Genomic DNA, 72089 nt, shown 5'->3' with positions numbered 1-72089 from the left:
TAAAAGAGCTAGACAATGCATTTTATCCCCCACCAATGTATTCAGGAAGTGGGATGATCTCCCGTGGTTGAAGCATCAGAGAGGGCCATGGCTGAAGATGGACAGCACTGGACAGGGTGGGCCCAGGCCCTGAGTATTTTTTTTCTCAGGTGCTTGGTTGGCTGGTTCTTGCTCACATGCTCAGGGTCTAACTGATCACCATATGTGGAGTAGGGAGGGAATTTTTTCATCTTCTGCAGCTTGTTGGTGCGGGTCACTTGCCAGGAGTATCTGGGTATATCTCACTGACTTATTTCCCTGCCACTGCAGGGGCAATGGGCACTGGTGCATCTCAGTCCCTCCTATTCTCTGCTGTGGCACGTAATAGTTTAGTCTCTTGCGGGTGGTAATACATTGATTTAAATGTGGTTGTTGGGTTGAGTGTGGAGGTGCTGGCTGATGTCGGTGGCCTGTGCTGTACAGGAAGTCAGACTAGATGATCTTGTGATCCCTTCTGGTCTTAAGCTCTATGATTTTGTGAGCTTGTTCTAAACATAGTCACCCACCACACAAAATCCACTTAAGGACCAGATCCCTAATTGGTATAAATGGGAGGAGCTACACCATCTAAAAAGAATTACTCCCAAGTCACTGGACAAAATATATAGTCCTTCCCTGGTCCAGTGCTAAATGAGGGAATGAACTTAGGACAAAAAGTACATATAGGGGACTTGGAAAAAAAAAATAGGGCAGGCAATGTAAATTGAGGTGTGGTGATTTCACTTTTATAGCTGTGGGCGTATTTTAAAGTGATAGCATCAGCCAGGAATAGCACAGAACAGCACTGTGCCATGTGGGCCTGCGCCGGTTTCCACACACATTACTGCCAGTGCACTTCAGCTTTCACCAGCAGCAAGTTATTACTCCACCAGAGGAAGTACGAAGCAAGGAAGAAATTGTACCTCAGAGGGGTGTTCAGCACCACCTGGAGCTACTCCTGGGAAGGTACCATTCATGCACCGTCCCTGCTAAGGGCTGTGCCTCAAGATCTAATCTAGCCCACTATTATTTTTGTTTTCAGTGCAAGATAGTGGGGCTTCAGAATTTGCATTTGGACATCAGGGGCATGGAGTTTTATTTGACTGCCAACAAAAACACTCTTACTGACTTTGATGGCAGTTGGATCAGGGTTAATAGCATAAGCAGGTTCCTTTGAGGCATCTCTTCATCCATAAACTATTAAACTAATTTCCTCCTGTCCTTCCCGTTGTGCTACTCTTTTTCTGACAAGTGAGGTGTAAAGTCTGCTGTCTACATTAATGACAGGTTTCAGAGTAACAGCTGTGTTAGTCTGTATTCGCAAAAAGAAAAGGAGTACTTGTGGCACCTTAGAGACTAACCAATTTGCATATGCTCAAATAAATTGGTTAGTCTCTAAGGTGCCACAAGTACTCCTTTTCTTTTTGTCTACATTAAGAGGCACCACTGTCCTTTCACTGTGCAGTAAGAGATTTTACTGGTGATGTGAGGAAATCTGAGAGCATATCTGGGGGCAGGCTCAAACCATGAGCTTTATGCTCAAAAGGGGATTTGTTCTACATATTTGCAAGGTACACACAACTACATGGTCAGCCAAATGCAACCCAGACATCAATAAAGGCATGGGTGCCGAACACAGCAGAAATAGGCACTTTGTGTTTGGAATATTAACAAAAAAAAATAAAATACGTTATAGCCTAGCTCAAAGGAGTGCCAGCCTGTCCTGGGGAATGTTAGGAATTCCAGGTACATCTCAAATCACAGGCTGCTTGTGTATTAGGCTATGTACCAAACAACAGTTGTCACAGTTTACATCTATTACATAAAAACTAAAAACATTTCTTTAAAACAAGTTTTAGGGTAAAAGTCTGCCCTGAACATAGAGCCAGCACAAGCTTTATGGAGCACATAAACCCTCACTCTAGGATTTAAATGGGACTCAGGTGGTGCATGGGTGCTGACTCTCGAGGTTTAATTTTACCCAGAATGCACAGCAATCCTATCTAACCCTTTTGCACCTTCTGAGGTCAGGGGGGGGGGGGCATAGCCCTTGGCTTGGCTTTTGCATATTTGCACTACACTTTTCACTATACAGCAAAGTCACCCATTGCCTCAGCATAGATTTCATTAGCTTTGTGATCTATGAACTAGGTGGGAATGTATGTGCCATCTATCTCATATTTATGCATGTAAAATCTACTGCATAGGAAGAACAGCACTGGACAGTCTCTATGCAAAAGAATAAATGGACACAAATCTGACATCAGGAATCTTAACATTCAAAAACCGGTAGGAGAACACTTCAACTTCTCTGGCGGCTCAGTAAAAGACTTAAGGGTGGCAATTTTGCAACAGAAAAGCTTCAAAAACAGACTCCAAGGAGAAACTGCTGAGCTTGAATTAATATGCAAACTAGATACCATTAACTTGGGTTTGAATAGAGACTGGGTGTGGCTGGGTCATTACACATATTGAATCTATTTCCCTAAGTTAAGTATCCTCACACCTTCTCATCAACTGTCTAAATGGGCCATCTTGATTATCACTACAAAAGTTTTTTTCTCCTGCTGATAATAGCTCATCTTAATTAATTAGCCTCTTACAGTTTGTATGACAACTTCCACCTTCTCTGTATATATATATATATATATATATATATATATATATCTTCTTACTATATGTTCCATTCTGTGCACCCAATATAGTGGGCTGTAGCCCACGAAAGTTTATGCTCTAATAAATTTGTTAGTCTATGGTGCCACAAGTACTCCTGTTCTATTTCCAAAGTCTCATAACTTGGTCAGAGCAAAGCCAATTTTCACCAGGTCTTGAATTCTCAATGAAGGCTATTTCCAGGCCAAATTATAGGCCAGGTGTAAATGGGCACAACTCCAATGGAATTTCACCCATTTATCCCAGCAAAGAATCTGACCCTTCCTCCTTCCACTCCAGTTGTTCTGGGGAGAGAGCTGTTCAAAGAAAGATACAAGTATTTTTTTATAATGGTAAAAATGTACTCTTTTTTAAAAATTTGATTTGAAGCTGCCCAGTCTCACGAATGGCTGGATCATACTTGCATAAACTTTCCCACAAAACTCACCTTCAGGCAGAAAATGAATGTGTGAACTTTTAGAATGAATGGTGAAAATTTGAGACAATTATGGGCAATTGAAAGCAGAGAGTTGGAATGGAAACAGTTATGCAACTTTAACTAGAGTTGTCATTGCTCCTCTAGCGACCATCACAGTTTATGAGCAGTAAATTACAAAAACTTTAACATTCTTGTTTTAACGTCACTCCCCATTTATCCTGTTTTGTTCAATGAATGAAAGTAAATACATAAGAAGCAATATTTGTGTTTGCAGTTTTAGTTAGTCGACATTTTATATGTCAACTCGAGGATATTTGTCAAAGAGAAAAATTCATTTGATATTCACAGAGTTAATAACACCACACTATTCATTCATATTGGTAAAGTGAACATTTTGGGGGGGAATCAGAAAAATGTGCAGGAATACAGTGACGTAAGAAACCATTGAAGCAGTGTAGATTGACTGAGAGCTTGTCTACGCTATGACGTGCTTCAGAATAATTTATGTCACTTGGGGATGTGAATAATGCACAGCCCTGACGAATGTAAGTTACACCGACCTGAGTGCCGGTGTAGACAGTGCTATGTTGGCCAGAAAGCTTCTCCCGCCAACATAGCTACCAACAGCTGCCAACAGCTGGTCATCCCAGTGGGTGCTGAGCACCCCCTGTTTTTTTTCCATGGGTGCTCCATCCGGCGCCAATGCTCTGAGGGCTTGTCTACATGAACAATTAGTTCACAGCAAGCTGGGGTGGTGAATCTACCCCACATTAGCTTGCCACAGACTAACTGTCCTCATGGTCTCTGCTGATGCACATTGGCACTTTGTTAATGCACTTTAATTAGTCCTGTTTCAAAGAGGACTAGATCAAAGCACACTAATGAAATACTGATGCACATCAGCAAGCTCCACAGGGACAGGTAGCCCATGGCAAGCTAGCGTGGGGTAGATTCACACCCCATTTTTGGCACAAATTAAACGTTCATGTAGACAAGCCCTTAGTTTCATAGCACCTAAGGTCAGTGCTACACTACAGACCTATATGGGTATAACTACGTCACTCAGGGGTGTGAAAAATCCACACCCCTGGTTATACTGACCTAATCCCCCATGTAGACAGCATTATATTGATGTGAGAGCTTAACTACACCTACCCCTACACGACAACTACAATGTGGATTAACTACATATCTCTCCCATAGGAACGTCTTCACTAAAGCGCTACTGTGGCACAGATTCACCACTGAAGCGCTGTACATGAAGACAAGCCCTAAGCCAAGAAAGGACCATTAGATCATCTAGCCTGACCTCCTGTATATCACAGGCCAGACAACAGGCGAGAGCAACGTGCCACCAATGCCTGGGCCCCTGCAATGGCAGGGAACGAATTAGGTCAGATATTACAGCAGTGTAAGGCCTTGTCTATACTTCACGGTTTTGTCAGCAAAAGGCAGCTTTTGCCAACAAGGCCGTAGAGGTGTACGCTTTACAATGCTACTTTGGTCGGCAAAAGTCTCCTGCTTTGCCGCCAAAAGAAACCCATCTTGGCGAAGGGCATAAAGCTTTTTGTGGCAAAGTTAAATCGACGAAGTGTCAGTGTAGACGCTGCCAATATGTCGCCATAACTGGCCTTCCCCCAGTATCCCACCGTTTTGAGCTTGGCTGCCCCACTCCGCTTTCAAAGCTCTGAAAAGGTCTGAGCGTGCTGCTCCACTGTGGCGGCAAAGAGCACATCATTAATGTGGAATCCTGCTCTCTCCTACACTAGGAACACAGTGTCAGACAGGCTGCTGCTGCGGTGGGTGGACGGGGCGGCGGGGGGACTGCTGTGCCGTGCAGATCCAGGGCGGGAGGCAGAGGCTGATGCTGTGAGGGAGGGTGTCCTCCACTACCTGTCTCAGGACTGGTTGCTTCCCGCTGCTGTCTGAACTTAAAGAGACGGCATGCCAACACACTCACTCTCCCCCAACACACACTCTGTCTCTCTCACATACACATTCCCCCAACACACACTCTGTCGCTGTCTTTCCCACAAACACACATACACTCCCTGTCACACAGTCTCTCTCCACACACACACACAAACACACACACACTTCAGTTGAAAAGCGGCTGGCAATCCTTTAGGATGTCCATGGAATGAGGGGATTGAGAAACCTGCATCATGTGATGCTGTATCTGCCCCATGACACATTGCAAACCCTTCCCAAAGCACCGTGCAGCCAGTTGTACAGTGGGATAGCTACCCACACTGCACTGCTCTCTGTGTCAATGCAAGAGCTGCTAGTGTGGATGCGCTCTGCCAACACAAGGAGCATAGTGTGGACATGCAACAGCGGTTTAATTAAAGCAATGGCTGTATGTCAGCATAACTTTTGTTGACAAAACTCTGTCTTGTAAGCCCTGAGTTACAGCAGTGTGTCAGGAGTTAATGGAGTTACACTTGTGTAAGGCTCCAGTCCTGCTCAGATATTCCTGCTGGTGGAGTCCCAAGAACTCACCCATGTAGACCGCAGGGTCAGAGCCAGAGGGCACATCTACAAAACCTGCAGCACTGAGTCTCAGAGCGTAGATCAATTGACTCAAGCTTTCAGGGCTGTGGGGCTAAAAATAGCTGTGTAGGCATCAGAAGCCTGGGCTGTGAGACCCACCTCCTTGTGAGGTTTCAGATCCCAGCCTCCAGCCCAAGCCTGAACGTTTGCCCTGGCATTTTTAACCCAACTGACTGAGCCCTACAAACCCGAGTCAGCTGCCCTGGGCCAGCTGCCACCCTGCCATGGGTTTTTATTGCAGTGTATATCTGCCCCAAGTGAGAGCTGAATCAGGCCTACCATCTCTAGAAATGTTCTCGGGAAGAATGGACATTGTTATTTCAAACAGGTTCCAAACGTTTACTGGAAGTTACTGATCCTTTGAAGGGGGAAAGCTGGTAGGGAGGAATTGGCACAAACAAAAACAAGATCATGAAACTAGTGGGAATTTCAGTCTTGTTCTGTAGCTAAATGGTGGGCACTGATGGCAAGTTGTACAGATTTCAATAGAAGATCAAGTCACACCGAGGGTTGCCTGTGTTCTTGCTGTCCAAAATTCTCAGCAAACAGTCAGCAGATTTATGTTGTAGTAAAAACAATCAGGAGTAAAATTTCTTTAATTATATATATATCAGATGAATGGACTATATATATATATATATATATATATATATATGTATATATATATATATATATATATATAGTCCATTCATCTGACTACAAAGTGTATTGCAATAAATTCAGTACTGAGAAACAAAATGACTTAGTGGTTTTTTAAGTAGTCTCTGCGTTCTCACTGCCTCTTTACCCCTGCTCCCACACACACACACACACACACACACACACACACGCTGTTACATACTCTCCACCATGCTGCTTAAAGCAAACACTGGGTATGATGGACAAACACTGCAAGCACAGATGTGTCCATTATAACCAGCATGAGCCATGCTGCTTTTTTTCAACCGATTTTGCTCATGAGGGGTGCTGTCACTTCTGAAAGTCCAAGCTGCGAGAAAGCAGTAGGGTGTGAGAACAAAAGAAAGAGATGTTGTGATTAGGGCAGGGCTAATGGTTCATTAACAATACCTAAGACCCTGGCTCTGCAGTTTAGAAGTTAAGGATTTATTTCAGAATTACCTTTGGCTTCCCTCCTCTTTCCCCCATTACTTTTCTTCCATCTTTTGAAAAGGACATCAGCTTCCTGTCTTGACTTTCTGTCTGATGGCTCCCATAATACGGGGCAAATTAAAACAAACTCTTGGAAACCCTTTCATCTGGCTCTGAAGTGAGTGTGAATCACAGGAGGAGACATTGGTGGGAGAGACAAGCATCCCTCACTTTAAGGACGGCAAAGTTCTAGATTACAGGAGATGTTAGACTTAGGAGCCAGTCCCAGCCAATTTTACTGAAAGTGAGAGTTTTCCCCAGGAGCATTTAAATCTGGGATATTTGGTTACCCAGGGGTTCCCCGTCTATGCTGCCTATTCCCATTGCAACATGGCATGTGCTTCACAAAGCAGCACATCCAGTGGCTGCCTCTCTTCTGCTTCCTTTGCTCCCTGGATGCCTCAGTGCCTTTTAGCTGAACTGTATGGTAATGGACATCATGTCTGCTCACAGGCACAGCTGAGACATGTGAGCTGCAGCAGCTCCCAGCCCTGAGCTCATGTCCAGGCTCTGGTGGGACTGGATAAAGGAGAGGAATGAGGAGACCAGGAAATAGGAAGGAGTATATAGGGAGGACTGAGGAGATTTGCAAAGAGGAAAGGGAAAAAGGAAATGAAAAACAAACTGCAGGAGGAGGAGAGAGAATGCTGAAAGAAGGATAAGGTAAGGACCAATGGAGGGCACTTTTTGGCAGGGAGCAGGAGAAAATAGCCGGGGCAGACTCAACAGCAGGTGGTCAGGCATGGAAGAAAGACAGAAATATGTCCAGGTTCACATCACGTGTCCTTGGAGACGAAAGCTGAGAAACCATGAGTGATTACAATGAGTCCTGGCATTCTAGAAGATTTGCCCATGAACGGTTTCCATTGACAGAGGGTTTTTGACTATAAAATCAGTGAAGAAGAAAATGGAAGATACGATAACAACACTTTGCATATCTGCAGTACCATCCAGGACTCAAAATGCTTACAACACCTCTGTGAAATAAATTACTGTCACTCTTGCCATCTCATACATTGGAAAGAGGGACCCTGAGACATTAAATGGCTCACCCAAGAAAGACTAGCAAGTTAAAAACAGATTCCATATCTCCTGACTCCCAGTCCACTGCTTACACTGCCAGAATCTCTTTCCACTCCTTTAGGAACTCCTTTGTCCATGACACTGGCTAGCTTAGGTGGCTCCCACTCAGCGTGTTAGCATCAGTGAATCCCATTTTTAAGTGCCTAAGTCTCCCAATGCACCTGAGAACCCTGGTAGGTGGCAAGGCACCTAAAAGCCCCCTTGAGGATCTAATGTTTTAGCGCTCTGCTTCAGTTTCCTCATCAGTAACACTAAGACAATAGTGTTTATCCACCTCACAGGTGAAATGCATGACTTAATAAATAAATGATAAAAAATGTTTTGAAATTGGCTAAGATGCCGTGTATGTTGTTTGCAGTATAAGGTATTATTTAGGGTTATGCATTGCTAGCCCCTCAAGGAGAGGTTTGGTCCCACCTGAGCTGGAGTTTTGGCCTAGTTATGTTATCGGCACCTAGGCCTAGTCACAATGAAGACTCTTCTAAATGTAGAGCCAGACTGTGGCCAACCCCTGCATAAGTGTGCAATGGGGAAGGGCATGAGGCACCTTCCTCACCTTGTGCTTCATATGCAGGACCATCCATAATCACGGACAGTGCTCCTGAGTGCAGGGGCCATTCTGTGCAAACATTCCCACCCCACAAGTTGCTCCAAATGAGTCAGGGAGGAGGCAAGGCCAACAACCCATCTCCTGCCACATCACAGAGGGGTTAGCAGCAGGTCACTCCCCCTGCATGCTGGGGAATTGCAGGAGGCATAATGCTCCACTGAAGTGGGGCTAGGCAGCTCTTCAGTTCCACAAACACAACATGATGGTTGATACCACGTTAGAGCACTTAGGATATGCCCACAATGCAATAAAACACCCACAGCTGGCCTGTGTCGGCTAACTCAGTCTCAAGGGTCTTGGGCTGCGGGGCTATGAAATTGCAGTATAGACATTCAGGCTCAGGCTGGAGCCTGGGGTATGGGACCCCACGAGAAGGGAAGGTCCCAGAGCCCTGGCTCCAGCCCACGCCTAAATGTCTACAATGCAATTCCATAGCCCCACAGCCCAAGGCCCACAAGCCCAAGACAGCTGACACAGGCCAGCCACCAGAGTTTTACTGCAGTGTAGACATCCCTGTAGAGTGAAATTCACCACTGTGCAGAAAGGCTGCACAAGACCCAGGCCCCACTGTTTTCCCCCTCAGGTCTTAGTGGGATCTAAATAGTGCACAGACCTTGTGCACAGGAATGAATTTCACCCTTAATGTTTATTTTCACTAGGCCTGGGTAGACAGCGCTGAACAAAGCTGGGAAGAATATAATCCATTCATGACCACCAAACTTTAGTTTATTAAAGCTGTTTTATCTTCCTAGGAACTAAATGACCTTCCTGTACTAGTTTAATGACTAGAGATTAATATGCTGCTGGGATCATTGCCCAGTCATTTCTGCCAACACAGAAGCCATTCCAGGAGACATGTTCCTCTGACTCCCTGGTATGATTTCAATATATTTCAATTTTCCATTTGTAGGTTATAATGCTTCCAGTCCATGGCTATCTGGTAACATACTGGGCCTACTGGAAAGTAGTATCTGCAGCAGTTTCTGCTGCAATGGCAGCATCTAAATGTCCCCTTTTGAATCTCAGTGGATAAATAAAGCATCCCCTGTTGCAGCGAGGTATGTGGTAGTTGATGAATCTGCTTTTTGCATCATTCAAGTGAAGGTTTTTATCACTAAAGTAGACTTACTAGAGAAAATGTCAAGAGCGAAATTTTGCACAGTGCAATATATAAACTAAACATCACAAGTGGGGCAGTACCGCATTAGCCAATGATTCTTCAAGGTTCTCCATTCAGGCAGACCTCTGTGCCTGTATGTAACGCCGGTATGTTCTCCGGGGCTCCTCAAAGGTGCACGGTTCTGTTAGTAAGCATTGAGAACCTTGCAAGTTTAGGACATTAGTGTCATTTGACCAATCTTTTCCTTTGTAGCTACTCTTTCCTCACAAACTAATCCCTGCAGGAGCAGTAGTAGTAATAATTAATTGTTTATATAGACCCTTCAGTCTAGAGGATCCCAAAGTTCTGTACAAACTAGAGTATCAGTCCTGCAAACACTTTCTCACATGCTTCACTTTAAACCTGTGAGGAGCTTCACTGATTTCAATGGACTGTTCACATGAACAAGGTTAAACCTGTACATACATTTTGGATGCTACTGTGAAATACATAAATAAATAGGTGTAAAAACAGACCTACTTTCAAGTAACCGTATCTGATTTACTTTTGTGGATCCACAGTCCTAAATGCTATACATATAAAACTGAAATTTTCCAATATGTATTGAATGTAGATACTCCAGTATGCCCATAAAAACACTGAAAAATGTGAGTTGATTACATAAGCAGCATTTTAATGAACAAGGTCTATAGGTTTTACAATATTTCTCTCTCTAGAATCTTATAAAATACATGGAAGTCTTAATTATAGCTCAAGTTATCTGAACTATTTTGGCCTTTGATTTTTATAATACAATCTGTAATTCCTGTTGGCGTAATAAACCAATAAGTTTCGTATTTCTTATAAATGAGTGAAATTTATATGTCTATCAAAATACCTTCTGGTTCCTGTTAATGTTTAGGAAACATTTCTGAAATGTTTCAGGTCTCAGGGCGAAAGAATTGCCTCACTTAGTGCTTCTGTTGGTCCAGTGTCATAAAACAATCAACTGTCCAGTTGTCCAAACTGTCCCAGTAAGACTGACGGGAAGATCATATTTTCAGATAGAATAGCTATAAAGGGAACTGAGGGAAGCAAGACCAGAATTTCTTCAGGTTATGGCCTTGAGCTTGTTCTGATCTACTGTGGAAAGGCATTCCAGAGCAGGGTGTCTCATTGCTAAGAATCATCTCTGCACCTGACAGCCTGGGCCAGTTATTCTGTAGCATCTTTGCGGAACGTAATTTGTCTTGGGGGGTTGGAGGGATGGGGGCCTTTGAGATAGCCCACTGCAGGCCTTGTACATGAAGGCTAGAGACTTCTCTCTTTGAAAAGGGACAGCCTGCTAGTGGAATTCATAAAGTACATGCTCAGGCCTGCCTGTGTATCATGTTGTATCATGCTGCTGCTTGTGTGTAGCTTTGGGGTGATGGTCATAACACATGTAAAAGGGAGTTGCATTAGTCTAACCTAGAGGTGATCAATACATGGATCACAGTAAAGAAGCGCCCAGAGCCCATCTCCCAGCCAGCTGATGATGGTAAAAATTTGCTTTTTGCCATTAATGCAATGTGTGTCTCCAGCAATGCATCTTGCAAACCTCTGAAGCTATTCTTTGTGAATAAACAGCCAAAGGAAAACAAACCCATGGTAGGAAGGATGGTAGAAGGCATCAAGTCTCATTCACTAATATTTTCTAAATAACTGAAATGAAGAATCATCTGATTCTACTTTTAAAATGAATATACAGGATGCATCCCATGAAGCGGGCTGTCGCTCACGAAAGCTCACGCTCCGATAAATGGGTTCGTCGCTAAGGTGCCGCACGCCCTCCTGTTCTTTTTGCGGAGACAGACTCACACGGCTGCTACTCTGACACCACACAGAGAAATGGTAACCAAAAGTTACAGCATGTTGTAGAACATGCTGGTATTGTTATTACAGCAGAAAACCAGTAAAATATCCCTGTCATAATACTAAACATCATATAAAGGAGTGACAGATGCTATATTTGGGTAGATTAGCCAAAGCATGGCATAAACTCTGTTTTCTCACAACTCTATCCCTGAGGCAAAATAAAATGGTCTATGGTTTTCCTGCCTCCCCTCACTCATTCCTGAACAAAAACAGGTTTTAAATGTGATGTATATAAAGGGTTATATTTTCCAAACTAAATTGGCTTTTGGCTAGGTATGTGTTTTCTATTGACGTTCACATCATAATCTGAGATGTGTTAATTTAGGATAGGCGTCTCTTGCAGGCAGCTGTTCAGTAGGACATACATACATATCAATTCAAGGGCGTTTCATTCCCTGTAAGCCCGAGGAACACTGTGGATATTGGCTATTCAGCACTAAAGTTTGTCAGCTTAGGGAAGCCTTTTTTCATTTCTGTTTCTACAGGTCCAAACCACAATCATCCACAAGGGGATTAGGGCATATATTAATGAGCTCTTGTGCCCCTGTGGATTTCTCCTTCTAATTTGGCAGAGTTTTACATACCCCCTCCATGACCTCAGAAGTGATATTTTCTTCCATCTGGTATGGTTGTTATATGTTAATACACAAGATTAAATATAAAACATAAGAACACTGGCTAATGCAAGACCTAATGAAGGTTTTGCTTTTTCGCTTAAAGAAACACTTTACTCATTTAGTCCAATCCAGAAATCTGACATTGTTTATGTTAGGCATACATACTTTTCATGCTTTAAAAGTTGGGGGCTCTAAGTTATGCAAATAAATTCATAGTTGGACACCTAAATATGTGGCCTGATTTTTCAGTGATCTTGAGTGTAAGAAAAGTTTGACACAAAAGAGTATTGGTAAAAGACAGAACTTTATTTCCTGACCTCAGTCACCTGACATGAGCCAGAGTTACCAATGGTTGATAGCCTTGTCACCTGACAGGAGTCAGTATCCATTGTCCGTGTGGCCACTGGTACGCTGAGCAGAGTTCCCATGGTCAGCACTTCAGAAAAAGCAGCTGATTTATCAAAGTCTTCATTCTGGACAGCAGTTTCAATTCAAAATGGCTGCTTATAGAGGGAATCACATACACACTGGATGAAATTCTCACCTAGTGCAGTTACCCAGGTGGAATTCCCGTTAGGGGCAATGGAAGCTGAGTATTCTTTGGAGGGCAGAATTTGGCCTACTGTGCTCTCTTGCTGAGAATTTACATTTGTTTTTTCTTTCTTTCACAGTCTCCTGAATCTGAAAGAAAAGCTATTCAAACTAAAAGTGCACATTTGTTCTTGTGAGAATTAAAAACCCAACAATGGGTTAAGCCCACTAAAGTAATTAGGAAGCCCTGCTAGACTGACAAGCAGAAAGTAGACTCCTGAAAGATGCAAAAATGCTTAAGTGGATATGGTAATATGTATGGGGCTAAATATTGAACATATATGGCAGAAATGTATGTCAGGAATCCCTGGCCAGAGCCAGAGCCTCACACACAAAGGGCAGAGTCTAGTATACATTTCCCTATTTCTGCTGCACGCAACATAGAGGTTTTTTGGATGCATCTGCACCACCGTCATACTGCATTCATCACTACACTCATCTCATTTGAGTTTATTTCATCTGCCTTTGTGATACCCACCTTATTCATCTTGCTATCGTATAATAATAAAACTTATTGCTGAGTACTAAATCATGTTACTACATGTGGTATGCATCTGTAGCATGTTGACAATGCAATTGACGCTCATGCAGGAAAGCTGCAAAATCTCTTTCGTCCCTCTTTAAAATAGGTTTCATTTCAGAAATTCCGAGGCAAAGGAACAAACCTCTATGAACACTGAGCACGGTGTTTCAAAGAGAATTCATTCCACTGCATTTTTCTTAGACCAGCCATTGGAAAGAGCATATGGGAGAATCAATTCTCCCTGGGTCAGTTCCAGGTCCTTACATATTTTTTACCCAGTCCTTTTCAGACAAAACTTTTATTACATTTCAAAACTCCCATTGGGTAAGAACTCAGTAAAAACTCTATGTGTGAGCTAGCCTTAGCTTTTGGGAGGTTCCCTATTTCCCTATAAATATACAGGGAATGACAGTTGTTCTATATTTATTTTTCATTCTGCTCCACTATCTCCCTTTCCTATTCGTCACTGGAATTCTCTACTCTACTCCTTTTGCCACAGTCTCCTCTAGTCAGAAACCAGCACAGAAACACTTATGTTTTATCTGACCATAGTTTAGTGGATTCAAAATTAGGCAAAATGAGTTCACTTCTTCCCCAAGCACCCCTGTTTACCTGGGCCATGCACCAAGACACTGTGTGACTAGACCTAAACAAAAATAATTTGATGCATATGTTCTTTATGCCCACAGAGTATAATGCTAAACACCAGTGATAAAACTCTGAAAAGAGCCTTAGTGTAGATAAGAATCAGGCACCACACCAGTGATGGAACGTACACTTGTTTTGTAATTTCACAGTCAACTACACAAGGTGCAAGGCACTGGAGAAACAGGCCCATTTTCTGCAGGACTGGAACCATTTTCTTATGTTGCTATAGTATGCAATGTTGCACCATTTTATGTTGCACCATAAATATTTTTCCTGGTCAGATATTGTGATACATGTATTAAAAGGTATTTGTAATTTATTGATCATGCACGGAGATGAAACTGGCATCATGAGAGAAATTCAAAACAGTCTATGGGAGTTTGGAACTAGTCCTGGAGGGGAAAAAAATACAGATTACCAGAAGCAGGCAACTGATCATTCCCATTCGCCATCTGCAGTGGATAACTTACAGAGCTGACTGCTCGGTTGTCAGTGATACCTGCAGCTGTAGATCTGTCACCTTAGTATAACCAGATGTAACCTCTATTACTGCGAGGGACGGCTATACAAAGACGCTTTACAAACAAAAATAGGGGCGAGTTGAGGGAGAATTCTTTGCTACCAGCTCCAATTCAGTCCCAAGACACATGTACACACACATATGCTTTGAAATACAACCAGTTAATGGGAGAGTTTCTAGTATGCACCACACTGGAACTGTAATCAATGTGAAAAGGAGTTCCAGGTATGAAGCACTTTCCCAGAATCAGTTCACAGGATTGGCATTACTTAACACTGATCTACTGCAGCAATTTAAAGTAATTTTGAAGGCCCTTTTTTGAGGGTCCAATTTACATTAAGGGCCCTTTATATCGTTCTAACAGTGTAAAAGGGCTTTAATATGGGTGTAATTTACTACCAAGTTGAGGTCGCTTTATGCTACCTTTGCGGACATGAAAATTCAGGCCATTGGGGATTCCACGTATGATAGAATCATAGAATATCAGGGTTGGAAGGGACCTCAGGAGGTCATCTAGTCCAACCCCCTGCTCAAAGCAGGACCAATCCCAACTAAATCATCCCAGCCAGGGCTTTGTCAAGCCTGATCTTAAAAACTTCAAAGGAAGGAGATTCCACCACCTCCCTAGGTAACGCATTCCAGTGCTTCACCACCCTCCTAGTGAAAAAGTTTTTCCTAATATCCAACCTAAACCTCCCCCACTGCAACTTGAGACCATTACTCCTCGTTCTGTCATCTGCTACACTAAGAACAGTCTAGATCCATGTACAAGGCACTCACAGTATTGGGGGCATCATTATTTCTTTTCTGATAGCACTTAAGGGCCCCAAATAGGAATTAGGGCCTCATTGTACCAGGCACTGTACAAATAAGCATGTAAAAACATTAGAGCTTAATTAAAAATGACATCTTGGCTCACACTCCAGATAAGGGACCGTAGAGCTGCCCTAAAGGCATCATGTAAGCATGAGGACCAGGAAGAGAAAGTGATTCAAAAAAGTGGAATAAAAGTGAAATTGACCAATCTAATCTAGTTTCATAGTCCATGCTGAAGAGTAACACACGCCGGCTAGACTAATCTCAGAAGTTGTTGGTACCAGAGGTAAAGATTCTATTCAAATTAATTGACTTTTAGCAAAATAGAGGGTTTTTTTATTCATTTGTTTTATGCATTTCACCTCTCTATGCCTCTGTTTCCTCTCCCGTCCCATGTCTGGCCTATTTAAATTACAAGCTCTTCAGGGCAGGGACTGGCTCTGACTTTGTTTCCATTCAAGGCCTAGCACAATGGGGCCTAATCTCAGTGGGGCCCTGTACTTGCTACTGTAATACAAATAATGGATGATTTAACTCTGAATTCATTTGCATATCCACAGTAAAATCCTACTTCCAAAAACGCAAGCAAGAACCGGAGTGCTTTCTGAAAGAGGAAGGTTGGGCCAGTCATTCGGGCACTAGCCTATATAGGGTGATCAGATAGCAAGTGTGAAAAATCGGGATGGGGTGAGGGGTGACAGGTGCCTATATAAGACAAAGCCCCAAATAAAATCGGGACATCTGGCCATTTTATCTGAGAGTGAGTCCCTGTTCTGCTACAGACTTCCTGTGTGACCTTGGGGGAATGATAGTCTCTCTGTGCCATAGTTCTCCATCTGTGAAAAGCTAGCTAACTGTACTTCCTACCTCACATGGCTGTTGTGCGGCCAAACACATGAAAGATGGGGTGAGTGCTCGGATACCATGTTGGCCATGCAAATATCTACACTAAATTGTGACGTGCTTCATTCAGAAAGCTCAACTTCATGTGAACAATTACAATAATAAATCTTCCCTGACACTTTTATTTTCTAAGCACAGCACACTTAATTTAATCTGTGTCAAAATTGCAGACAAAGAGCCTGATTTTGATGTCGCTTACACCAATGTGAACGAAGAGTAGCTTCACTGAAGACATCAGAAACAGTATAAGTGAGATGTGAATAAGTCTCAAAATTTCAGTCCCATTCATTTTCCCCCTGTTCTTAGTAAGCTGTACAGAGACAATGAAATGTTCCTTGGCTGCTAACCAAGATGGAGAATACTGAAAAGATCAAAGGAGTACCAGCACATTGCTGTACTTCACAGAATATTGTGTATTTGGCACAGAGACACCTCTGATAAGCATTGAAAATATCTTTTTAATGGATATTTTATTCTCTTGACAAACTGTTTGAGATTTGAAAGTGACACAAAACTAATTTATCCCAGTGGTTAAAAATGTGCTCATCAGATAGAAAAATAGCATTAATTTTACTCCTTTGTGTTATACTCTCAAGACTAATCTTGGGATCCTCCTTGGATGTTGTACAAAAACAAAAAGTAATTGACTTAGAGGGAGGCAGGAAAGGAATGAGCATGCAGATGTTTTACTACTAGGCAGCTGCTTTTTCAGGCTAGGTCACTTTTTTCATCTCAAAACTGCATTTTTGATTTCTATTAAGTGTGCCACCTCATAACTTGTTTAAAATGTTAACAAATTTTCTGTTTAATAACACATTCTGATCCATCATACTAATGATTTTCATGTAAAAAAAAATCATCAAACACATTGTACACAGTATAGTCATAGTATCATGATAATGATCTTGTATTTATATGGGGCCTTTCAACCAGAAAAATCCCAGGGCAGATTTTTAAACTATAGGCTACTAACAGATTTATAAACTACGGTGAAGGGCAAATTTAACTATGGAGCTGTTTTGCATTTGTACAGATATTTCAAATTATTCCTCTTTTACACTAAACTGGAAATTTGCCATAGGTGGCCATTCTATCTTTGTGTTTCTTGAAAATAAAGAGATCTGTTCAGTTTCTTTGAGGTCTTTGTTGTTTTTTTCTGCCACACCATCAGGATTCTTGTGAATAGAAAAATATTACAAAGAATCATAAAACAAGTAAGTACAGAAGCAAAGACTTTAAGAGTCTTGTGATGCCCAGCGCAGCAGTCTGGGAGCTGTTCACTAACAATGACAGCTCCCAGACTGCTGCGCTGGGCATCACAACATGGGGAGTAGATGGCCAGCCCTCTGTGTAGAAAGAGGTAGTTAGGGACTATTTAGAAAAGCTGGACGTGCACAAGTCCATGGGGCCGGACGAGTTGCATCCGAGAGTGCTAAAGGAATTGGCGGCTGTGATTGCAGAGCCATTGGCCATTATCTTTGAAAACTCATGACGAACAGGGGAAGTCCCAGATGACTGGAAAAAGGCTAATGTAGTGCCAATCTTTAAAAAAGGGAAGAAGGAGGATCCTGGGAACTACAGGCCAGTCAGCCTCACCTCAGTTACCGGAAAAATCATGGAGCAGGTCCTCAAAGAATCAATCCTGAAGCACTTACATGAGAGGAAAGTGATCAGGAACAGTCAGCATGGATTCACCAAGGGAAGGTCATGCCTGACTAATCTAATCGCCTTCTATGATGAGATTACTGGTTCTGTGGATGAAGGGAAAGCAGTGGATGTATTGTTTCTTGACTTTAGCAAAGCTTTTGACCCGGTCTCCCACAGTATTCTTGTCAGCAAGTTAAAGAAGTATGGGCTGGATGAATGCACTATAAGGTGGGTAGAAAGTTGGCTAGATTGTCGGGCTCAACGGGTAGTGATCAATGGTTCCATGTCTAGTTGGCAGCCAGTGTCAAGTAGAGTGCCCCAGGGGTCGGTCCTGGGGCCGGTTTTGTTCAATATCTTCATAAATGATCTGGAGGATGGTGTGGATTGAACTCTCAACAAATTTGCGGATGATACTAAACTGGGAGGAGTGGTAGATATGCTGGAGGGCAGGGATAGGATACAGAGGGATCTAGACAAATTGGAGGATTGGGCCAAAAGAAATCTGATGAGGTTCAATAAGGATAAGTGCAGGGTCCTGCACTTAGGACGGAAGAACCCAATGCACAGCTACAGACTAGGGACCGAATGGCTAGGCAGCAGTTCTCCGGAAAAGGACCTAGGGGTGACAGTGGACGAGAAGCTGGATATGAGTCAGCAGTGTGCCCTTGTTGCCAAGAAGGCCAATGGCATTTTGGGATGTATAATTAGGGGCATAGCAAGCAGAAATCGAGGGACGTGATCGTCCCCCTCTATTCGACATTGGTGAGGCCTCATCTGGAGTACTGTGTCCAGTTTTGGGCCCCACACTACAAGAAGGATGTGGATAAATTGGAGAGAGTCCAGCGAAGGGCAACAAAAATGATTAGGGGTCTGGAACACATGACTTATGAGGAGATGCTGAGGGAACTGGGATTGTTTAGTCCGCAGAAGAGAAGAATGAGGGGGGATTTGATAGCTGCTTTCAACTACCTGAGAGGTGGTTCCAGAGAGGATGGTTCTAGACTATTCTCAGTGGTAGAAGAGGACAGAACAAGGAGTAATGGTCTCAAGTTGCAGTGGGGGAGGTTTAAGTTGGATATTAGGAAAAACTTTTTCACTAGGAGGGTGGTGAAACACTGGAATGCGTTACCTAGGGAGGTGGTAGAATCTCCTTCCTCAGAAGTTTTTAAGGTCAGGCTTGACAAAGCCCTGGCTGGGATGATTTAATTGGGGATTGGTCCTGCTTTGAGCAGGGGGTTGGACTAGATGACCTCCTGAGGTCCCTTCCAACCCTGATATTCTATGATTCTATGAGTACACTGTGTGCCTTCTTCATAAGTCTGCATGAAACCACAAATAAAATGGAAGTCCATCTCTGTAAACAGCAGAATGCCTTAGTGGGTTAAAGGTGAAGTTCACAGAAAACGAAGGCAGAACAGTTATGTAACTAAATACCTCATGTGGATCAAACATTTTGATATTTTTGGTTTGAAATTAATTTTTGTTTCAAAATCTCCTTTAATTTTATTTTAAAAATACAAAAAAAATGTTAAAATGATCAAAATTGAAATGGAACATTTCAATTCTGTCGAAAACAAAACTTTTTATTTGACCAGAAACAAATTTTTGGGACTTTTTCAAATTGCCAATAAACCAGATATCCATTATTCTCCCAGCTCTATATAATGACATCCAAACAATCCCTTTCAGCTCTGTTCTAATAAGACAAATTAAGAAAATTATCCTAGGAGTGCTTGATGGATTTCAGGCCACAATTTATCATTTTCACAAAGAGACTAGATGTTGGTGTGTGTATGTTACCAATTTTATTGGCATGAGTCTGTGATTTATGCAGGTCAGTCCAAACACATGCTGATAAGACCCGCAACATGACTGTATTTGCCATGTAGGAACAGGCAAATGTTTAGAAAGGTTAATGTTTCAAAAAATATTATTGTTGCTATTCTTCAAATGCCTACACCTGTAAAGCCATGGACCTTACATTCTATTAGTCCAACTGAAGAGACTTCTGTGGAAGAAAAATTAAAAACGGAACATTTTAGAAACATCTACAAATTACCTAAATATAGCTCTTACGTACATAATAATGTCATGATTTTATGCAACCCACTGCTGAGTGTGTGCTACAGATTCCACTCTGTGCCAGTCCAGAGCAACTCTGATATTATAGCTCTGGACAGAAAACCTTGCCATTTTAGCTCATGCCTGTTGCTCTGGAGGGCCATAGTTTCATCCCCAGTGTGTCAGCCAGGATAATAGCTGAAATATTAACATCCCATAGTCTTCAGGTGCTGAGGTCAAGGTCTTATATCATTATTAGTGTGATGGGTTCAGGTGTCATGGCTTTCTAATCTTATAAAGATCTGCTTTCTAGTCCGGGTGGATCATGAGACAGTGTACCTCAAACCTGTCACCGGTCCAAAAATGAATATTTCACTTCAGAACATTCATACACATTTTATCACAAACTATTAAGCACCTTTACTTGCTTCAGTGTAATTCAGCAATTCAGAATGAAATCAGTCTTATCTATAGCTAATCTTGTTGAAAATGTCCCAACCATCCTAACCTGAAAATGCCCTGATTCCGCAGAGCTTCATGTCTAATGAAAGGCTATGACTACACTTGGAGCAAGGAGTGTGATTCCCAGCTCAAGTAGACATACTCATGCTAGCTCTCATCGAGAGCTACTAAAATAACCATGGTAGTATGCTAGTGGTAAGCGGTGGCATGGTCTAGCCACCCCAAGTAAAAACCCACCTGGATCCCATGCTACATATTTGGGGCAGCTAGCTCATGCCACCACTCACCAATGCCTGTACTTCCATGGCTACACTGCTGTTTTTTAGTATTTTTAGCATGCTAGCAGATGTCTACTGGACCTGGGAATCACACCATTCACTTCAGGTGTAGGTATACGCTAAGTGTGTAAAAGGCCTATCATCCATGGACTTAATTTCATCCTTATTCAGCAAAGCACAGGTCTAAGTCTTACTGACTTCCATGGCAAGTCAATAGAATTTAGGCAAATTATTATTACTATGAAGCATGTTTATTACGGTAGTTCCAAAGGAACAACTAAGAATGGGACCTCATGGCACTAGGCACCATACACAAATAGAAGAATAGATGGTTCCTGCCCCGAAGAGCTTACTGGCTCAATAGACAAGACGGGCAGAGGGTGGGGGGGAATGCTTAAAGTTGAGCACACACCTATATGGTTTTCTGAACAGGGATGGACTTATACACAACTTTCAATGCTTTCCTGAATCAGGGCTTCTAACTCTAATTAATATCAATATTAAACCTCCCACTAAGCCACTATGCTCTGTAATTCACTGAAGCCTGGATAAAATTGCAGCATGCATTGTTTAAATATTTATACAGTACATCAGAACAAATGAAACTGGAGATTCCAATTCCAGCATGAGCGGCGATGTTACAGAATGGGGCCTAGTATGTCATGCCACTTATTTTCATTTCTTTGATTTTTCTTTTATAAAGACATTTACATTGAATTAGTAATCGGGGACAAGGGACAGAGTCATACTGTTTTAAATCTCCAGAACCCCTAAGAGTAAACAGATATCCAGCTCAACTCTTTAGTTGTATGAATTATTGTTGAAAGCATCAAAGACTGAGCAGTCACTTTCATGACAAGTTTAGCAATGTTGAAAATACTTAGGTTTTTATGTAATTGTGTTAAACTTTGTGTACTCCAAGGGAAAACAGAGAAAAAACCTCACTTTAATATAAATGTCATCATGTTTTCTTACATTGTGAAGGAACCCTAGACTGTTTATTTAGCTGTGTATCTTCTATTAGTACATATGTGCATCTTCGTGGCCTGTGCAATAAGACTATACTTCAACGCATGCAGTCTGTATATGGGATGGCTTAGGCCAGGTCTGCATTAGAAAAGGTTTGCCAGTGTAACTATACCGGTATAGCTATAGCAGCAAACCCTCCTAGTACAGATACAGCTCATACTGGCAAAAAAAGTGCTTATACTGGTTCCACAAAAGAAATAAGCTAGACTGGCAATTTTTCCCCTCGATATAACTGCATCTACAAAGGAATTTTGCTGGTATAGAAATGTAAAAAATTGCCTTCCTTTCCAACATTAGTATACCAGCCAAGGTTTCTCCTGTAGACCTGGCCTCAGTGGTCTAATCAGCAAGCTCAAAATATCTAAACCTCCTTATCCAAATTCATCACTGCCATAAGTCTCCTGACTTCAGTGGGAATATGTCAGAAGTGCATTTGTCCTCTTGTACAACAGCTGTGCAGCTGGACTTTGTGCTCTCCGTTGATACAGGAGTTTCACTGATTTTCAGGATTCAAGAAACCCCAAAACTTGAAACAAAATTGAGCCCAAACACTTGAGTTTTGCATGACGTGGGGGCTGGAAACCAGCTGAAATCCTTTGCCTGGTTGTGGGTTTTGCTATAAATCTTTTGGTTCGGTCAGGTTCCCTGAAGGGATCACTAAGGTTCATAGTCCTTTCAGTGAGCCTTTGTCAACTAATTGTGCCAATGGCCAATGAACTTTTATTTCCTTTCCAGTTTTGACACCCTGGCCTTGTTACAGTGAATTGTATTAAGTCTCTCTGTGCCCATGCTCTGCAGACAGTCGTGAAGCACCTTTCTGTTCTCAAATCCCTAAATAAAATTCTAATTTGGCACAGCCACAAATTCTAGTCTTAAACACAAACACCATCTCCCTTGCTATGGCACCCTCCTTGTTTTCTCTGTGCTCCTTTTCCCCCTCCCTTCTTCTACCTTCTCTGCCTCACTTCCTCAGTGAAGGAAATTAACTCTTCTCAAAAATTAACATTTGAATGGTGAGAGAGCTTCAGCTTCATTTATAGTGATGTTACTGGGCAACATTATACATAAAATACCTATTTTGGGACATCGCTAGCTAATCTCACATATACATGTTCCAAAGCTTTGAAACTCTTTGCACTGTTGGACTGGAAATTGCTTTTTCTTTTACTGACTGTCAATGCTTCCTTTCTGTTCCTGTATTTCTAAGTTACTATATATGCTGCTTGAAGGATTTGCTTCCAGCTTGCATTTTTGGCTTGATGCAAAATAGTTAAGGCCTCCTAGGCACAACCCTGAGTAAGGGATGGCTCAGAGTTGCACGGCCGTGCGGGTGAACACTGGCAGGCATTGTGCTTTAAGGTGACACACATCCTCCTGCAGCAACCACATGCTCGGAAGGAGCATGCCTGCTACTACACTCCTCGAGGAAGCATGGCACAGTCCCCACTATCAATCCAACCAGGTCTACTCATTGGTGGGTGGAGGGCGGGGAGGGCTATGGACCCGTCTGTCCATGGAAGTTGAGTGAATTAAGGAATTGCACTTTGTCCAGCTGCCACACAGGTACCACAAGAGAAGGCAGCTTTTTTGCACTGTCCTCACCCATCCCTTGCACACCTGTGCCCAGGCCAGCCACCATCTCTGACTATTAGGTAATAAGAAGCAAAACCCTGTAGTCTTTACTCAAGCAAAATGTCCATTGATGTAACTAACTTCAGATAAAGACCTGGCCCAACTGATATCAATGAGAGTTTTGTCATTGCCTTTTAACAGGGTCAGGATTTCACTCTTTGACTTCAATTGGAGTTTTGTTTGAGTCAGAACCGAAGAATATTTCCCCAAGTTAAGCAATTTTCTCTTAAAATGACTACCTATGTTCTATAGACAAAATGTACGTTTTATAGCAAATTTAGATTTTTCTAGTCTGCATAGTCTCCTACTATCTTCAAAAGGTGTTGACTAAAATGATCCTATTACATAAATATAGCTATTCAATTTTTGGACATAATTTACCATTAATTATATATAATTGTAAAAAGCAAAATAGTCTTTATTTTATAATCAACTTTAGGAGCTAAATCAACTGCATGGGATGGTTTCTTTAGAGCACTCAGCCTGTTGTCTACATTTATATTTAGTGACTTTCCTACACACTGTTGGTTGCTCCATTCATGATGATTTATATGGAAAGGGAAGCATATTCATATTAAGCATATAATGAGGGCCATGGAACATTATTCTACATTTTGCTGGCAGTCACTGAGGCTTTGGCAACTGATTTTAAAATGACCTTAATATTCATGTCTAAAACATATGTGATAACTGGCCTCAGCCCTCGTCCTGCCATTGATCTTTTGAAACAGTGAACATAAGGTAAAGATCTCTGATGGTTCTTTTCTCAGCTTTCTGTAACATTTCAGAAATCAGTCAGTTTTAGCATGTTCATATAAATTGATTCCCCTTCTGGGAATTCTGGGCTGTGGTAAACAGTTCTTTCCAATTAGTTTGGGTTTTTTAAATTGACGATTAAATTTGAAGTTGAGGATTACTATTACAGCTAACAATATTTTAAATAGAAGTATCTTTAAAGTCAAGAAAATATTTTCGATTGTTACTGACAGATGAATTGTAAGTGCCCAATCCTGTTCCCAGTGAAGTCAATAACTTTCTTTTACATGCTATACAGCAAAATACGGATCCAATCCTGCAAACACTTCTTGAGCATAGTGCCTAATACCATAAGTAGGTCCAATGGCTTCTGGGATAAACACCTCTTTCCAATTAATAACAGGCAATGTGACTATTTGGGATAGTAATTATCACACTTAGCAGGAAGTGTTTACTGGATTAGACCTTATTTTGTTTTATTTACTTTAGAAGTAAAAATGTTGCCTTATGGTTTTTTATATATTATTTTTGGCGCAAGTTGTCTTTTCTTAATTATTTTTTATAAACAGTCCATTTTATTTTATGTAGTTTTCAGGCATATTCCCTGAAACATAGGAGTTTACATACCAGATCAGACAGTGATCCATTTGTCCTGTATTCCTGTTTCAGCAGTGGCCAGCACTAGATGCTTCAGAGGAAGGCAGAAGAAATCCCAGAGGAGGCAGTTATGAGGGAGGGAAATGTGCTTGTGGTTCTCAATTATCCTTAAACACAAGCTACAAATTCTCTGGGTGTCTGTATCTCATTTCCCTTCTCTTCTCAGAATACACAGAATCACTGTGATCGAATAATAGTCTCACTATTACAGCAAGTAGCAAGAGTTCTAAGACTGACCATATTGGGTCAGAGCAATGGCCCATCTAACTATCTTCCAACTGTCTTCCATCTAACTGTCTTCCAACAGTGTCAAATGCTGCAGAGGAAATGAACAGAACAGGGCAGTTTCAAGTGATCTATCCCGTTGTCCAGACTCAGCTTCGCAATTGGAGGTTTAGGGACACCAGAACATGAGGCTGCATCCCTGATGATCTTGGCTAATAACCATTTATGGACCTATCCTCCATGAACTTATCTAATTATTTTTTTAACCCAGTTATACTTTTGGCCTTCACAACATCCCATGGCAATATCTTTATTAACAGTATCAGAAGAGAGGCAGAGAGCTGAATGGGCTGAGGATCTACATTCACTTCTTACCTCGATAACAACAGGAATTGTCAAGTTGCTTTGACCCCTATTAATCCGGTTATCAGCCTGCACATGGTATAGGAATTTTGCCAGTTTCAGAAGCTGATGATTTATGTCTAGTGGCAAATAATGATCTCTATCAGGAGGTGACATTCATGTTTACCCCATGGGAGAGAGAAAGTAGGCAGTCCATGAGTTCAACAAATTGATTAATCAGGTGTTATTAAACCTGAGCCCAATCATGCCCTAGTGATCTGCATGTGAATGGATCTTCATTTAAGAATTACCTTCTTTCTCTGTAGGGAAAAAAAAAAAGTTGTGTATGTGCAGGGGGAAATCAGCTACCTTCACAGCCACTTACAACTTCCAAGGAGTGGGGCAGGTCTGCAAGGATACAGCTTATGGGGGATCTATTGGGTTTTTGATTGGTATAGGGTAAGCTGTCACTGTGCAATAAGGAAAGTGTTGTGGAAGAACACATCGGTGCTTGAAAACAAGCTAGATTCATTTCCATCTTCTTTGTTTGTTAAGACCCCAAGATTCGAATTCTGGGAGAAAGGTGACTCAGAGGACCATTTCCTCTGTGCTAGAAGACTGGAGACACCAAGAAGCAGGCCCTGAAAAAGGTACTCCTCTTAGAAGATGGGTAGATTCAGGGCATGGTGCAGAACAGCCTAGCTCTGCAGTAGCGATGAAGAAAGACTAACCCGTGTGAAGTATAGGGGGAGGATGACCAGCATATTCCCTTTTTATTAGCAAAGTAGCAAAGCATTCTGGGAAAGGCAAAGAGTCCATGCCCCTTGTCAAGGTTCCTCCCCCACTCTGAACTCTAGGGTACAGATGTGGGGACCTGCATGAAAACCTCCTAAGCTTACTTTTACCAGCTTAGGTTAAAACTTCCCCAAGGTACAAATTAATTTTATCCTTTGTCCTTGGAATAACCACTGCCACCACCAAACTCTAACTGGGTTTACTGGGAAATGTAGTTTGGACACGTCTTTCCCCCCAAAATCCTCCCAACCCTTGCACCCCAATTCCTGGGAAAGGTTTGGTAAAAATCCTCACCAATTTGCATAGGTGACCACAGACCCAAACCCTTGGATCTGAGAACAATGAAAAAGCATTCAGTTTTCTTACAAGAAGACTTTTAATAGAAATAGAAGTAAATAGGAGTAAAGGAATCACCCCTGTAAAATCAGGATGGTAGGTACCTTACAGGGTAATTAGATTCAAAACATAGAGAATCCCTCTAGGCAAAACCTTAAGTTACAAAAAAGACACACAGACAGAAATAGTCATTCTATTCAGCACAATTCTTTTCTCAGCCATTTAAAGAAATCATAATCTAACGCATACCTAGCTAGATTACTTACTAAAAGTTCTAAGACTCCATTCCTGTTCTATCCCCGGCAAAAGCAGCGTACCAACAGACACACAGACCCTTTGTTTCTCTCCCTCCTCCCAGCTTTTGAAAGTATCTTGTCTCCTCATTGGTCATTTTGGTCAGGTGCCAGCAAGGTTACCTTTAGCTTCTTAACCCTTTACAGGTGAGAGGATTTTCCTCTGGCCAGGAGGGATTTCAAAGGGGTTTACCCTTCCCTTTATATTTATGACACCCCTACAATACAGACTCATCTACCTCAGAGTAGATAGAAGAAAAGCAACACTGAGGCAGGTGTTTGAATGAGAGCGACCCCAAGAAGCAGAACATGTAACACTAAGGCACTGACCTGTAGGTTACACATGCACTGTGACTAGAAAACACAGAAAACAGTTAAAAATAAAAAAAAATAATAAATTAAATGTGTAAAAGCTGCTATTGACAGTTACATCCTGTACTAAGTCATGGTGTTTCTTATTTATAAATTATTCATTGGATTATTAGAGGATGCCTTTGACCCAAACCCAAAATCTGTAACTTTCAGAATTGAATTGAAAACCTCAGACATGACAATGACTTTTGCTATTTGGGCAGTATTCCCATGCGTATTTGTTTGACCCTTGTAAAATACTGACTGCTCTACATCTGGGGTGAGCTGCTTGTCTCCTGATTTTCTGCCGTGAAATGACCTTATAGAGCCACCAAGCAATTATATGCGTTTGGTAGGCTAGTCAGTCTCTGAGTGTACTGATCTAAGCTCCACTAAGTCTGTCTGATCTTAGGTAGAACTAATCACCTAATAGTGCATTTTCCTCTGCCCATAAGACACAATGGCATTTGAGTCCCCAGTTTCACAAGAACATGGGTAAGGTATGAGCTACAGTCACATCCAGCTTGTATGTGGCCAGATTGGAGTAGAAGCAGAGAATGAGTGGCCAGCCACACACACAGCATGTATGAGAGAAATAGAATGTTCTATTTATATATATTTATTTCTGTAGAAATACCTAGTATGTATCCCACCAGAGCATCCATTGTCTGTTTGAGCTAGGAAAATACACACTAAAAAGATCTGAAAATATCTGTTTGAATTTTTTTTATTCATGTGTTAGAGCTATTTTTCCACCAGTTTTACTATAGTAAATATTCACAGAACCCAAATGCCAAAGTCACATGTACGAGTGTTCATGGATCACAGAGTTCAAATTTCCACAGAAAAAATATTCATGTTGAAAGTGCTTATTCACTCACCCACTCAGGAATCAGAAATAGCACCATACACCCCATGTGGACAATAGCAGCTGATACAGCTTGAAAATAAAATATTGGATATTCAAGAACTCTTCACAAACAATATATGGAGTTTAAACAATCCATACAATGTAAAATATTTAATACTTTCAAATAAATATTGTCACTTATTTTGTAATACAATTTGAAAAAGTTTTATCTATATGTTATAATTATTTGCTAAACTCTGGTCCCATATTGGCATATCTGAGTAAGATTTAATGACAAAAGGCCAGATTCTGCAAGGCTTGTTATATCTGAGATGTAGAAACACCAGTTTTAGGCCAAATCTGAGTAGTCAAAGGTCTAGATTTATGTGCCCTCATTCATACTAGATCCCCAGCTTTCACTGATTGCAATGATCATTAATGGGTCAGTATACGGTGTACATGTATCAGTCCTTCAATCAGGCAGATATGTGACAGCTGAACTGTAGTCATACTAATTTTTCCCATGAAAAAGTATACAGAAAAAACAAATACATGAAAGGGTGACTATCTGAAATACTGCAAGGTGACTCGGATTTTCATATATGGGATCTGGGCAAGCCCACAGTTCAAGCAACGATCTTAGGGTTCTCATTTTGAAAGATTTTCTCTTCTGCAATTTCTCCTTCAGCCACTCCTCTACCCCCACATTATAGTAAGAGGCAATTCATCCAATTTCTCACCCCATCCGATCAGCAGGACAGGAGGAGGAGGAGACAATTCCCAGCTTGATTTTCCTCCCCTCCAATTCCTCTAGCAGTTTGAGGGACCATTCTTTCTCAGGATCCTTCAAATCATAAGGCTGTCCCTGAGAAAGTTGTGATTCTTGGTCAATCATGACATCCAGAGAGCAACATGACTCACATATGAAAAAAAAACCCCACCTTTTAGAAAACAAAGACCCTGATCCAGCAGGGTACTTAGCACATGTGTAACTTTCAACATGTGAAACTTTCACTTCGCTCAAAGAGTCTCCTCATGAGCTCAAAGTTATGCATATGCTTAACTGCTTTGCTGAATCGAAGCCCAAAGCAACACTTTGTTTAGACAGAACTAAGATAACACAGTAATTTCTTGGATCCATGTGTAACATTTCTCCATGTCCAAATTCAGATTGTTCGGATTTTTCTTTTTACTTGCATCTAAAAGGCATTTGAGCATTCCCTTCTGACATTGCAGAGCTCTGTTCTGCAGGCAAAGCGCACGGTCATCCTGCATTGTGCTCCCATAAAGTTCAAGAAGATAATGTAAGGATGTAGGCCTAGATCCTCAAAGATATTTAAGCTCCATTGATTTCATTGCAAGTTAGGGGCCAAAATATCTTTGAGGATCTGGAGCAGAATGATTATCAACCTCTGGAAGGGACAAAGGGTAGGTAACCAGATTTTAGAAGAAAACTAAAACTTTTTTTTAAATCCATGTTACATTGAGCCAGTTTAAAAATTCAGTTTGAGCGGATTTTAAAAGTCCTTCTTACACTTATGGTGTAGAAAACATACCGCAGTATTTTACATAATGGTCCAAAACATTATAGCTGCTAATTTTAGATGGTGAATCCTTAACAGCAAATAGGTTCTCATACATTTAGCCCTTTTTTGTTCATGTGTTGCTCCTGATTTATATAAAGCATTTGTTATTAACAAACATTCAACCAGTGATCATGGCAAATCCCAAAGGGAAGTCACCTCCTTGCAAATCAAGCACCACCCATATTGATCTGTGCCTAGGTCATTCAGCCAATAGTTCATGCAAATAAATTGCAGCATATGAGTTGTTTTCAAACAGTTTATTATCTGTGATGGGTAATTGGGCCCCTGAGTCAGAAGGGCTTGTTTCTGCTCCATGATTTGGGCCCTGATTCAGGAAAGCATCCCTATTTAGGACAGCATTTAAGCATGTACTTAATTTTAAGACTATGGGGTTTAAACACTTGCTTAAGTGCTTTCATGAACTAGAGCTTGGATAAATGAAATCTTTTAAATAGAAAATAATAAATTGTAAGTAGTAAGCAATGTATTTCCAGTGTGGATATGCAGAAAAAAATCAGCATTTGGACTAAAATCCATGATCTTTTAACATTCAAAACATTTTCATGAATAAATTGGCAGTTACCTGAATATGTGCTGGTGGCGAATAGTATTCCCTCCACAAATAATAGCAGAGCAGAAAACACCCTTTTGCAAAAATATTCAGTGAAAACCATGTCATTCATTTCTTTTTAACCAGACTCTGCATTTGACCTAATTTACACATTAAAATAATGGAAGTTGGAGAACCTAAAAAGAAAACCCTAGAGGAGTTTCGTTTCTGTGCCTGCTTGATTGCATCCATTACTCTTTCTCTTTGCTTTTATCCTGGCTGCATTAACTCAGTGAATTTGCTTTAGATTATTTTCGTATTAACTAAAAGTTCCCAGAGGCTGCTGGTATTTGCATTCAGTAACTTCAGTAGCAGATATAACATTGCACTAAATGTGCCGTCCACTGACTCTATGAAGTTGTTAGGAAACTGAACACATGTTCCTTACAGATGTTTGACCTGAGGCAGATCAGAGCCGTTCAATCCACCTATGGGTCACTTTCCTCTCCATCTGGAGATCTGTACACACAGGACCAAATTCAACACTGATTTATAGGCTGGGCAGCCCCTTAAAATCAATCATCAATCCTGAGTGCCGGAAATTCAGCACCAAAATCAATGTGGCCTGTTTTTTAAAGGTTCTTGGTACAGGCAGCTCTCAGGGACTTCAGTGGGACTTTTGGGTGTTCAGTGTCTTTGAAAATCAGAGCACTTATATTTTGGCACCTAAATAAGGATTATGGGGCCCAACTTTGGATGTCAAGACTGTTAAATCTATAATTAGCCAGGCCCAGATCCTCAAAGGAAGTCAGTAGCCTAAATACCTTTAAGAATCTAGGCCCCAGACTCTACATGTCCCCATTTAGTTCTTTCATCATACAGCTTCTCCACTGTGGTAGAAATAGGGCCTGGATATGCTCCTAAGTAGCCCCACTGGCTGTACGTAAACACAGCACCTTTATGAGGCTGGCTGGGGGCTTGCTTGTGGATGGGAACCCCTTTCATACACACTTGTTTTCTCATTCACCATTCTCTTCCCTATGCTGAGTCACATTTTGATGATGCAACATAATATAAATGAGAGCTTTCCTCTCAACCTATTTTAACCAGGTTCCTCCTCTTCTGGCAGGATCTCCAGCACAGGAAAAACCTCCCAGTGTATCCCAGCAGCATAGCAAGGCATTTTTAGCTGTAACAGGAATTGGATTCAACACCACCATTTACAAAAGCCATTACTGATTTCCATGAAAGTTGTGTCAGTTCTGTAACTTTTTCAAACAGGCTGATAGTGGTCCAGTGGAAAAGCTCATAGTTCTTATGATCAGAAATATTAAAGACTCCATCTGCTTGCTTGTTGCCTTTCTCCAATTATAAAACACACTGGAGTAATTGTTTTTGATTATGTTTAAGTAGGCATTGAAAGTTTAAAACTTGAGGAAATTCCCAGCAGTTCATTTTAAATGCCTGCTTCCCAGTTTTGTAAATGAATATCCTACGGCCTTTGCTGCATTGCTGAACCTCTTCCCCCCTCGTCTTGAAAATCTGATTTTTCCTCTTTGCAGCCCTTCAAAATAGCATTATTAATCCACTGAGGGAAATAAACAGCTGGACGTAAACATTTCCCAACTGCTGGAGAAACACTAACGGTTTCCTAAACCAGATCCAAGTAGTCGCCATACTAATGCAGAAGGGAAAACCATCTCGTGGCCTGGACACGTGCCTGTGCTAATGAAATAATCAACGGTATAAGGTTGGCTGAGTCACTCTGCTTTGTGGATCATCAAATGTGCAGCTTCTTAATTATTATTTAATAGTTAGTGAGCCCAGCCAACAATGTGCTCAGTGCTGTAAATGAGAGTGCTTGCCCCCAGTTGCTTACAATCTGCATTTGGCATAGGCCCAGCAGTCAGTAATTGGTCGGACAGTAGACATCCAGCAGTACACTTGCTGGGCGGTGCAAGTTGAAAAGCAGTGGCAAACGCGTGGAATGGTCATGAGGGGAAGTGGTTTAAGGAGAAATCAGGAGTGTGGTTTAAGGAGAAATCTAAAAGGCAGCGCCCAATGAACACTTGAGAAGTAAGGAACAGTGCCAAAGCAAGCAGGGGTAAAGATTGGTGTAGATCTGTAAATTCTGAATCATACTTCAAGTCAGCCACATACGAGCCCACTTTGTCATTTGCTTTTCATGATCATTCACGTGAGCCAAGTTGTGTGTGTCTGTGTGTGTGTGGTGTGTGTGTGTGGTGTGTGTGTGTGTGTGTGAATAGTTGCGGAAAGCTACTCTGGAGCCCATAACCAAGATTGGTTTAATCATAAAACAAAATGTGTTTTGTCAGGGTGCAAAATTCATACTGGGTGCAAAAGGAAGTAGTTTATAAAGATAAGGTCATACAATCAGGAAGCAGAAACAATACCGTGCGATTTAGGCATCCAGTCCCAGCTCAGACAGGGTAAAATTCACCTGTATGCAGAAAGCCATCACAAGGGCCTACATGCCACTTGAACCTTTTATGATGTGCAGCATATACCCACTTCTTCATGCATGTGTCCAACTCACTCCATGGCTCCACATGTTCCCCCTCATTCCCACGCACTTGCTCTCTGAGCACAGCATCTAGTACACAGACCCTGTGCTCCCTCCACTACATGGAGCCAAGATCTTATGACTATCTGCCCTCTTAGCTGGCAGACAGGGGATCGAACCAGGGACCTCCTGAGCTAAAAGTATGAGCTGCTAAGGCTATTTTTAAGCTGGGGGCTGGAACAACTCAAAACATCTGTGAAGGCCCATGGGATGGGGGTGGCGGTCATAATACAGCATACTCACCAATAGGTTACACTGTCTAGACCTATCCTGAACACTTGTGTATGGGGAGGGGAGTTTTACTCTCCCTTATCCAGAAGGCTTAACTGAGACTTACTCAGCGCACAGGCCTTGTGCTGGTTTTCTGGACAGGGCTAAATTCCACCCCTACTGAATCCAGACTCCTGAATGAATAAATAAATACTCCCTACAAAGCATTATGAACAACCTATAGTCTGAAATTTGTTCACCTCCTAATTATAGAATAAAACCGTGGTCTGCTTAGACAATTTGTGAATGGAGAAAAAAATGCTAAATTGATAAATAAATCACTCACAGCCAGTAATTGGACCAGTTCTCCATCCAAGCATAAAGGACATCATGGGACAAAGTACCAAGATATGAGAGGGTTAAGGCTATGAAGGAAGAGAGGTTTGGAGGAAGTGCAGGGAGCAAGAGAACAAGTAGGTAGAATAGGGCACAAGCAGGTTTGTTTAGAGCTTGGCAATTGAGGACAAAAAGTTTTAACTTAATGTAGATGGCAAGAGGAAGCCAAGGGGAGGCTTGGAGGAAGGGTCTGACATGGTCTGTGAAGTGACAAATGTCCTTGCTATTGCAGCTTTCTCTAGGTAAACTGAAGTGGAACCAGATAACAAGCAGGGAGGCCTACAAAAGTGGAAGCTGTGCTAAGCATCAGACGGCCAAAGCACAGACCAGGGCTCTAGCGGTAGGTGGGGAGCAGAAAGGACAGGTTTGCCAAAGGACAGAAGTGACAGATGTAAGCATGAATAGGTAAGAAGAGAGGGGAGTTGGAATTGGCGTAGGAAAATAGGAAGGATTGAAAAGGGGAGTGAAACGATGAGGGGCCAGATCCTCAGTCGGTGGAAATCAGCATAGCTCCACAGAAGATCTAGGCTGAGAAGTTGATGCTTCATCACGCTCACTGTCAGAGAGTAGCATGACATACAGGTGGCAGCACAGATGGGAGAAGGAGTTCAGGGGCAGGAACTGAGATATGAAAATAAAGAACACAACTATAACAACACAAGAAGTTTTTAACAATATAGTGTACGTTGCTCTCACATAAATAACACTGGGCCCAATTTTCCTCTCACTAACACTTGTGTAAACCAAAAGTAGCTCCACTTCAGTCAACTGAGTTCAATTGGTGTAAAGGAGATGAAGAACAGGCTCATAGTTTATAAACTCAGTTTTCATGAATCAGCATAACAGGTGTCAAAAACATTGACAAATTAAAGTGAGATGTGGTCCCACAAGAACTCAAGCAGGGGAGGCAAATGGGAATCCAAAATGAGGGGTGTGGCATTTGTCCTCATGAAAGACAGTTGAGAGATACGACCTCATATTTAAAAAGTCAGTTAGCAACTGTTGGGCTGTATGGGTCAATGCAATGCATTTGGTTTCATTTTTGCTGTTAATCTCGTTCAAAGTTGTATTAAGAATGTGACTGTTAAATTTGAACTTATCTTTAAAAATAAATTAATGGGAGTTTGCATCATCGATGGAAACTGAAATTGATGTGTCTGTTTAGTGACAAAGGCTATTTTGGATTGGTGGTGTGACTGAAAGTTTACGAAGAGAAATAGTAAATGCATTGTCACTTAGAACTTTTAAATCAAGATTAGATATATTTTTAAACACTTGCTATAGTTCAGCCACAAGTTACAGGGCTCTGTTGTGTTCATTTACCTGGTAGGGAAATTTAATTCCCTCCCCTACATGAGTTACTGCATGAAATTCTCTGGTTTGTGTTAGACAGGAAATCAAGAGCAGATTATAGTGGTCCCTTTTGTCTTTTATATATGAATAAATAAATAATCAGCAATGCCATTATCTTAATCATTATTCTTCTTCTCCCTTTCCTTACCCTCCCTTTGCCTGCAATGATTATTTCTGGTGTTCTGACTAAGCTTAGCCTGTAAGCTCTTTCAAACAGGAACAGTCAGTAAAATTTTCCCTAAATCCTTTTGACATTTAATAGGATTTAAGAGCCTAAGTCATTTTGGTGCTTTTGAAAATGTTCCTGGTGTCTTGTCTACGTTATGTGAGGTGCCTCAAATATAATAGATGTTGTATAAATGAAATACAGAAGGGAATGTTTTAGTTCCCCACCACCATCCTCAAAAAAAATTCAACTAAAAAAAAGCAGAGAAAGCCACTTAAAAACAAAACAAAACAAAAACCTAGCAATCCAAGCAGACAGGGCACATGCAGTAAACAGACATGTGGACAAATTCATCCCTGGTATAACCCAATTAATTTCAGTTCCAAACTCCTAAAAAGACTACAGACTTCAATAGAGTTCTACCCAGGATGAATTTAGCCCATGTTTATTCTGTTTAGTCACAGTATAGGAATGTATGAAAGAAATGCATGCTGGGCATTAGTTTCAATAGAACTCCATCTCTCAACAAACCTCCCAAAGCTGGAAAAAAATACATATGAATCTAACTTTCCAGACTCCATTACATCTACTGGACCAGATGCTGCTCTCAGCTGCACGAGTCTGAGTCTGAATCTCAATCTGAAGCAACTCCTTTCACTTCAGTGCAACTGAATTGAACCCACTGTGCCCAGCAATAACACACAACATTTTCCAAATCAGGCCTCAAAATATGTCTGTGAGGTAGGTAAGTATCATTATTTCCATTTTACAGATGAAGAAACTGAGGCAGATAGGTTAAGTGATTTGTTTGAGGTCATGCAGAGCAGCGATTAGAACTTAGGCATTTCTGGCTCACTGCACCCTGTTAAGTGAAAACCATACAGCTTCAAGAAGCAGCGCTGTTACAAAGTAGCATGGACTCTTCAGCATGGTCACTCCCAGAGGAAGCTGGAATTAATATGCAAATCAAGCAGAATTTTAGAAAGAGTGAACTCTGGTACCTTCTGTGAAGGCCAATGCAACATTGATCTAGCAAAGTATTTGCTGCCCCTATATATAATTTCAGTGAGGCTTTCACTCTTCAAAGTTGATCCTGCAGGCCTCACCGGTGGGAATCTGGCCTTAGTGAACTCTGCAGAATCAGTCCTTTAATATAGTGTAACTACATTTTATGAGCAGGAAAAATTTTAATGGAATGTGAAAAAAATGTGACAAGACATCTTTACATTTTAGTCAAACTGGAAATGGGAAAATGTCATTTTCTTCGTAAATCTTGTATAAAAGAGGCAACTACAGCCAGAAGCTGTAGTACTTAGGCAGGCAAAATTCCCACTGAAGGATATTTTTATGGTGAAAATTGAAACCTGTGAAAATGCTGTATATGGAGATTTGATTCTAAGAAGCCTGAATTAGTTATATGGTAAATATCAACTGTGAAGAGCATTTAAACAAAAAACACATTTAAATCATATGACTGATGCTAAAATGCCCATCTCCAATCTAGTTCCCCTCACTTCTTTTGGGGGTTCCTATTATTTGTCTGCTAAATGTAACAATTGCATCTCTTCTTTGCTATCATATACATGAATGAAACTGCTGCATTTACAGTGCAGAACATAAACCTGGATTTAAACTGATAGAGGAAACTGACAGAATGTGATTTTGCATGGCATGCTGGCCCAGTGAGGAATGAAACCAGGAGAAGATGTTTTGACTAATCCAGACTTCTGTTATAGAAAATATTTACCCTGTATAAATTCTCAATAAATCAGCAATTCTGATTATATCAATTTGGGGGGGGAGGGAGCGTTTCCCACATAGAATCATAGAATATCAGGGTTGGAAGGGACCTCAGGAGGTCATCTAGTCCAACCCCCTGCTCAAAGCAGGACCAATCCCCAATTAAATGAAGTTGCACATGAAGTTGCACAGGGAAATTCTTGACAGCAGTATGTGTTTGTGGTCAAAACACCAAGCTGCTGCCTTATAAATGAAATGCTTCCCATGCCCAATATAAGTACAAAAGGAGCAGCTTCTTCATTCCCCACCTATACTATCCCACAATGAAATGCTTAATAAACAATAGCTCAGATTTCCTACCTCTCATTGTTTTTTCCCCCCTACAGAATTCGGGGTCCTAATCAGAGAGGATAAGAACATGGTGCAGCCAGCGTGGGAACGATTCATCTGAGTAATCGCCCCCTTGGAAGTGAATCAGAAAACTCCCTTTTATTTATTACTTAGATAAAAGATGACTGGCTCCATGAGAGTCGTTCACCTCACCCCCCACAAATAAATTCCAGGGAACATTCCTGCTCATTTGTTCCCTGTAATGAATTACAAGTGGCTAGCACAGAAAGAGAGATGTCTGCTGATCCCTTTCTTTCTGCATCCCCCATGATATTTGCCAAACTTTCCTTAAAAACAGGGGTGAAGGTCGGGAGAACACCACCGAACAAATGGTCAAGCAGAAGTTCGAGCAGGGATTCAAATATCAGGTCTGTCTGAAGCTTTTGGTACCATCTTAACAAAGGCCGTGCTCAGAAGTAATGCTCCCCCCGGGGGGGCAGGGGGAGGAGGTAGGGTAATGCTTCAGTAACAGCAGCACCGTCATCCCCTCCTGTGGCTGCGAGATGTCATTTCAGTTCCTAGTAGCTGGTGAGGGAAGACCTGGCTCATTTTCCAAAGCAAGCACCTGACTGAGACCATAGAACCCTAGGGTGTTGTCAGTACAGGGCAGAAAGCAAACTCTTTGGGTAGGGCACTGGTCTGAGAACCAGGTGATCTGAGTCCTAATCCCAGCTCTCCCACTGGCCACAGGAAAGTCTCTTCACCTGTCTCCTAGTCTGTTTTATGTAGGTAGATTGTAAGCTGTTCGAGGCAAGGAAGGTCACTTCTTTTGGGTGCCATGAGGCTATTATATAAATAATAAAGAGTTTATAAAGCTACTTTGGTACATCTGCCTACTAAGGAAACAAGGTACTAAATACCCAGTGATACTGTTTTTAATTCACCCTCTAATGCATCATGATTTTCCTCTCAACATATCTATTTCCCATACAAAACAGATAAGTTTATTCTCTTTTAGAGACTCTAAAATTGAAAACAAAATACTTTGTATTGTTTGTCGCTTAATACAATTGTTGATTTTTCCAATACAACTACATATCTTTACTAAAGACACTTCTGCACAACTTAATTTATATTGGCCCACTGGAAATGTGTCAATTTCCACTGTATTTATTGCTATATTTAGTCAGCAATCATTATCTGACTAAACTAAACTCTGCAAAGGTTTTCATAACAGGGACACTGGAATTGATCATATGTATTGAATTAGTCATGTAGTCGTATCTATATAAACAAATGAGGGAAAATCCGTATTGTTCCCAAATAAAAAGCAAGGCAATAGTGTTCTTTTATCATTCATAAGATTCTTTGCCCATATAAATAGTATCTTTGTAAAATGAAGAGGGAAAATGGAAAAGAAGGGAAATAATTTTTTTTGTTTTGATTTCAGTGCTTTATAGGTTTAAGCCTTATAAGTTTTGAAAATAATAAAACCCCAAAATAAAAGTTACTATTTTGATCTGTAATAAGGAAAAGAATTGTTTGATTTCAGCTTTTCAATTTCAGAGGTGACTTGTGGATAATCAGGGAAGAAGCTGTTCTTTCTATGAAATTACAAAAGAAGCAATACATGTTTTAAAAGCTCAGATGGAACCCACGCTCAAAACTCCCTCTCCATGTCTCAATCCAAAGTGGTTTTGCAGTGGAATAAACATCTCTGATCTAAGACAGCTGCCTGTAATCAAAGGCCGCCCATCAACACTAGACTGGGCCAAGATGCAATTGATAAATATACACTATTGACAATGAAAGGGGAGAGAGAGTGTAAAGGAGTGTTTCCCCCATGGCCTCAGGCTGTGTGAATGGTAACAGTTTACCCATTATTCATTTGATTTGTTTTTTAACACTTTTGACATCTAATCTTATCTGCTAATACCCAAGATTTAGTTACCAAGGTGAATTTTTCACACTAGGAGCACAGTGATTTGACTCCCTCCCTCCCTCAGGTCTATTGACTTTTCCGTTGTAGGTAAAAACAGTGACTAACCCATATCAAAAAAAAAAAAAAAGTATACTTTTAACGTTCGCCACTCCCCCAGGACAACATTTGTGAAAAAGAATTAAAAATATTACACCACCTGAAAAGGAAAGTTCTGACAATTGGGGGAGGGAGTTCGATTGAGGATAGACCTGAAAGCAAATAGTTAAAGACCATTCAGAACATATGTGAATAGTACATCCAGTCAGGCTTGCCTGTAAAATAACAATTTATTTTAATACTTAAAAAACACAATCCAGTGATAAATGTCAATTACCAATTATCAGCATAAAGTGCCAAATAGCCATACAACCTTTTTAATAAACAAAACATATTGGAATGTCTCTTAGTTTTAACTTTTTTAATACACTGTTCAGAAAGCTAGCCTTTAAAATTCTCTGATTGAGATTTATCCTGCCCACTCTCTCATCGGGACACACACAGACTTTAAAGTACCACTAAAACCATGTTGTGCATAGCATCAGTTTGATTTATTGCCATTATTCTTTCCTTTGGGTGTTTTTAAATAAGTCCACAAATTACAAACCACCTCCAAGGCACTAGACCACAAAACAAAAACAAGATCTCCACGGAGTGTTGATACTGCAGCTCTAAGCTCTATATGAGGCTTTTAGTGCATGGCAGACTTCATCACTTGAGATTTAGGTCACTTTGGAACATTTTTTTTTTTAAAAGAAAACAACAACAGAAACAAACAAACAAGTCCGCAAGTTGTTCTCCTGGTCTCAATGGTGCTGTAATGAGAAGCCAAAGTTTCAGTTCTTAATTGTCTTCTGGAATTTTTTGTTTCCTGAAGTGTTTAAGTAAGAAGCTTTATACAGTCAAAAAAAGTATAAAATAAAAAAATGTAAAAAGTAATACCTTTGGAAGCTACGTTTTTGCTTTAAAAAAAGAAGAAGAAGATTCCTGTCCAATACGTGAGCACCACCTTTTGGCATAAAGTTTATCAAAGCCACACAAGACAGCCAGTTCTCTTGCACTCTCCATATTATTAATATGTGTTTCAAAGGCAAAACAATATTTTAAACCAGGATTTGGGAACCTTTTATTTTTAATTAAAAAGAAAGTTCAGTGCTCCCATCCTGGGGTTTTTTTGTTTTTCATTTTTTGGTTTGGTTTTGTTTTTTTTTTGTTCTTTTTTTGTTTTTGTTTTTGTTTTTTTTTTTTGTCTGTGTCTGTTCTGAATTTGGTATAAAGTCTGGAGGGGAAGTTAGTTCATGGGTGCTGGAGAGTTCAGCATTTAAGTTTGGAAGGTTTAAGCTCCTTTACTTGCGTATGCAGTGTCTTGTGGACAGCTAGAGTTCTGGACTGGCAAAAGCCTTTCCCACATTCTTGGCACTTAAAAGGCTTTTCTTTAGAATGAATATACCTGGGGAGAGAGAATATAGATTTACAAATAGTGACAATTCAATCAGGTGACCTCTCAAAAACCACCCCTTGTTTGTGGCCTACTTTCCAAACTACTGCTGAGGCCCAAATATGAGATGCCCAGAAGCCAGAATGGGGGACGGGGGATCACATTCATGCAGGAAGCACACAGTGTTATGGGAACCATTCTTTTACTGTAAATACCTGGCTCTAATGGCCACTCTGTATTTCTGATTAAAATTACTTTCAAAAATAAAAAGAAAGGGCCATCCCAAATTGCCTGCAGGGAAAGCGGACAGATGAGGGTATGGTCCTCAGTGGTGTACAGGAAGTCAAGTAAACTTCTATAAGGGATTCACCTGCCAGATCAAGATGCCTCAATCACTTGGGGCATTACTAAATGGTACAAAGCAGCAAGAAGCCTAATGTGACAATCCTGCACTTACAGGGGGAAATGGACTAGCTCACCTTTCTATTTGTGGTACAGGAGAGGGACAGAGCCAAGCAAAGCCTGTGCTTATAACCCCCCCCCCCCATTAAAATGCTGGAGTTACCTGTGATCCCGCAGGTGATCTTGCCTTCGGAACGCTTTGTGGCAAATGTCACACGTGTAGGGCCTTTCATCGGTGTGGGTTCTTTCGTGAATCAAAAGGTTATAGGACTTGGTGAAGTGTCTGCCACAGAATTTGCAGACGAATTCCTTCTTGGTTTTGGAAGGTAACCTTCCCCGGGTGGGTTTCTTCTCTGGGGAGAGCTTAGTTACCTCCAGCAAGGAGCCGAGCCCCGGAGGCGAGCTCTGGCTGTCCGCCTGGCCCAGTTTAGAGTGATCCTCTTGGGTGGCGGCCACAGCGAGGTTGGCAAAATCAAACCGGGGTTTGGCTTTGAGGGGCAGGCTGGTGGCTTCTTGCTTGGGCTGGATGACGTGTGGGAACAAAGGGAAGGCAGGCAGCTGGAACCTGGCGTCCACCAAGCTGGACACCCCGGGCACCTTGGAGAAGGAAGAGCGAGGCAAATGCATGGCTGGGTAACCCAATGTCCACTGGTGCAGGTGAACGGCGTGCAGGGCGCTGAAGCCGTACAGGTTGGGCAGGTGGTCCGAGGGCACCGCGGGCAGCCCGTTGAACGCTTGGAGGAAGGAGTAGTTAGTGAGCTGCAGGGAGGGGTGAATGGGCACGGGGGCCGGCAGAGTCTTACTTCCCATGGTGTCCACCGGGGAGGAGGATCTGGGAGCAGGGAAGGCGAGTGTCTGGAGGAGAAAGAGAGACAAAGACCTGTAACAGGGAGACCACAGAGACAGGTCCGCCACGCCGCCTGCTGCTCTCCTTTGCCTAGGGCCGGCTGCGGAGCCCCGGGCTGCTGGGCGCATCCCAGAGCCCAGGGCAGGTCAGTGGAAAGGTGCCCATTGCTTGTAGTGGCTCTGGCGCGGTGCGCCTCGGCCCCTTCCCACGGCAGCCGTGCAAGCCTCAGGCTGGCTGCACAGATCTGCAGGTCGTTAGGAGCCCTTTCATCTGCCCACTCCCCGCCGCCAAGCCTGCTCCTAACACAAACCATCCCTCGGTAGCCCTGGCTCGCTGCAGCGCGGCCTCCTCCGCTTTGCGCACCGCTCGCTGGGGAGGACCCTCCAGGTAGGCTGTGTGTAACTTCAGGCTACTCGGCTGCACACCCCCAGGCTTCACCCCCAAGCCACCCAGATTTCTCCCCTGCAGCTCCCGCTGGAGTCAATGGCAGATCCCCTCGTGAGCCCCAGGGGACACCGTTTTTCCTGGCAACTCGCACGGTAAAGAGTTAAAACTCAAGCGCATCGCCGCCGTATCCTGCCCGTACGAAGCAAGGGCTCGCCCTCTGCCGCCCAGAGGAGTGACAGGGCTCCCCGCCGAGCCCACCAAACTTTGACCTCCAATTTGCTTTGGAAAGTAGAGCGCGAGGGTTTTACTCTCGCCAGCTTCCAGCCCCTGCGTCTGGATAGCGGCGTCCCACAGCGCTCCCCCTTAGCCCCTTCCCAGTCCAGCCACATCCACTCAGCTGCCTCCTCCTGGCTTCTGCATGGGAACAAGGGCAAAGCCGGGGCCAGAGGTGCTGGAACTATTTGTATAGTGGGGGTGCTGAGAGCCATTAAACCAAACTGTAAACCCTATAAGTGATGGAAACCACTTCAAACCCCTAGGGCCAGCACCTATGGCTGGAGGGGTGGGGGGAGGATGTTTATTGGAAGCTAGTCGTCCCCTCCTCCCTTTAAGGCTGATAATAGTAAATATTAAAGCCCTGCGTCCCGGTGGCAAGTCTGATTTTTCTTTCTTGTTTCCTTTGGAAGGGGACGAGCTTGGCCGAGACCTTCTCTAATCAGGCTAAACAATGTCTTAATAAAACCCCATTTGAAAATTCGGAGCTAGCAAGAGCCTTTCCACAGCCACTTTGCAGGGTGCTACCTCTCCCCAGAGCAGTCAAGCCGGGGGATCTTCACACAGCAAGAGTTGCCCAGATAGAACTGCGCTGCCCCCTGGCACGCCCGCGATTTTCAGTCAGATCTCCGCGCTGAACCCACAGGCCGATCGGCTCAATCGCTGCCACTCTGCGGGCTCCCGCACCCTCCCGTTTGCGGGTTTGCACTGAGGCCGGGGGGAGACTCAGACTCGCCCGAGGTAGTACAAGCAAAGCCCACTCCTCTGCTAAAGTCTGATTTAAAAAAAAACCCCCTTTGAAGTCAAGGGGAACTTGGGATGGGACCGGAGTATTTTCAAATCAGGGTCCCTCATGCAGTCCCAGCCAGACCGCTGCACGGCACCTCGGAAGGCAAAGGAGATATTGACGGAGAGAAAAACGTAGGTAACTGGGACTATCTGACCCTTCCCTCAATCACAGTAATTAACGCGCGCACCTCTCCAGCCAACCGTTTGGCAAGGGGTGCAGCTCTCTAGGGGGAACAGCGGCAGATATTTGAAAGCTCGCCCCTCTTAAATGACACATTTGGTTTTTGGGGGGAGGGGGGTGCTCGCTCTTCTATGATTTGGTTCTCCACGTTTATTTCCCCAGCAACCAGTGATTGCCCAGAGAGTGTCTTCTGGTACTGCTATTTTGGGGCCCTGGGGACAGATAGTAATGTGCGACCGTATTTCTAATGCCAAACTGCTAGTTCCTCTAAGCATTTATCAAAAGCGATTCTCCCCCCGACCCATGGCAGAACGATTATGGATTTCTGATCAAGAAGAAGGGACTTCCTGACATATTAAGGCCCCGTTTGGAGAAGAGTTTACAAACGCGCACCAGATTGCTAGCTCTCTCTCTAGACCCAGGCGCAAAGGAAACCTGATGGCGGAAGAGTTCTAGATCCCAGACAAACAAAAGATTTATATATGGATGCGATTAAAAGGAAACTCGCAGTTGCAAAAGCTATATTGGGGGTGGAGGGCTAAGGCGGGAGATTATGAGAGGGGGATTTTTTTTTCCTCAGAATAGCCCCATCCTCTACCCCAAGGCCACCTTTCATGCCGCTTTACATAAATCAGCCGCAGGAAAGGAGACCCAAATCCGATAGGAATTCCATCGCAATGACCCAGAATAAAAGCGTGGGGCATTTTTTCCAAGATTTGCCTTTTGCTCATTGGATACATTTTGTATAGCGGCTGATTAAAAAACCATACACATTACTTCCCCAGTCCCATAACTGTTCAAGGGCCAGTGGTCCAACCTGCGTTTGAGATTTGTTCTTCGGCCGGAGAAACAAACATTGCTTAGTTTTAATATAGTGCCAGGTGTCTTCTTTTTGCGACACAAGTGTCTTGATCCCTTATTTCAGGAACAAACTAAACTAAACACAGAGCTGCCCACTCCGCCTAGATGCCCGAACTATCTGGCTGCCACATCGGTTACAATTCTAAAACATTACACTGGCTCATTCTGATCTCTGAAACGTGTCAAGCGACAGCAAACCTCAACGGATTTCGAGCCCAGAATTCTGGGCCCCTCCCCTCTTTTCATATCATACGTTGTATTTAAAAAACAAACAAACCCGAAATATAAAACACAACACCCCCCCCGGACAGATTTAGGTAAAATCCTGTTTTACAGGGACGTCCCATTTTTACAGAAAATCGGTTTCCGTTTTCCAGACGAATACATGGGCAACGATTCTTTCAAGCAAAAGGAAGAGCAAAAATGATTCATAATAGCACCCATTGTCCTAATTATGTTGTTTGCTAGAAGCAGTATTATCCCTTTTTTTAAAAGGAAGGGGCTCAGAGGGCGGAGCGTTCAGGTTGATACAAGTTTGTTGGCATCCTTCCAGAAATGAAAGCTACACTTTTGCTCGGTACAGCTGGGGTAGTCAAAAATATAGATAAAGAGCAGCTTATTTTCGTAGAGAAGTCTCTCTTAGGGACATCAAAGGGAATGTGTATTTCTCTCCGCAGTACTTTTCTACTCTTTCCCTTCCCCACAGAGAGATCAATGTTTCTTTGATTTCGGTGTCACCTCTACCTTTAATTCTGCTTCATGTAAACAGATCGTTATCTCTTTTTTTAAAGGAGCCTGTGAGTTATTTGCTTGAATCGCCCCCACCCCCATCGCAATAAAACTGTACAGTTTTTAAACACAAGATTTGCTTGCTGAGTAATTGAGAGCAAGCCACTTGTGTACTGACACAGGACTGAAACAAAACCCACTCTTGCCAAGATAAATTTACCCTGCAAAATAAGATCATAAACTTGAAAGACAACATCTGTCCCCAGCTTTCTTACCCTTTGTCCTATTTTGGAGATTTGGTCATGCTATTGTCTAATTGCCATTGTTTTACAATCATAGGAATCTTTACATTCCAGATAAATTCAATCTAAATATTCATCTCTATTTATAAATAAGAAAAAATTGGGGAAAAACTTGTTATTGGTAGCCTCTCATGAATCGAAATTAAATTAATCTCACGGTAATCTTGTGGTTAGTCAGTCTTTCTACTTTTCACTTTGAATTATCTATTTCTGATGTGTCTTTTGAGAGGGATATTTGTTATATTAAATACTTGACTCATAAATAATGAGTTTTACTGATTAGTTCCACATGGGGGAATAGATGAAGTAAATTAGCCTGAAATGTTGCTTATTTTTACAAACATGATAAATTGGTGGTTATAAAACTTCAGATTCTTGGGGCCTTAGAGGGTGGGGGAATATCTAGAACTCCTGCCACGAGGCTCATCTGTCAAAAAACCACCCTGTTTCGAATGAACTATTTAAAATTTGTTAGCCAAATCCCTTCGATTAAACTGGAACGGTCTGCAGAATTTTATCAGATTTATCAGTAGCCAATATTTCCTTCAAGGAGACAGAATTTGCATCAGCGTAAACGAGGAAATTATCGTTTACCTGTGTTTAGGAAACTAGCTGCAAAGGGAATTGGGGCTGTAAGTTGTTCTTTCGCTCTGCATTTGAGAGCGTGATGCTCTGGAGAATACAACGAGAGAATTCCGCGCCGATTCATTCAGATTATTAATGGAGTGTGCAGAATCTATTAAGGAAGGTTTATTCGGGTCTAATCGAGCGTGGAGGAGTTAATTGCTTACATTGATGAGGACTGGAAGGACTAAGGCAGCATATCTCTGCTAAATCCTTATAAAATCATCATTCACATTTTATCATGAAATCAGCGCTGACACGCTTTACGGACCACCGTTGCGAATGCTGATTAATACAGGCATATGTTAGACTCAGGGAAAAAAAATCCAGTTCACTACAGCTTGCTCAATTTAAGTATTCAGTGCAGCCTTTTCAACCACTCAGTCCGGATCCTCACGAGACAGCAATTATGATGTTCTTACAGTGGAATTAAACATGCCAATTTAACGTCTTTTGCCCCCTTCCAAGCCCAGCAGTGCTTTGGGAATGCCCTCCGCTCGAAAGCATGCATGTGGGCTTCCTAGGGGTGTCATTTCATACACAAACCAGCTGAGCAATTAGAAAAATACCTGCGCGCGTAAAAGTTTCATTTATGATCGGATTACTTTTTTTTTTTTTTTTTTAATAATGGTTGTACCCTCTTCACACGAGAGTCCGGAAGTCCTGGCCTTCCTCCCACGTTATGGAGCAAACGGTGCTCCGTAAATAACCGGTAATAGCAATTTTTTCTTCCCTCCGCAACCCCCTTTTCCCTTAGCTCCCCGAAACCAAGTATTGGCAAGAAGACAACGACAGTGACCTCTCCAATGTCTCTAGCTCTCGCAGGCCACCGAGAGCGGAGTTCGCTCCCCTAGGCCTCAGGCAATCAAACCACGCAGGTTTTCAGCTAATCTCCTGCCACCACAGATCTTTAGATCTATGTATCCTGCGGTGTCACTCTGCTGTCGGAAGGTGACCGCATTAAGCTGCCCCAGCATCTTGATCTGGTCCCTATTTATGTTTTTTACGGGGCTGGGTACGTTTTTAATTGGACCAACAGTGCACCTGCTGGGGGGGTCAACAACTCCAAGCACATTTCTTGAGTTTACCAACTTCAACAGCAATCTACAAAAGGTCCAGGTTTTATAGCGTTCCCTCCGGACAGCCAGAAATAACAACAACAATGAATAATCCTCGGTTTTGCACTAACATTTGGCGGAATGGCCTGGAAAGAAGCGAGCTTCTCTCTGCACAGAACTTCCTCCGAACGGACGTAACACATCAGCCTCCTGTCAGTTCTGCTCTGGCGGAAAGAGGCGAGTGGTGCCTGGGAACTAAAACGCGCGGAACTGCGTACACAATGATACAAATCTAAACGCTCAAGTCTACACGGTGCTGGCTCTCGAGACTAACCCCGGGGTTCGCAGACTGCAGGTCAGTTTCATCTCCGTTTAAAAGCATAGCTTGGCCGCACTGTGGGAGGAGCAGCTCCATATGCGATAGGCATGCTTTTAAATAGCAGCAAAATATCCAAGCACCCTTTAAAGACTTTCAGACCGGTTCCCCTCACCCCGCGCCCCCAAAGAAAAAAAAAGTCCTTCTAACGACAGCAGATCTGTCCCTTCACCTTCACTGTCCCAGGTACAGGGTGGGGGGGACACTTTGGACTGAGGTAGCCAACCACAGAGACTTGGGAAAAAAATAAAAGGAGTCGTTGGTTTTTTATTTACCTAATCCCGATCTGTGCTCCACCGCTGGCAGAAGTGACAAGATCCGGGGCTAAATTGGAGCTGGTAAAAAAGTTGGGCTAAGTTAGTGGCTCTCGTGGCCTCTCTGTGCACTGCTCTTCCCCGCCCCCCCTCCCGCCCCCACTGCTCCTCCAGCTGGGTACAGACAGATCCTAGAGAGCAGAGGGAGCCAGGTGCTCCTGCGGATGGAGATGGTGAGAGTCTCTCTCCCTCCTCCTCCTGCTGCTGCTGCTGTCTGTGGGTCTGAGGGCAAGCGCGCCTTAGAGAAGCCGAGCTCAGACTGGAGTGATCCCTTCCCTCCAGCCTCCTCCTTATTTCAACCCCCAACCGGACGCTGGGCATGCGCACTACGGGGGGAAAGTGTCTCGCTGGGAAGATCCAACTTTTCAACTCTCCAGCTTGTTACGGGGCAGCCAGATTCCAGCCCGCACGGCTCCCAGGGCATCTCCCTGCGGGCACCCGCGGGCGAGCCGGGCTCCGAAGCCACGCCTGGCAGCCTCAGCGCCCCAGCCAGGGAGTCAGCTGTCCCCTCCGCCCCGAGGAGCCCGGAGCTGCCCCGTTCTGGCAGTCCCCTTCCCCTGCTCCCCCGCGCAGCCCCTAAGCCGCGCTCACTCCACTCCCCTGGGCCCGGGGTAGAGCCGCTCACGGCCCAGCGGCAGGGTCCTCTCCGGGTCAGAACTCACAGATTGCCCCTGGGGCAGGATTTGGCCCCACTGGGATCTACTTCCCTGGCAGATTGCAGTGGATCCACGCTGCCCGGAGACCAGATTCCCTGTCCATACCCCCAGCTGGATCCATTCTCCAAACCCCGCACAAGATCCACCCTCCATCTCCCGCACCACATACCGGTGAAGAATCCACTCGCGGATAAGACCCATTTAACCCGGGCTCAGCCTTTCCCAGCATCCTTGGCAGGATCCACTCCCCAGGCTAGATTCACAGATCCAGCCCGCCTGACCTCGATCCACTCGCTCCATTCTCCTCCATTGGAGAGCTACTCCCTGGAACGAGTTTCCACACGGTGTGAAAACAGCCAGGTCCCTAACCCTCTCCTGCGGTTTTAGCCCTCTCGTTTGAATCCGGGGTCAGACAATTTAGGCAAAGCAAAGTAGCCCTTGAAAGAAAGAGGTTAAACGGGCTTTATAATTAATCCCGGGGCCATAACCCCCTTGCTTATTTGTTGTTCTATTCATCCATCCGTTCACACTCTTGAGGTCTGTGAAGGAGAACATTGCCGGAGTATATTATATGATCCCGAAGAACAACGAGAGTAATATAATACGTGGGCGAAGACAGATTTGTCAGGCGAACATCGTTTTGTGCTCAGGGATTAGCGTGTTATTTGCATGGCTACCTTGTCACGGTCACACTGTTACAATTACTTTGCAAGCCTCAGCAGAAACCCGGGTTATCCTATTGGGCGATAAAATAAGTGATGAAAATGAAAATTCCGCGGATGAATATTCAACATCATGAACGCCTTTGCGTGCCCATTTTCTCCAAAGAACAGCGCAATTTAGAGGCGCACAAGGTGATCAACTAGCCCTCAGAGGACAAATATGTTTCAGGTTTTCTTCCACTTCTGTGGAAAATGAATGGCACTTCTAATGTTCAGGGGCAATGATGACACAGACAAGATCCCATGCCATCTCTCTCTCAAAGCCAGCATTTTTATTAATATTCCTCGGAACAAAAATGTATGAAGGGTAATAATTTGGAAAAGTGCTTTTAAATAAGGAACAACTACCGTTGGATAGTGTTGTTATGTAAAACAAATAAGATGCTTATCTCACCCCCGGTACAACAGAATAAAATACATCACCAAAATGCACCTCCTTACTAGAGAGTTCTCTATTCCCAGATAAGAGGGACGCTTCTTTGTGTGTATGTGTGTTGTTTGTATGTATTTTTAAAACAGAATCAAGCAAGCCTTCAATTTAGAAATAAACCACTTAAGCATCAAACGCTAATAATAAACAAGCAAACAAATAGTACCTGCAGCTGCTCAGATGGAAATAAAACTAACCTCCAGCTTCACTGACCTCCCTCCCTCCCAACAAATAAATCAATGAACCGCGCCGGAGCAACAAAGTCAAGTTTTGTCTTAGACAAGCTATCGCCTTTATTAGAGCACGGGGCACTTTTTTGGGAGGAGGAGGGAAATGGGTAATTAGTTATCCAAATCTAGTTTAAAATTAAAGTGGGCAGTGGGAATACAATTCAAGCGTTTAGGATAACTGAGCTGTGTGGGACGTGGACGATGCCTGGATTGTATTGTATTATATTTATGCATGTGTTAAACATAAATATGTTTCGAATTGTCAAGCAACTGGCGTTTTACCTGAAGTTTCGGGTTAACTGCCTCGTTAAGTGTATTTGTCTTAAATATCTGGTGTTTGGATTGCAGGGGGGGAGCTGGCCCAAAACTTTTACCCTCCGATGATTTCTTTTATGGTGTCCCTGGTTAATTTGCATTATGTCAACTCGCAACAGCGGGGAACATAATACCCGTGCGGGGATTCACAGTCACCATTAACACTGACACGCAGGGAATCTACTTTCCTTTCCTCGGGAGTATCTGCTGTCGAGGAGGAATGTTAGACTTTAAAGACAGGTTTCAGAGTAGCAGCCCTGTTAGTCTGCATCCGCAAACAGAAAAGGAGGACTTGTGGCACCCGAGAGACTAAGAGACTCGTAAGAAGAAAAGGCATCTGCTTCCAACGTTAGCCACGTTGTTGGGAATGAGACGCTATTGTGACCGGTTCAAGAAGCTGAATTTTCCTTTATCCCTGGTACCTCCCGGCTGGAGCGCAGGGCGCGGAACCTGCCCATGACTCCGACTCCCAAAGACCTCGGGAAGCCAAAGATACAGTACCAATTTCTGTTCCCAGTTACACCCCTGTAAACCCAGAGTAATAATTGACCTGACTTGGCTTCGGATTCACTCCTGGGTAATTGGGAGCAGAAGCTGGCTCGACGAAACAATTTTCTGAGGCTTTTTTATCTTTTTAAAAAAAATCACAGCAGACTATGGTTTGGCTTTCTATCACACCTGGATTTTTGATTCAGGTGGAAGTCTCAGAGAGACAATCCCGATGTTTGTTTTACTCACACACACAACAACACCCGCCCACGAATGTACTGAATATACACTTCAAAGCAAATCAGCTCCCCTTAGATGGCTGAAACTGGCCAGCGTAGGTAGGTATTAAAAAGCATTCTTTGTCTGATAAAGGACCCTCTGTATGCATTCGGGGGAACTAGAGCAGGGAGGTTTATTTTTTAATTTTTTTTTACATTTTTAAGTGCTATTTATGCTCGTGCAGGCATTTCCCTGTTTCCTTCGTTTAGCTAGGGGTATTCTGTACTCACCCGGAGGAAAAATGACGATTTCGGGCCCGATCCTGCAGTCATTTGCCGGCAAAACGACGAGGGGCTTCTCTGAGAGTTTTCCCTGGCAAAGGACGGCAGGATGAAACCGCGCTTAACAATTGTACCGATTTTGTTTAGGAGAAACATCCAGACCATTTCTTAGCGCCGGCTCCAGGCGCCTTGAAGGGGTCCCAATGGGCAGGGAGGCTTTTAAAGGACTATTTTACAGGCTAGTGCTTGAGAGCGTCTTGTCCCCGCAAAGAGCAATAGATGCCTTGCTCCTCAAGGCTGCTTCTGCTGGTTAGATCGCGGGACATGGCAGCCCCGAGCCCTGCGGGGGAAAGGAGACTGTGTTGGATGGCCAGGACCTGTGCTTGTACAGTGGGTTCGCTCGGCAGCTTTACGAATTTCCCTGCCCCTGGAACTCTCTGCAAACTGCAAGAGGTGCGGGGGATCCGCTCTGGAGTCATTCATGGAAAAGATACAGGGGAACCGGGAGAAAAGGAGAGGCTCCAGCGCGCTAGAGCGTTGAAACCCACCATTCAGTGTGCCCCCGCCCCGAACAGGAGCAGAAACAGACGAGGCATTAGCTCACGCTGGCTTGAATTCGTCTTTTCATGTTGCGCGGAACACCGCGATCGTTCGCAGTTAAGCGGGCTGCACCTGGGACGATCCTGTCCAGGAAAGCGGTGGAAGACCCAGACTGCCTCGGAAAAGATCATCGACACTAAACACTAAACGATGCTGAAAAAGCAAGAGGCGTCATTACACAAGCAAAGAAGGTCTGGGATATGGCTGTCACGATACCTTTCATTCTTGGCACCGGCGCAGACATGCAAAACTCCCAATGACTGCAGGATCGGGTCCATTTTACTCTCAGAACAGATTCTCACAACAAGCTATGTGCCACCAGAAACAGAGTAAGGCAGGCTCGTCTTTTATTTACACCTTTGTAAATCCGGACTCGCTCCATTTCAGTAAATGGAGTGACTCCGGATTTACACGAGTGTAACTGAAAGCAGAATCTGGCTGAAACTACAGAGAATCCAGAACCCTTTTTTGGCGTTTACTCATTCAAAATTCTGAATATTCGTTTTAAAGTAAATCCTAAACCCCCAAATCTATCAAACACTCAGTCTAATTTTATTTCATAATTGTTATTCTACTCATTCTAATTGCTACAAATGACAATAACCACAAACCAACAAGGAGCTATGCTTAGTCAAACGACGGTGAAAAATATTCAAGAAAACATTTGGAAAAATGTGGGGGGAAATCATCAAGGTTTCAAAATTTGGGGGGAAATCAAGAAAATAATTTAATTGTTGGTGCAAAACTTTGTCAACATTTTGAAATTTTCGAATGTGCAACCAACCACCCCTTGGGTTCACTACAAACCACAGCAAAGCTTTGAAGCATCATATTCTTGTTAGCAAGTCTAAGACTTTGGGAAACTTGTTTGTTAGATTTTTTTTAGTCCATTTTTAAAAAAATATTGTTGTCCTTTGACTAATGAGCTAACATTGTTGCTTAGGTTGCCATGGGGGTCATAAGTAGACTCCTTATTAAAGTCAAGCTTAAGTCTGCTTAAAATCTGATATGGCATGATATGACCCTCACTTTACCCTTCCACACTGCATACTAATCACCACCCTAAAGAGAGGTATCTCTGCCATCTGCCTCTGAAAGTTTTAATCTCACTAAGAATACGAATCCAGATCATTCAATAGATTTATAATTTTTCATCCAAGCATCTCCAGAAACTTTACAAGCAATTAATTAAATGCAAGCTTTCCCCCCCTTTGCAGTGATGTGAAGCCCGTTGTGTAAATGATTCCATTTTTAACATCCAGCCCCTGCAGATCAGTGTTAATGCTACAGTGATACCTCTCACCCTGCTACAGTTAGAGTCAGCAGTTCCATTATAATTTCCTATTTTCAGGAGTTTTTACAGTGGTCATAAAAATTCTGTCCAGGCTCAAACTTGGCATCCTAGGCTCCTCCCAGGAGTCATTTCTTTTTGTTGCATTTGAAAGAGGAAACCATTTATCTGTTTTTACATTACAACGGTGCAACCAAAGGAAGCGAATGCAGGGTTTGCAGAACAGTTTTGTATTCAGCGGTACGGTATCTGCCATGGATGTGAAGAGAAAAGAATTAATAACATATGCATATAATCAGATTACAGAGAATCCAGAATCCATATTCAGGACCAGTAATATAAAAATAATGTTTATCATTCTAAAATGCCTTCTTTTCTAAGCTAATTAATTAGTAATTGATCCACAATGTGAACTGATGCTTTGGGATGCTTGGAATAAATATATAATATATAGATCAAGTCATTATATTGAGGAAGTTACTCTGTGTATGGTCTATGCAGAGGTTGAGAACCTAGAGTTTGGGGTGGGGGTCTATCCTCTGCCTTTCCTCCCCCCAGTGCATATTGTAAGTAGGGCAGTCAAATGAGCTGTGGATTTAGGTGTCCCTAAGTATTCATTTACATGATGGATTGTAATGGTTCAGTAGTTCCTTTGGAACCATTATATTTTATCAGGTCAAAAACCAGCTTTCAAAAAAGAATTCCCTAAATACAAAGGTGGCTGAACTGAATCATATACATTACTTATACATCTATGTAATTTCCATAGCTAGGGAAACTACACAGTGTTGCAAGTAACATGGTACAGCATGAAGGTTTTAGTGGCATGAGTTAGGGATGGGCAAAGACCTGAGTGAGTTGTACAACTCAGTGGAATGCCAATGAAGCATTGATCTCACATATCACACTGTCATGGATTCTGCAAATGCCACATATTTCACAGAAAACTGGGAATCTCTCTAGTGGTATAAAGCATCCATTTCTTCTAACCATGACAGGTCACGAGGTACCATTTCACAGCAGTTTATGGCATAGATACACCTACCACACCTATATGGATATACAAATAGCTGCAGTTATACAATTCTATAACATGTTATAGAATTTTGTGTGGATGTGTTTTTGTGTGGGTGTGTGCACACACACATGAATACAAAGTCCTCTGTTAACTCTACTCTTTCAGGGAAGAGAAAGTATCTTTTTCTGTGTTTGTAAAGTGAAGTGGAAATTGAAAAGACTATATACATATTTGGTAATATCAATCATTATCCTGAGTAATAATGAATGGAGGGCTTTGGAATGCTTTGGAAAGAAAGGCACCTTTTGGCTGTTGTGAACCGTGACCTAGTGAGTAAAAAAAGGAATGGGAATCTGGATGCAGATGTTAATTTTCCCACTATGGCATTGATTCAGTGTGACCTTGGACCTACGATTTAGATAGATACAGTGCCCATTAGAGTCAGTGGAAACTCACCCACTGATTTCACGGGGAGTTGGATTTAGCTGTCAACCTGTTTGTATCATGATTTACCTGTCTTTAACAAATGTGTATATCAACCTATATCAGAAGAGTGCTGTGAAGGCTGATAAGTTGAAAAGGCTAAACCTCTACAAGGTAGTCTGGTCGGAACAACATGTGTGTGGATGAGTTTATATTAAGCCTTGTCCACGCCAGCAACAGTCAAAGCTGTAACTCACCATCTGTGTAGCTTCAATGCAGTTAGCAATGGTAGAACCAGTAGTGCAGCCAGGACCCAAGTGTATTTACTCAAGTGCTTACACTGCCCTCATCACTGTAGTATCTGAATGCCTGCCAGTAGTGGATGTGACTAACATCTGTCATGTGTAGGTCATTCTCTCTCACACCCTCTCCCCAAGGGGAGAATTGTGGAACTGAGAGTTTTGATAGGGCTTTGTTTTTGTTTTTAATGTATACACTGCTCAGTGTTTATGTTAGAGAAGCTAGCTTCAAAAAGCATGCCTTGCACTTGGAGCAGAAGGTGATGGGGTTTGCGATGGTCCTTAGTTCCTGGAGGAGTTCATTCCACAGGCTCAGAGCAACCCTTGCGAAAGCTCTGTCTCCTGCACAGATGAGCTTTACCCTTATGGTAAAATGTTTCACTGTGCCTGAAGAGTGGAGTTGTTGACCACAGTCCTCATCCCAGAGCTTTAGGTGACTGTCTAGATATGCTGGACCCAGGCCACTGAGTGGTTTGAAGATATGGACTGAGACATTGAACTTGACTCAGTATTCAGTGGGAAGGCAGTCTAGAGAGTGGAGGATGAGTGTGATGTACCCATTTATTTACCACTGTGTCATCTAATTGCAATGGCTGCCCACTAGACAGTTAGCTGCGAAATCATTACATGTGTTCCACCACAGGACGAAAAGGCACACACACTAGGCACTATATTTTTCAGCCAGGCACAAAGTAATTGTCAGTCATTAATCACCAGGCCAGAGAGTCGTACCACACCGCATAAAGCAGCTGCATCTACAGAGCTGCAATTGACCAGCAGTCAGCTCCACTGGTGGTAGCAGTGGGCAAGTCTATAGTGTGGAGACAGTTTTTATGAAAGTCTCCAGCCCTCTGATCTCAGCCATGATCCCTTTCCTCCATAGCACAATGACCATAGCAGAAGGGATCTGGTTTTGGACTGTTCTCTCATTTAAGCAGACCGTTGCGGCACCTGCATGACTCTACGCCAGCTCTGTGGTTTGACCCTGCTCCCCCAGTAGTCTATGTGAGTTTTTGCCGTTGATCTCAGTGGCAGCAGTATCTAGCCAGTGGCGCACAACTTCACTGCACCTATTTTTGCATAGCCCATAAGTGAGTGGAGATTCAGTTCCTTTGTTTGTACCTTGAAGGAAAGGTTTTATATTAGCACAAAGTTTTATTATAATTAATACATATAATGTATAACTCTTGGTCAGACGTATTCAGTTCACTCCACTGGCTCAAAGAAATAGTTATGGCTAACTGGGCAAATACTTTATTGTTCGAATCTTCCCTAAATAAAGACTTATGGAGAATGCAGGTAAGGCCTATGCATTTTAATTGTACATATAATCATCCACAATGTCTTTCCTGTTTTCAGAAGATTCTAAATATATACCTGCACAGTAGACAAAAAAGGAATGTCTATGATTTTTAATTTTTTTAAGCTTTAATTTTATAAAAAGAAATGCACTCACACTGAAAACTACATGGGAATAAAGCCAAGGGATCAGCTGAAACTCACAGGAAAAAGAGGAAGGGAAGTGGTGAGTCAGAAAGACCATTATACCCTGTTATTCTGAAGTGTTGCAAATAAAAGTCATCTATTAGGGAATATCTCCTGCCATCGGGTGCTCTTCAATTCCAAATAAGCTATAATATCTATGCCCAAGGGAGAGGTTAAGTATAGACAGAGTTTCAGCCCTAACTGAGAATTCCTTACTATTTGTGCTTTAAGGTCAGACCCTCAAAGTTATTTGTAGATAGGTTTTGTGTACAAATCTGTAAGAGTATTACAGCTAGGCATTACTGTACAGAATGGGATCATAAAATCATTTTTGCAGCCACAATACTGAAGAAAACTCGCCACCTGCTGGTCACAGGGTTACTAGTTCCATACATTTCCAGACAATATTTGATAAATTAATTTTACCATTCACATAATTCATATTTCACATTTCTGCTCCATTTAAAACATTTGCTCCATTCTTATTTTAAAAGTCCACATTTCCTATTAAAAATCACAAAGTGACTATATTCTGTCCTGGGATTTTTAAAAAAAAATCTATTTTTCAGCATGAATAATTGTCTCCTGAGGTTTATTTTTTGTCTGGGTGAGTTTTTCTGCATATTTCACTTTTATTAATCATTATTATTATTATTTCATGTTTTAGTGTCTCATCCCAGAAGCCATCTCCTGTTGTTGCTACTTTGTGAGAAAATGCACCATGAGTTTTTGTGATTTCTATAGTGACGGTGGGTTTTCTACAGACCAAATATTAAGTAATGACTGGAGGCACTATGGTTTATTAGAAATATTAGAAATATTTTTCATTCCTGAAATGAAAAGGAAAGTGCCTAATATATTTAATGTAACCATGTTTTGGCTAACTTTTCGTTGTGTAGACTGGTGAGTGAGCCACACTAAGTGACATTAGACAGTCAGAACATAGATATTACAGATTTTTAAAAAATCAAACAAGAGAGTCAGGTAAATAAGTTATTATGCTACTTTTCTTTCCTAGGGTTGGATCCAGATCCTATTGAAGTTCAATGGGCTTTAGTTCAGTCCTTTAATCAATAATCCCTCCCCACAAATGTATACAATCTTCTTCATTAACCTTGGGTTTAAAATTTATTGGGATTGATCAAGACTAAATGTGCCATTGAGGGAAAAAGATTTCAGGGACACCATAAAATAATATTTTACCCTTCACAGAAGAGAATTTATTCTGATAAAAGATAGAGGAAGCAAAAAGGATTGACATAATCTTTAATTTGATATTAATCATCAAAGCAGAGATCTGAAATTAGGAAGAAATTTGCAGGGTACTGGCCACAAATCTGGGGTACAAAGAAAGGTTATGGAAATGTGTAGCCACACGAGGCCATTATTATTTCAGAAAGCAAATGATAGAAAAAAGAAAATGGTAGGCACTCCAAAATGGGCTACAGTACTTGCTGGAAAGGAGATAAAGGAAAGACAGGAGTTTTTAAAAACACAGTGGGCCAAATTTTCATTTACACTAAGTCCACTTTGTACTTGCATTGGCCCCTTACACTGGCCCGACTTGTCTTGATTGGTGAAACGCAAGAAAAGTGATGTAGGAAACAGAAAATAAAAGGAAAATAAAAAAGATTAGGTAAATCTATCACACGCTGTAGACATGATCGATGGGAAGTCAAACCAGTTAATATTAGCTCCGAGAGTCAGAGGAAATAAGGCATGTCCTCTAAGTTCTTTCAGAAAAAGAGAGAGAGTGATGGGAAAAATAGGACTACTAGAAAATAAAATGGGTGCTGAAGTAAGAGAACCCCAGTATAGCTATTTCTGTTCAGTTCTCAGTCAAAAGGATAATCAGAGAACCTTGTGCAGGAAGCAGCAAAAATGCAACTGGGTAAGCTATCAACAAGGGGTAACGAAAGAGATGGTGAATATATGTGACAAAAAATTCATTACCCTGCCTAAAAGAGATGTGGCATAAGGCTGTGGATCAGGAGTCCTGGGTTTTATTCCCTGGGCTGCCACTGAAATTCTCAGTGGCCTTGAGCAAGTCACTTAATCCATCTGCATTGGCTTCCCCATCTATCAAATAAAATAAATAAATAATAATAATAAAATAATAAATAATAATAATAATAATAATAATAATAATATCCAGCTCTTAACTAGCACTTTTCAGTTGTCTAACTCAAAGCTCTTTACAGAGGAGGTCAGTATGAGGCGAATAATACCCATTCACTTAATTGACAGGGGATATGTGAAGATTAACATTCAATAATACATTTCATTCAGCCGGAAAGAACTTCTAGCAATACTGCCTTTTCCAGCAACTTAAGGCAGCAGTTCCTGTGGGTTGGCACTGTATTCATGCCTTTTTTAGAAATAAAGTTATTTTAGCTTTCCATCTCAGTTATTCACATGACAGGAAGTGGGAGCTCTGGGAGACACATTTGTTCAAGTGGCCAGCAGAGAGGCTGAGGCCATTGTACAGTAGATATGTGTTTCAGGAAACACAGCGGCCGCATCTTTATGGGCAGAACTGGTAGCTAAGTTACGTGTCTTCTGTAGGACGTGCGTTACGGGGATACTTCTGCTTATACCAAAGACAGCTCATCACAGGGATGACAGAAAGAGGGAACCAAGCAATATAACAAGTGTTTCTATGTTCATAAACCATTGTGCTATCCATAGGGCAGACTGTGGCCAGCTCCTGTGTGAATGCACAAATTGGTGAGTGTGTAAGGGGCTTTACTCTTTCACACCCATGGGCTATGCCTGGCCACAGTTGTTCTTCCTGACTAGTGTAGCTTAGCAGCATCGACTAGCCTAGAATAGGTGCAATGAAGAGGAGCAGGGATGAGATGGGGCTATGCTCCTCTCCCTGCCCAGAGAGCTGGCCAGACAGGGGTCTGTGATGTACACACTTAGCAGGTGTAGGTTGCCTGGGAGATTGATGAGGCATTGCCACGATGCCTGCCAGAGCTCCCACTGCGGTGATGAAGCTCAATACAGCACTCAGTGCAGGCTAAGACCTGAAAGCGCCAAATAAGTATAGGAGGGGGCAATATAGGGCCAAAACAGCAGCCACTGGGGAATTGTGAAAGTGCAAAGATAGTTGTTCAAGAGTTGGGGGACACAACGTTTGCATTTAGACTGCCTTCCCTCCCTGCTGTTCACTTATATAGGTAGGCCTGACTAGCAAAATACATAGTGAAACACAATTCCGTTCTGAGATGAGCTGTGCTACTCATAAACCTATGTGGTTAAGATCCAAGACCTCAGGTTTTGTTATTTTCTTCTTCACTTTAATTTATTATTAGCAATTTTGTTACTGCTGAAGCAACCCAAAATAGACACATTGCGTCATTGTGCACCACGGCACATACAGTCTGGCTGTGACCAGACCACCTGGGTCTATTCCCTCTTGAATGAGGCCTTCTTAAATTTTTCAACTCCCTCTGCTCAGCTGGTATGATTGGGCCTATTGCGGTTGAGGTGAGGGTGAAATAAAAAGCATTGTGACCTTCACAATTGATATCCCTTTTGGTGATCGCTGCTCTTAAGATTCCAACTCTTTTTCTGAAATCAAGACAAAGACCACAAGAGTCTCCAGGCCAGTGTTTCTGGACTGGTCGTATTCCCCTTTGGGATTCTGTAGCATCTTTCAGTAATGTAAAAATCTTCTTTAATGTTCATGTGGAGCAGCAGAGGGATAGTTCTAACTACATGGCCATTTGCAACTGGATCCTCCCAGCCAATGAGAAACCCAAGGTCCAGATGATTTTAACTGTGGCTTAATTTTAAATGTTTTCCATTTGCTTTTCCAAGAAAGAAACACCTTGAGTTCCCGTGACCATAAAACCTGACTTCCCTTGGTCACGGTATCATGGGATTCTCTTCTCCATCCCACCTCTCTATCTTTGTCTCAGTCCTTTCAATATTCTATTTTTTTCCACTGAAAAGTTTCCTAACTTATGGTCTGATTCTGCAGCATCTGCTCTTTCTCACTTCCATTATACTCTTGTAAATGATTGTAGTCAGCTGTGACCAGAAATAGGTAAACTATTCATAGGGAACAATTTATTTCACCTTTTAGCCTTTGGTAAGTTATCTACAGAAGGATAATTTTCTAATTTGATTCCCAGATTTTAGATTTGAAGACTAGAGGGGACCATTAGATCATTGTGTCTGATCTCCTATATAACACAAACCATAGAATTTCACTCAGTTATTCCTGTCTTGAGCCTCTTTCTAATTAATATTTATTCTAAATTATTTGATAAATGGCTTATGCAAACATATTTCAGCTAATAGGTTGCTCGCAAACTATTTACAGTGATGATTGCTTTGAGTATTCATTTATTCATAATTTGCTGTTCATGTTGTTCTTGCTCATCTAGCTCCCATGGAATTGTCTTGTGCTCTGCCTGGATAAATTCCACCTACATTCAGGATGGCCATGTAAGCTCTTCTGGGCAAACATATTTGTGTGCAGATTCACAGCACTTTCCCTTCCACAAATTTTCTTGCAAACAAAATTTCCTTCCCCAAAATGCTTGGGGGAAAAATGAATAAGAGGGAGGTTTCCAATACGATCAATGCGCATTAAACATGTTGGTTAGAAGATATATTCACAAATGCTATTTTGCATTATTCAGCCATCCTTGTGTGCCAACAGAGTCTTTCAAGAAAGAATTTTCCCTGAATCTCAAAGGCTTGATGAAGATGCTCGCTTTTGATTCAGATTGGACTGGAACTCTACACATGCGAAGGATCTGCAGACAGATGCCCTCATATTTTGAGCCTTCTATGCACAGAGGGCTTATCTGGTCCAAAGAAAACAGATGGAACACAGAAATTAGCCAGTAGGGTATTAATTATTATTAGTTGTATTGTTTGTTTTTATTTAATTTTCACTGCCAAGAGGGCAATTGCTGGTGACTTAATATGTCTTCCTGATGAAGTAGTGTGGAAACCAGCAGGTGACTGCTCTTATTCTCTTCCTTATCACCTGCCCACAACACTCCTCTTTTGTTATTCACTTTGCTCTTGGGTTATTTGTCCAAGTGGTCTGCAAGCCTGACCTGGAGGAGGGGGAAAGGATAGCTTTCTCCTTGGCCCATTCAGCTCTTGGCCTTTGCTGAGGCTGCCCCCAAACTTGCCAGCTAGTATCAGTAATGCCAGGTGTAATTTTTGCCATGCAGAACCCTGCCGAGTAAGAACTGGCTCGACACCCCCAAATCCATTGATTACATGAATAGTTAATTGAAGGTGAGGTTATGACTCAGTGATTTCTGTTTGTCACAGTTCAGGACGACTGTACCTCTATTTCCCCTTAGTGGCCCAGCAAGTGCACTTACTCTTGGCTTTCAGCTCCCCAGCCACGGCCTTTCTGTGTGGAAACCTGAATCTCTCTCTCCCTTCTGACTGTGGTATTCCCAGGTTGCACAGTTCCCACAGGGCTGGAGCATCCATGGAAAAAAAAAATAGTGGGTGCTGAGCACCCACTGGCTGGCCCTACTAATCAGCTCCTACCCTCTCCCCCAGCACTTCTCTCCTGCCGCTGATCAGCTGTTCAGCAATGGGCAGGAGAGGAGGAGCGGGAGCAGGAAGAGCTGGAGTGAGGGCGGGGCACGCTCAGGGGAAGGGGCAGAGCAGGGCGGGGCAGAGCGAGGGCAGGAAGAGGCGGGGCAGGGGCAGGAAGAGGCGGGGTGGGGCCTTGGGGGAAGGGGTGGAGAGGGCGGGGCCTGGGGCAGAGCAGGGTTCAAACACCCCCGGGGAAATCAGAAAGTTGTCACCTGTGCCCTTCACTGTGTATTTCCCAGCTCAGACAGGTTGCCCGAGGACACCTGCTTGCTTTCTCTTCAGAGACTGATACAGCATGATTGTCAACAACTATGGGTTACCCCACAGCACTTCCTATCCAAGCCTACTTTATTCTTAAGATAAAAAAGCACTACAGAGTAAACATATTAAAAACAACACAAGAACCTATACATATGCTAATAAAGTACACCCTAACATGGATTCTGTCAGATCCAGTCCTTCCAAACCTACCCTAAGGATTTGAGCCCTCTGTGGACCAGTGGTCCTGTCCATTTATTGGATCAGGAAGAAGGCCCTAAACCAGTTTAAAACCAGGATATTTATCCAAAAGTCTTTTCTTTGTCTCTTGGTTGCTGGAGAATCCAGTTTGAACTTGTATATGTGTACCCCTCCAGGGTATAGCTTCAAAGGCTGATAATGGAGGAAGTTAATTACCATCCCCATCCCTACTAGAGAAGGTAGATACAGTATCCCTACACTAAATATACAATTACATTTGTAATACAATGTACCCCAAAAATATTAATCCAAATTCAATAAGGTTTAACTTAATTGAAAAATTTTTATCTTTATCCGTAAGGTTTGCTCAGGACATCACAGAATATTGTCAGTTTGTTACACTGTTGATCATATTTTTCCAAATAGCTTGTGAACTTGTTAGTCCATTTTGAGTTTTATTGAAGATGAATCACTTAAAGAGGTTTCCTTTTTGGTGAGTATTGCCCCTGTTATTAATTCAGCACAAAACCTAAGCTCATCAGTATAAGTACAGTGTTTACATGCAGGATTCATTCTTCAAAAGGGAAAACAATCAAATGTCTCTCTGGCTTGGGGAGTCTAGGCACACACTCCAGGTGAAGAACCCATGTCTGATATCCCTCTTCACAGTAGGAACCATGCAGTCTAATTGCCTAGTTCTAGTTATTACTTAGTCCTGCCTTGAGTGCTGGGGACTGGACTAGATGACCTACTGAGGCCCCTTCCAGTCCTATGCTTCTATGATTCTAGGTCCTGAAGCGGGCCTATGCATCTCCCAAGTCTCCCCAGTAGCTGCTCCATGCTTTCAAAGTTCCACTAAAGCTATGAATCCAGACCTGCTGGTTTACTGGTTCCCTCTCCAGGTGCACATGACAGAGTAAGCAAGTGTTACACAGACTCTGCAGAGGGATTTCTAAACACGCACACTTTACTCATAGAGAAAGCACAAGAGATATACAGATCTACAGGAAAGTATCAAAACCTGTATGCAAATCCCTTCATTCAGTGCCTAAGAGTCCCGTGGATGTCCTTTCAGGGTCCCAAGACCCTCCTCTCCTCCTGCTGCCCAGCCTTGCCTTCTTGTTCAGGTCGCCAAGAGAGAGCTACTCAAAGCAGACCTTGTCCTTTTATAACTTCCAGGCCCTTCTGTTATGCGACACACCTGGTCAGTCTCAAAGCCTTCTCTGGTGACCTAGACCTCTGTCACTTGATCCATTGCTTGATTACTGTCCACCTAAAAACCAGACTGGAAAAACTGGTTTCTTGTAGCTTGGCCACCCTCTTTAGCATACCCATTGTATTGCCATGGCAAAATCTTTCAAGTGTTGTTACCACCGATCAGACTACATTGTTCACCCTCTGTCAACACCCTTTGGAATTCTAGTCCAAGATCAAGGCAAAAAGACAACAGAGAAGGCACAGGACAGTCTCACAACCCAAATGGCACTCACAAAACAAAACTAAGTTTATAGTTTGACACAGATACACTCAGATATACACTAAACTGTCACACCAGCACAGGCTTCATCTGGCACAGAAATGGGGGGAGGCATCTTATTCTTCCCAACGATTTGGGCAGATTGGGAGCTGGTTCAACCCTGAGGGCTACCCTTACTTCTGCTCCTATTGTAATGGCCTCTGTAGGCCATTGCAGGGATGCAGAATCTCTGGGACACAGTATCATCATAGCTATTCTCTCTCCCTTCTCTAGACTGCCTATTCCAGAATGCCCCCTGCATTGGGGACTTCTGCTGAGGTGAAGCAGAGCTGGAGGAACTGTATCTCTGCCAAGGAGAATTCATGAAGAGGGTTATGTAGCTCCTTTATAACCACTGTGTGCCAGATGAAGTGACTGCATTACCAGGTGAATTTTCTCCATAGTATATATCTGAAGGGGCAGATTCTTCCTGGGTGTGAATGTGGATGGGAACAGAGAAGAGCATAAGCAACATTCCCCAGGCAATTGCATACATACCCAGGATGGTGGCAAGAATCCTGGTGCTTGTGCTTCCTAAGTACATGTATCAAAGGAATCATTAGGCTGTTAGTGGTGTGAAACACCCAGAGGTGATGATGAGGGAGCAGAGCAATGGTTCCTCCCTCTTTTACAACAGCTAGCGGCCCCTGGATTGAGGAAGAACTGCATCCACTGAATGGAGGTGTAGAGCTGCTGCTCAGTATACTCCCCACAGGATCCTTGGAGGCATTCAGCCTGCCTTTCTCCTCCACAGGCAGAATACCCTGGGAACTGCAGCTGGTGCGTTACCTCTTCAAACTCACTGTGATGTAGCTGTGTCTGTACAAGTCACAGTGTAGTCAACAACTGTAAATTAGAAGCAAAGGTATACTGGAAATCTTTTTACTTGACAAGGCTTGAGTTTAGGTTTCTATGTTTCTCTTGCTTGCGTTCATAGCATCATTAAGACTTAATCAAAGCAGTGCATATATTTTTTACACATCTTTGGCTGCTAAGGATGTCTTTGTTTGTGACAAGATATGACTTTTCCATTATTAACAATCATTTCTTTGTAATTCTATTTGATATTTCTTGTCAGATCAGGAATTCTCAGGTAAACTGGGGAAAAAAGAGGAAAGCCCTAAGGAACCACAGGTTAGCATGTTGCTTATGAGCCCCTAAAACAAAAGTGAAGTGATAAAGGGCTCTTCCAGTGTTTGAGGTGCTGAACAGACTGAGGAACAATGCACTTATTTACATTATTATTATTTAGTATTTATTATTATAGTCCCAATGGTGTTAATGAATATTAACAGATATACATAAGATCCAAAGTGGAAGCTGGAACAATTCAGACTTGAAGTAAGGTGTATATTTTGAAAAGTGAGCGTAATTAATCACTGGAACAACTTACCAAGAGTCATGATGAATTTTCCATCACTGACCATTTTAAAATCAAGATTGTATGTTTTCCTAAAAGATCTGCTCTAGGAATTATTTTGGGGAGGTTTTATACAGGAGGTCAGGCTAGGTAATCAGAGTGGTCCCTTCTGGGCTTAAACTTTATAATCTAAGGGCAGGTCTACACTAGGGGGTTAAGTCGACCTAAATTACTCAAGTCTACCTATGCTATTCAGTGTACCTTAGGTCAAATTTTTGCAGTGCCTACACCATGCTGGGTCGACGGGAGAAACTCTCCTGTCTACTTACCTTATGCTTCTCATTCCGGTGGAGTACCAGAATCGATGGGAGAGTGATCAGCAGTCAATTTAGCCGGTCTTCACTAGACCTGCTAAATCGACCCCCCATGGATCGATTGCCACAGCGTTGATCCATGGTAAGCGTAGACAAGCCCCAAGAAAACCTTGAGGAATTTAAGGCTTCAATCCTTATATGTGCCTTATCGTGAAGCCTCAAAGACTCCATCTATTCAGTTTATTGAAGAGAAAGTTCAGGGGTGACTTGATCACAATCTATAGGCACCTACATGGGGAACAAAAAATTGATAATAGAGGGATGTTCAATCTAGCAGACAAAGATATAACAAAATGCAGTGGGTGGAAGTTGAAGTTAAACAAATTTGGACGGCAAGTAAGGTGTAAATTTGTAAAAGTGAATATGATTAATTCTTAGAACAATTTACCAAAAGGTTTAGTGGATTCTCAATCACTGGCAATTTTTAAATCAAGGTTGGATGTTCTTCTAAAATATATGCTGTAGTTCAAATAGGAATTAATTCAGGGAAGTCCTATGGTCTGTATTATACAGGGGAGCCAGCCTGGTCCACTGGACTGGGAGTCAGGAGACCTGCGGTGAAATTCTGGTCCCACTGATGTTCATGACCACAGGCGGCGGCTTCCCACCCCAGGCCCCAACCCTTCCTGAACCCTTCCCCAAAATCCCCACTCCTGACCTGCCTCTTCCCATCCCTGCTCCACCCAGGCCCTGCCCCCACCCTCCTTCCCCCAAGCCTGCACCCCTTCCCCGCCTCTTCCCTCACCCTCTCTGCCCCAGGGCCTGCCCCCACCCCACCTCTTCCCCCAAACCCCCATTCCCACCCAGCCTCTTCCTGCCCCCTATCCACCCCCACCATGCCTCTTCCCACCCAGTTCTTCCCCCTCCCCTGAGTGTGCCCCCTCTCTGCTCCTTCCCCTCTCCCCCCAGTACCTCCTGCATGCAACGGAACAGCTGATCTGTGGTGGGTGGGAGGCACTGGGAGGGAGGGGAAGGAGTAGATCGGTGTGGCCACCAGGGGGCAGGAGGTGCTGGAGGGGAGGGAGGGAGCTGGCTGCCGGTGGGTGCTAAGCACCCACTAATTTTTTTTCATGGGTACTCCAGCCCTAAGCACCCACAGAGTCGGCACCTATGTCAATGACAACTCCCATTGACTCTAATGGGGCCAGGATTTCACTCCTGGTTTCCTTTCCAGCTCTGCCCACTGACCCGCTGTATGATCTTGAGCAAGTCACTTCCTCTCCCATCCTTTGTCTGTCTATTCTAGACTGTAAACTCTTTGAGACAGTGACTGTCTCTTATCATGTGTTTGAGCAGTGCCTAGGAGAACAGGGCCCTGATTTTAACTGGGGCATCTAAGCTCTACAGTAATACAAAATAATAATTAAAAAAGTTAATACATACAATTAAACAATTGCAAACACCACAATACCCAAATGAATGAAATGCACTGTCATTAAGATCACTTTCCTAGTCACATGAAATACTCAGGTGTTATTATTTATTCCCGGGTTATTAATATGCAGTTTTCAAAATAAATTCTGTGTAAGGTTTCAGCTGCAGTCTTCATTCCAGATGTTTTCAGGAATAGGCAGCTGCAGCTGCAAGTAAAGATTGCAGGTTTGACAAAGCAAGAAACTCTGTTTTATCTTCAATCTTTTGCAGAGACATTATCATGATGTTAAAAAACTTTACCTGGCCTTCCAGAGTAACTCTAGAAACCAGTTATCAGAACTATCCAACATGTATTTAAAACACTTCAGTCTGGGTGATGTTGGCAGCGGAAAAAGTCAAGAAGATTATTTAGATTCTGTGAACAGCTGAATAGTTAAGAACCACACTCCAAATACTCGCTTAACTCCTTTTCAAACGTGTTTTTTTTTAATAGTCTCCTGTCTTGCTCTCCTGGAGAATCTATTCCATATATTGATTCTTCTCTGTTTAAAGGAAGTGAGCCAAATCCTGATCCCATCAGTGATCAGAGGATAAGAATTTAACTGAGCACCTCCTGTGCTGTGCTCTGCACATTTAACTCCTAGCGAAATTAGCTGGAGTTGAGTGTACCCAGCACACTGCAGGAGGTGCTTGACACTTACTAGGAGCAGAACAATTGTATTCAGGTTTCCACAGCACTCAGGACTTCCAGGTCTCAAGTTGTAGAATTTGTCTTTGCTGTTTGTACTTTGCATTATTTCCTTGGGGACTTGGAATCCCTCAGGGTGGCCCCACCTTCATCTCTTCTTTATCTAAGAAAACTAATCAAAGTTTCCCTGTCTTCATTTGTTAATTCGTGGTGCTCACTTTAGTCTAGGGCTTGCGATTCTGACCCTATGGCAAGTGAGCCTATGAACCAGGAAGGGCATTCTGCTGCAGAAGTGCTAATAAAACTGAAAAAGCAAAACCATAAATATTTGCACTTATCCAGCCTCTTAGCTGCTACTCCTGCTTCAGCCCCTTCTTCTGTCTCTGGCACGTGAACTACACTCATTTTGTTCTCATCCTAGGTCAGATTCCCTAGTGTCTCCTGCATTGTGACATTTTTTGTTTTAACCTTTCTGGGTCTTAGTTTACCTATCTGTGAAACAAAAATAATAAATTTCTCTCTCTCTCAAAGAGTGTTTTGAGGCCCTCACTCAACCCACCCAACAAGGCTAGCTCCCTGTGCATTACTGGTATCTTGTCCAAAAGGGACTAGGGATTTTCAGAGGTGGTTGCTTTTCAGCACTTTCTGAAACTCAAATCCCTTCAGGATGTCTGCAGTTGAGCATCTGAAAATGGAAACCTCAGGAGCCATTAGTCACTTGTGAAAATCTTTGCACTTGTCATTCTTGCTAGAAAAACAGATTTTTTAAAAAAAATGCAGGCATTTAAAATATTAAAATGAATGAACTTCTCAATAACCATCTGATCTAATATCAAGGCTCCACTGTTATTGCTGACTCTCCCACAAAATAACGATCCTCCTGACATACAGTAAGCATTGCATCCTTCGGCATAGGGTGCAGAAATTATTTTTACTGTCCATTATTCTGCAACAAAGCCTGTAATGGTGGATATTGCTTGACCTAAGTAAACCATGTGAGGCAGAAGCATTCATTTAGAGAAAGAAAATGTGAATCACTAACAAATGAAATAGTTACAGAGGCAGAAGTGCAGTAAAACAGAGCTGGAGAATGTACATAATCCCAGCTTGCTACAATTACTTTAACATGAATTTAAAACAAAATTAAAGTTAACAGTTTAAACTGATGTTTGAGGATTTAAAAAGATTTTGTTTCCTTTGTAACCACTGTGTTATTTGATCCAATATAATCTCAGTGTGCACTGCTCATAACTTCTTTTCCCAAGTGCTGTTACTACTAGATTATGCCTACAGGTTAAGTTACAAATGTCTAAAAACCTTAAAATTATTCAAGCTAGATTAAAGCGTTCAGAGAATTTGGTGTTATTTTAGTCCCCTGCCATATCCTGCATTTACTATAAAACTCTTATATTGGCATTCTAATAATATGTCATAAAGCAAGTATGTAAGGAGGTGTTTTGGGTTTGTTGCAGTGTTATGGAAGCCAAGTTAACATAGCAACCAAAATGTGTAACAGAAACACTTAAATGTTTTTCATAAACTGCAAACCTTGTAAGAGCATAAGAGCACGCTGACTACTGGGCAGTTGTTACCGGAGATTATATCCGTACATTAGACTATTTCATCTCAGATCATTTATATAAATATCCAAGATTAATTATCTGGAGTGAAATAGTGAAATAGTGAAATAGTTTCCTAGGGCCAGGCTCTGATACTCTTAATCACAAGATTCCTACTGTCTTCAGTTGGAGTACTCAAGGAATAAGAAACTACTTGTGGTAAGGGAATCAGAATTTGACCCATAGATTTTGAAGATTTTAAGGTCAGAAGAGATCAATATGACCATCTAGTCTGACTTCATTAATGTCTGAACACTTTGGAGTATAGTCTTCTCTTGAAGCATGTGCCTAAGATGTATTTGATAAGGCTAATAGGGGATGAGATATATTTATGCTCCAAGAGGTGAATATGCTTGCATACCTGACACAATATTTGTCCTGACTGTAATGCCTTTCATCTTTGTTATTGTGCACAGATGTTTTTAAATGCTTTATTTAACTAGATGAATAAAGCTTCATTATTAGCACCCAGTAGTTTTGTAGTGACCAAAGACAGAAGGGTCTCATGATGTATGGACTATATCTTAGAATTTGACTTCACATAAACTAAAAGCATGTTTCCAAAGAGTGTAAACATTCTACAACCTCAAATAGCAGATTCTCCTAGCTTATTTCTGAGAAGAAGAGAGAAACTTCTCTATGAAGTTTCTTTTGGCCTAATGAAATCCAGATGAATGATTCAGCGGCAATTACCCACACTACGGCGGTTTTTTTCAATAGTGCATGGCACTGCAGCTCATAGAAACCTCCACCGATGGTATATGTAGCCAAAACAATAAGTAAGCATACAATAAAGCAATCTTACAGTAGGAAACTATATAGAAGTAGCAGGGAGAGGGGAAGAGAAACACAAAAATGTCTATGATGGAGGGAAGTTAATACACTTTGGGGTTTTATGTCTGTTGGTTAGTTGGGGAGGAAAGAAGCAACAAGTTACTGGACTACAAGAGGCAGTGGGATTATATATAGATCCCATTAAAGGTGTGCATGGCAATTAAAAAATGGCATGTCCCTGTCCTTAGAAGCTGATAACGTACACTCTGAATATACAAAGGCCCAGGTAGCCTGAAGACATACTGCATCACAAAGGTCAACTACTCTACGGCCTGCGCCATATAAATACCCTGAGGTACAACAGGGAAAAAGAAGGAGAAATAGCATTGGGAATAAATGCAGCTTCAGCAAAACTAACTGGGGCTGTGCAGGAAGGGTGAAATCCACGCTAATGCAAACCCTTAAACAGGGCCTAAGCAGCATATAGGGCTTTGTGTGGGCTGCTTCACCAGGGTGAGTTTCACTCAGAGGGAACACAGTGCAAGCTGGAAAAAGCACAAAGAGCAGCATCTGTGAGCTGATCACATCACCAAAACAGAGGTAGTCACGGCAATAGGACTGGAGGAAACACACTATAAAGGCCAGGGTGTGTCTTCTATCTTCCAATCCTCCTGTATTTTTGTGGCATGTGACTGGTGATGAGGATTGTGCAGGGGACGATGACACAAAGGTCCATAGGCAGCTGAACTTGGGAAGACCTCCACAAATACACTAACTCACAGGAATGGCCTTGTAGAAGTTAGCTCTACTGTGGAGAGTATCTAAAGAGCTTGTAAGTCCAAGAGAAAAATCAAGCTCTGATAGCTCAACTGATGTACTTGCATTCCCTATGACAAATAGCTATGGATCATTAATGAGTAAAATATATTGCACTTGAATGTCCCATAAGAGATATAGCTATAGTCCATTGTGCTTACAGTCTTTGCCGGTTTAGCTGGCAGAGTTTGTAAGTCTCCTCATGGTCTAAATATCTCATTTTCATCATCCATAAAGGCTTTGCTGGTACAGCTGGTGGAACTTACAAATCCCACATGATACATTAATATGGTCATGGTGTTTACAAGCTCTCTTGGCACAGGCATTGGACCTTGTGATTCCCAAGTGGGAAACAGTTATGGTTCATAGTACGTGCAACTTTTGCTGGCTGAGGGGGCAGAGAATATTAGTGCCATGGTAGAAGAATCTATGGCTCAAGACACTTTGAAGATTACAGCTACAGATGATAGTGCTTACAAAGTCTAATGGCATGGCTAGCAGAGTCACATGACGGAAAGAGCTACAGCTTGCAGCAGTTCCATGCAGAGGGAGTAGGTAACCTGCTGGTCAGTGTGTGTTATTTGGGTACGTCCACACATTACATGCATCTGATCCAGAGAGTCCCAGTTTGAGAGCCTGATGATCTCGCTGTAGGAATTCATGCTTTTAGCTTTGGAGGTCCCTGGTTCAATCTCCAATGGAGGCTGTCACCATAATGGTTAATATGGATTCAACTTTGTTCTATGTGATTCTAATATTGCCCTTAACATCATAGCATCTAAGTGCAGCAATGCATTAAGCAACGTGGCTAACATCTGTTGTGTTTTTCATTCTCTCTCTCACCCACTCACTCCGGGAATTGTATATGCAGTGTTTTATTTTGCTAGGGTTCTGGGGATTCTTTACACTGTTATGTGTTTATTGGAGAATTTAAGGAAATGTGCTTGACACTTAGAGAGGAAGGTGGTGACGTTTGTGATGGTCCTTATTTTCTGTGGGAATTCATTCCATCGTCTCAGATCAGGACGAGATCCCAAGAAAGCTCGGTTTCCTGCATAGGTGGGCTTTACTCTTATGATATCATTATGCCTGAGGGATGAGGTGTTGATCTGTCTTCATTCCAGAGCTTGAGGCAATCTTTCATGTGGTAATATGATCCCATTCCTATTTTGATGTAATATACATGCACTTGATAAAATTATGATGAGTGCATGGAGGCACTGTGTGTTATATCTATCTATCTACCCACCCACACATATTGGCACAACATTTTCAGTATATTTAATTTTCATTCCATGTTATTTTTTGATATGATACCAGGTGAATTACATGTATGTTTAATGTATATTGTTGGTGATCCCTTGGAATTCATGGATGATTGTCTTCCATAAAATGACAGCCAGTTATCACTAGTGGATCTGCCAGTGGCTAATGAGACCAATCTGGAATCCACAGATCTTGTCACTATTGGGGCAGACATTTCCCAATGGAAGGGGCATATCTGGATTGTTGAGTCAGGCTGCAGTGTGTTCTTTCCTCCTTTCCCGTTTCTCTGTTTCCTGTTGTCTCCATTGGACCTCAAAATACTGGGGATCCTTGCCACAAGGTCCTTTTTCATTTTGGTCAGTTGAGGGCTTGGGTTTCCCATGAGTTTATGTCAATATTGCACTTCTTCATGTTGGCTTTGAGGGTGTCTTTTAAGTGCTTTTTTTTGCCCACCTCTTGTCCATTGGCCATGACTC

At 42.4% G+C, this 72089-nt stretch overlaps 1 protein-coding gene across 3 annotated transcripts; it reads right to left on the bottom strand.

Annotated features, from left to right (window-relative positions):
- Positions 1–39049: 39049 nt before the first annotated feature.
- OSR1 (odd-skipped related transcription factor 1) lies at positions 39050–48513 on the bottom strand. Of its 3 annotated transcripts, XM_084622739.1 has the most exons (4): positions 48152–48511; positions 47288–47347; positions 40749–41440; positions 39050–40195 (listed from the first exon to the last, which is right to left on the bottom strand). In XM_084622739.1, exons 3-4 carry the CDS (start codon positions 41393–41395, stop codon positions 40060–40062), a joined length of 783 nt encoding a protein of 260 aa, XP_084478865.1. In that variant the 5' UTR covers positions 41396–41440; positions 47288–47347; positions 48152–48511; the 3' UTR covers positions 39050–40059. The 3 variants fall into 3 exon arrangements, with proteins under 3 accessions (XP_084478865.1, XP_084478863.1, XP_084478864.1); XM_084622737.1 differs by lacking the exon at positions 47288–47347 and having other exon boundaries at positions 48152–48513; XM_084622738.1 differs by lacking the exon at positions 48152–48511 and having other exon boundaries at positions 47288–47615.
- Between the last annotated feature and the right edge of the window lie 23576 nt (positions 48514–72089).

Source organism: Lepidochelys olivacea (assembly GCF_965140295.1).
Source record: "Lepidochelys olivacea isolate rLepOli2 genome assembly, chromosome: 3".
NCBI lineage: Eukaryota > Metazoa > Chordata > Testudines > Cheloniidae > Lepidochelys > Lepidochelys olivacea.
Note: the sequence above shows the minus strand (reverse complement) of the source record. Positions and strands in the feature narration are given on the sequence as shown.

Bases quoted from the DNA above. Each gene is read 5' to 3' on its own strand.
- OSR1 (XM_084622737.1), bottom strand. From the start codon at position 48,211: ATGCTGGGAAAGGCTGAGCCCGGGTTAAATGGGTCTTATCCGCGAGTG. The intron at 41,441-48,151 runs GTATGTGGTGCG...TTTCTCCTCCAG, and splicing joins CGCGAGTGGATTCTTCACCG to ACACTCGCCTTCCCTGCTCC. The intron at 40,196-40,748 runs GTAACTCCAGCA...CTCTCTCCCCAG, and splicing joins GATCACCTGCGGGATCACAG to GTATATTCATTCTAAAGAAA.